General features: G+C 41.0%; 1 protein-coding gene across 1 annotated transcript; it reads right to left on the bottom strand.

Annotated features, from left to right (window-relative positions):
- Window positions 1-29020: 29020 nt before the first annotated feature.
- On the bottom strand, window positions 29021-68002 carry galr1a (galanin receptor 1a). Its single transcript, XM_039737434.1, has 3 exons — window positions 66738-68002; window positions 59389-59454; window positions 29021-32132 (listed from the first exon to the last, which is right to left on the bottom strand). The coding sequence occupies exons 1-3, from the start codon at window positions 67401-67403 to the stop codon at window positions 31815-31817; spliced, it is 1050 nt and encodes a 349-aa protein (XP_039593368.1). The 5' UTR covers window positions 67404-68002; the 3' UTR covers window positions 29021-31814.
- Window positions 68003-72089: the final 4087 nt, after the last annotated feature.

The following is a 72089-nucleotide window of genomic DNA, read 5'->3' as shown; positions in this document are numbered from 1 at the left end:
AAAGAAAGAAAGAAAGAAAGAAAGAAAGAAAGAAAGAAAGAAAGAAAGAAAGAAAGAAAGAAAGAAAGAAAGAAAACCATGTGTGCACTTTCATATTTCTAATTCTGTTATGCTATATTTGTAATGTAACCCGAAAAGGAGACTAGGGTAGGCAGATAAAAGGTTGGGGGGTCCCAGCTGGGTCACCCCTTTTATTTAAAATAAAAACACAGCAGAAAGATTTAAAAAGGAAACATGGCTACTATTAGTCTTGCAATAAGCAGTGGTGGCAATGGAGTTTGATGTCACCTTCCCTGGTGGGATTCTTTTAATGATGTTGGCGCCAGGAGGTGCAGAGTCTTCCCGTGGCATGGCGGTAGGATATTAGGTGCCATCATTGGGTGGCCATTCAATGTTATGGGGAAAGAGAAGATACTGTTAGCATCAGCCCCCCATCTTGTCCCAGACTGAAACTGCTTGCCTCACCAGAGCCAAGAAGGTTGTTCCCACGTGTCAATGCATGGCATATTATGTTATACAAGCTGTGTAAGCCCATACTGTAAAAATGGGATCATAGAAACTATTGAAGTGGTCTGAAAACAAATTTGAAATGTAGAGATGTCAGGTAATTGAAAAGAACTACTCCAGGTGTCTCTCTCCGAGGAGGTTTTGTTTTGCCAACGTGCTTGCATCGCTTGTGTATTAGTGGCTAAGCGACTTTGTCTTTCTTCAGAGGTTTCATTTTGCAGATGTACTCACCTCGCTTGTGTATCCTCGGAGGTGGAGCCCTTAGCCCAACTCCACCTCTCACTTCCGGGCAGGACAGACACACACACTTCCACTTGTAGATATTTATATATTATCCATCCATCCATTATCCAACCCGCTATACCCTAACTACAGGGTCTCGGGGGTCTGCTGGAGCCAATTCCAGTCAACACAGGGTGCAAGGCAGGAAACAAACCCCAGCCCACCACAGGGCACACACACACACAAGGGACAATTTAGGATCGCCAATCCACCTAACCTACATGTCTTTAGACTGTGGGAGGAAACCGGAGCACCAGGAGGAAACCCACGCAGACACGGGGAGAACATGTAAACTCCATGCAGAGAGGACCCAGGAAGTAAACCCAGGTCTTCTTACTGCGAGGCAGCAGCACTACCCACTGTGCCACCGTGCCGCATTATATTATATTATATTATATTATATTATATTATATTATATTATATTATATTATATTATATTATATTATATCTGCGGTGGGTTGGCACCCTGCCCAGGATTGGTTCTTGCCTTGTGCCCTGTGTTGGCTGGGATTGGCTCCAGCAGACCCCCGTGACCCTGTATTCGGATTCAGCGGGTTAGAAAATGGATGGATGGATTATATTATATTATATTATATGTCTCCCATGGCTCCGCCCATGTAGTAGTGAAGCAGGACAAACTTTAAAAATCAATAGAAAAATTTTAAAAAATGTAATTATGGCCAAGTGGTAGGTAGGTACGCTCCAACGTCAAAAGCTGGCTCTGTACCTGTGGAGAGAAGAGCATGTGGTCGTGAATTCTCTGGCAATCAGCAGGTACCCTCTAAAACACATGTAGCTCTGATCTCTCTCTTAAAAAGGTCAAACGTTACTCTTTAACAATCTCTAGATTATAATGTCTGTTGAACAAACAGGTATTATGAGCTAAGTGGAGGCAAGGTGTGCTCCAACACATGGCGAGAAGTAGAGCGACTCGAATGGAGGCTGGTACGTGAGTGAGGCGGGCCCTTGGCCCACAGCCTCTCTCTCGGATTTGTGTGAATAAATCAGTACCGCAAGTGAACTGTGATTCTTAGCATGATGAGAGAAGTCACAAAATCACCTGGGGCCTCATGTATAAACGGTGCGTACGCACAGAAATGTTGCATAAGAACTTTTCCACGTTCAAATCGCGATGTGTAAAACCTACACTTGGCGTAAAGCCACGCACTTTTCCACGGTACCTCATACCTTGTCGCATGCGCAAGTTCTCCGCCGGTTTTGCAGACGGGCGGCACCCAGCGTCAAAGCAGTGCTACTGTTCCTGTGTGGTTACACCTTATTTTCATGACGCGGCTTTATAAATACACTGAAACTAACCGCATATTGTTTATTAGTGTAACGCATCTGATTGTAATTAACTTGTAACAATATAATGGTCCAGGGAACAGCCATAGTATTCCAAATACCATAACTGCTTTAGCGTTGTTACTCTCACTGCACCTTCTTCTTTCAGCTTGACCCGTTAGGAGTTGCCACAGTGGATCATCTTTTTCCATATTACTCTCAATGCAGCACTTGGAGTATTTATATCACTGTATCTTCAAACTGTATGTTTTGAAGAATCAGCGCTCTAAGCTTACAGATGGCTTAACGTCTATTACAGAGCTGATTGTGTGGGAATCGGTTACTTGGAGAAAGAAAAGCAAGGACTGCATGGGCGGCCATGCCAATACTGCATATATTGAATATAAAACAGAAAGAGAAAATAACGACACAGCTAAAAACGCAGCGGCAAATTGCGACAAAAGTTAAACGCTTGTGTCATGAGCACGAGGCGGCTAGTGTCTGCAACGGATGTGGCCATCCACCGTGCATAAGATACCATATTGACATTGGACTTTCTCTATTGGACAGAGCCGCCCATGATTACTGCTGCAATAAATAATTTCATCGAAGGTCGCACACAATCAATAACATGCTTTAACTATCAACATGAAAATGATATCACGCATACATCTCAGTATTTTAGTTACTCAGAAAGCTGTAATATCATGAATGTGATGGATTGTGTGTCCATTTGGAGGAAGAGAGCCGGTTTAAGAAGCAAGTAGTGATTCACACACATAGACACATAGAAGATCAAATACAAAACAAAGCATTTAACAAGCTACTTTAGTTACGATGGGATTTAAGAAACTGGTTAATTAAACGATTTTAAGATTAAGTTTATGATGTTCTACTTTAATGACAAAATAAACTACGTGATTAAAGTGGAAATTTCGAGATTGAAGTTGACATTTCGTGCTTTTTCCCCACTATGTGCCTTTTTTTTTTCCCTGTACCCTAATAAGTTTTCATATGACATTCAGACTGTGGGCTACGACTCACCTTTTCACGGCGACTTTGATATGTGACTTCTTTTTTTATTTCCGGCACTGTGCGATTTTGTGAATGTGAGCTTTCAAGTTTCTTCAACACGCTATGTCACTCGATCAACTTTCTTTTGTTGATTATATCACGGTTTATTTGAACAAATAGTATGTTTTTCCTTTGCCCCCACTTGGTATTCGTTGAATTTCTTATATTTTCCCCCGTGCTTTTCCCATTGTCTTTTCACAGAAGGCTGCGCTTAAGGGCGATTTATATTGATTTGCATATTCAAAGAGGCGTAATTCTGGGAGGAGTTGGGGCGTTACATAATGCGCGTGCACGAGCGTTAGTTTTCACGCTGATCGGGATTTATGTAACGGAAGAACGTGGAAGTTGGAGTACGGACAGATTCCTGCACCTGGATTTTTCTGTGCGTAAGCACATTTCGGCTTTTGTGCTTACGTCATGTTATAGTGTGAGTTCTACGCACGGCGTTATAAATGAGGCCCCTGGAATGTTCAAGAAAATTATAGAAAAAAACCCAATCTAAATCCATTAAGTAGTTCTCTCGTTTGCTAGCTAAGAATGCCCCGAGGCTGGTATATGAATGAGGAGGGCCCCGCCACCCTCTCCTCAGCCCACTGCATGTCTCTCAGATTCACGCAAATAAGTCAGTACTGCAAGCGAACTGTGATACGTAGCACAATCAACCGCAATGTTCAAGCAAATTATAGAAAAACAACCGTTTTAAATCCGTTAAGTAGTTCTCCCGTGAAAGGCGGACAGACAGACAGACGTTGGATTTTATATACAGAGAGAAGAAGTCACATGACACACGTCATTGTTGAAAAGAACACAAAATTCTTCCGAGGACCAAATCTGCTCTTTTTTGTGAGCTTTCTGGATGAAGGTTAATTATAAAAAGAACGCTTTTTAGGTGAAAGGCCACAGAAGAATTTTGGCTTCGGATAGGGTTGCTGCTCTTTACCACTTTTGCTCCAATTCCTCCTTGATAGTTCGATAGAAAACCGGCCAATTGCTTTGAAGCTCATGTGTAGCTCAGCTTTAGCAATTTTTGCAACATGCCGAAGTTTTATCAGTGATGGCACAAATATTAATAAAGCAATCACAGAGTGATTGACGCCTTGATGGATTGGGATGTGTCTTTTATTAAATTCCTCCACAAATGCTTGTGCTCGGACGTGCATCCTTTTAATAAGCACTGTCTACATTTTATCTGGTGTGGAGAATGTGTCTTCTTTCCAGGCAGCGTTTCTGTCTTATGCTTGCCGCTAACAGAATAAGCTCCGGCTACCTGCAAGTAATGAAAATGGAGAGCAGGCCCCATAGATGTGGGCTAAAGATTTATTTCATTAAAGCAATCCATAGTGTCTTGCAAAGAGACATGCGGAAGTTGGAAGTGAAAGTGACTTGGAGCAATGCTTGGAGAAAGTCCATCTTGACTGCCCTCCATCTAATATCAAAACCTGACAAATCCAAAAGATGGTCATGGGTGCCAACAATGAGCATAAGCCAGGGACCAGTCCATGTGATACCCAATTCAATTTACACTCTTGCACAGACTTAGACTTCAGGCATCTGGAATCATAACCAAACAGATCAGTAGCTGAGGGGACTGAGACCCTGACCAAAGACAAAGTGACAAAAGAGTGATCTGTTATTTCCAAGTGCGCAGCTCAAAAATCAAAAATCCGTGTCATTCTATCAATGAAGCAACACAGTCCAGATGAGACATACAGTGATAACGGGCGGAGTGGTGGCTCTGCGGCTAAGTAGCTGTACTGGTACCTGCAAGGTTGCTGGTTCAAACCCTGTTACTGCCAGAAGGGATCCTACTCCATTGGGCCTATGAGCAATTCCCTTATTTCCCCTGAAAGATTGCACCGGAGTGCTCTACAAAGGCCAACCCTGCATTCTGACCCCCAAGGTTCATGAGAAAAGACATTTTCCCATTGGGGATTAATAAAGTATATCCAAATAAAAAAAAAATACTTTGAAATGAAGAATGTATTTACAAAAAGAAAACAAATATTTCCTTCTTCCAACAAAAGCATACGATCAAAGAGGAGCACACAAGATTATTTATCTTGACTTTCTGAAAGCATTTGATAAGGTGCCACATGTGAGGTTGGGCATCACTTTAAAAGAAGTGGGAGATCAGGGTGGGCTGTGTAGACGGGTGCAGACACAGAAAACAGAGGGTGATGGAGTAAGGAACCTCATCAGTTTTAGCTGATGTTAAGAGAGGCATCCAGCAGGGGTCACTTCTGCAGCTGTTGCTATTTTTAATAAATAGAAATGATTTGGATAGGAATATAAGTAACAAGCTAGTAAAGTTTTCAGATAATACAAAGCAAGGTTGATTGGCAGATAATCGAGAATCCATTGAATCATCACAGAGGGACTTGGAGAGCAGACAGGCTTGGGCAGATTTGTGGCAGATGAAGTTTAATGTCAGTAAATGTAAAGAATTACACATAGGAAGTACAAATGTGACATCTGACAACACAATGGCAGGTGCGAAAATTTGAAAGTCCACATTATGAGAAGGATTTAGGAGTCGCAGTGGACTCGAGATGATCATCTGGCACACAGCGTTCAGAAGCCATTAAAAAGACTAACAGGTTATATAGCGCCCTGATGTGTGGAGTACAAGTCCAAGAAGGTTCTGTTCAAGCTTTATAACACACTGGTGAGGCCTCATCTGGAGTACTGTGAACAGATTTGGTCTCCAGGCTACAAAAAGGACATAGCAGCACTGGAAAAGGTCCCGAGAAGAGCGACTAGGTTGACTCCAGGACTGCAGGGGATGAATTATGAGGCAAGATTGAAAGAGCTGAACCTTTACAGTTTAAGCAAAAGAAGATTAAGAGGAGACCTGACTGAAGTGTTTTAAATTATGAAGGGAATTAGTCCAGTGGATCGAGACAATAACATTAAAATCAGTTCATCAAGAACATGGAGGACTCAGTTGGAAACCTGTTAAGGGTAAATTTCACACAAACATTAGGAAGTTTTTCTTCACACAGAGAACCACAGACACTTGGAATAAGTAACTGAATATCGTGGTAGAGTGTAGAACTTTAGGGATGTTCAAAACTCAATGTTATATTACCCTACCTTTTATCATTGCAGAACAGTTTAAATACCTCGGGGTAAACATCACAAGTAAACATAAAGCTCTATATCAGCAAAATTTCGCCGTCTGCATGGAAAAAATTAAACAAGACTTGCATAGATGGTCAACTCTTCATCTCACACTAGCTGGAACCATTAACACTGTTAAGATGAATATTCTTCCTAAGCTCCTTTTTTATTTCAAAACATCCCAATATACATTAATAAATCATTCTTTAAGCAATTAGATTCAATCAATCAATCAATCAATCAATCAACATTTATTTATATAGCACATATTCATACAAAAAAATGTAGCTCAAAGTGCTTTACAAAATGAATAGAAAAATAGAAGACACAATAAAAAATAAACATAAGTCAACATTAATTAACATAGAATAAGAGTAAGGTCCGATGGCCAGGGTGGACAGAAAAAAAACAAAAAAAACTCCAAAGGCTGGAGAAAAAAAAAAAAATCTGTAGGGGTTCCAGACCACGAGACCGCCCAGTCTCCTCTGGACATTCTACCTAACATAAGTCAAGCAGTCCTCTTTGTATTCAGGGTTTTCATGGAAGGACCTGATGATGATGGTCACGTAGACTTCTGGCTTTCAGTCCATTAATGTTGGTGCATCATGAAGCTTTGAGTAGGTGGTGGTGGCGCAGGCCGCCACCACAAAGAAACCGGAAAAAGAAACAGAAGAGAGAGTTGGGGTCAGTAGGGATTTTGGAGCCACTGTGAATAGTTATTATGAAGAATTGAACATACAGAGTATCAGTATTAAGTTAAAGTGAAGTTATAAAAAGGCCATGTTAAAGTAATGTGTTTTCAGCAGTGTTTTAAAGTGCTCCACTGTATCAGCCTGGTGAATTCCTATTGGCAGGCTATTCCAGATTTTAGGTGCATAACAGCAGAAGGCCGCCTGCCTCACCACTTCTTTTAAGTTTAGCTTTTGGAATTATAAGGAGACACTCATTTGAAGATCTAAGGTTACGACTTTTAATATAACGTGTCAGGCATTCCGATATATAAGATGGAGCGAGATTATTTAAGGCTTTATAAACCATAAGCAGTATTATAAAGTCAATCCTGAATGACACAGGCAACCAGTGTAGTGACATCAAAACTGGAGAAATGTGTTCGGATTTTCTTTTCCCAGTTAGGATTCTAGCAGCTGCATTCTGCACTCGTTGTAAATGATTGATGTCTTTTTTGGGTAGTCCTGAGAGGAGTGCGTTACAGTAATCTAGTCGACTGAAAACAAACACGTGAACTCATTTCTCAGCATCTTTCAATGATATAAGAGGTCTAACTGTTGCTATGTTTCTTAAGTGAAAAAATGCTGTCCTAGTGGTCTGATGAATATGCGATTTAAAATTCAGATTACAGTCAACAGTTACCCCTAAATTTTTTACTTCCGTCTTAACTTTTAATCCTAGTGCATCAAGTTTATTTCTGATAACCTCACTGAATCCATTATTGCCAATTACTAAAATTTCAGTTTTCTCTTTATTTAGTTTGAGAAAATTACTATTCATCCATTCAGAAATACCAGTAAGACATTGTGTTATGAATCGAGAGAGTGGAATCAGGTGCTATAGATAAGTACAGCTGTGTGTCATCAGCATAGCTGTGGTAACTCATGTTGTAACCTGAGATAATCTGACCTAACGAAAGCATGTAGATTGAGAAGAGCAGCGGACCCAAGATAGAGCTTTGTGGAGCACCATATAGGATATCGTGTGTCTTTGAGATGTGATTACCACAACTCACAAAGATTCAACAATAACCTCATTTATTTGGAATTCAAAACATCCACGCATCAAAAGAGCGAATGGCATGGCTCTACCTAACTTCCAGTTTTATTACTGGGCGGCAAATATAACCCTGGACACAAATAGAAGAACATACACAGGCTTGGACCACAATAGAAGTAAAATCCTGCAGTACTTCTTTGTATTCCCTGCTCTGTGCTCCAATAAACACACGTTATCGGCAATACACTAATAACCCAATTGTGCTCCACTCACTTAAAATCTGGAACCAATGTAGAAAGCATTTTAAGACGGAGAAGCTTCTATCTGTGGCACCCTGCAAGAGAACCACCTTTTTCAACCTTCACAAACATATGCAGTTTTTAATATCTGGAAACAATTTGGAATTAACTTGCTTAGAGATCTTTATATAGACAACGTCTTTGCATCCTATGAACAATTACATTCCAAATTTAACATTCCAGCTACACATTTCTTTCACTATCTTCAAGTCAGGAACTTTGTTAAACAGAACCTTCCAGGTTTTCCTCATCTTGCACCCTCATCTCAAGGAATTAGACTCCATCTCTACAATATATAAAATCATTTTACAATCCCTCCCTTTCAAAGATCCAAGAGGACACTGGGAAAAAGATCTCTCAATTAATATATCAGAAAAGGAGTGGAAAGTAGCAATGCAGAGAATTCACTCGAGCTCCATATGCAAAGCATACAATTATACAACTCAAAATTATATATCGAGCACATCTGTCTCGACTAAAACTCTCCAAAATGTTTCCAGGGCATGATCCAACCTGCGAACGTTGCAATCAAGTCCCAGCCTCACTGGGTCACATGTTCTGGGCCTGCACCAAATTAACATTATTCTGGACAAAAATTTTTAATTACCTCTCAGACAGCCTTGGACTCACAATCCCTCCTAACCCATTAACAGCTGTGTTTGGGGTTCTTCCAGAGGGGCTTAAAGTGGAGAAGGACAAACAAATTGTGATGGCATTCACTACACTGTTGGCACGCAGACTTATTCTGATAAACTGGAAGAACCCAAACTCTCCTCTTTTAAGTCAGTGGGAAACTGATGTGTTATATTATTTGAAATTGGAAAAAATCAAATACTCAGTTAGAGGATCTGTACAGACTTTTTCAAAACATGGCAGGATCTAATCAGTAATATTTTAAAACAAGTTCATAAAGCACCAAGAATTTATTAATTTAGGTATGTTTACAAGCCTTAAATTTTACGCCGTTTGGCTTGCTCTCTCTCTCAGGGGTGGGGATCGATTTGTTCTTAACTCAGTTTTTCTTTTTGTAAAAACTTGATTGCTTTGTATGGATTGTAATAAAATTAATAAAAAAAAAAAAACTCAATGTTATTTTGGAAGAATTTAGTGGATAGGACTTGTGAGTTTCATTAGGTTGAGTGGCCTGCTCTCGTCCAGATTGTTCTAATTTTCTAATATATAAGGTTCACAAAATTTAGAATGCAAATAAAAATATGAAACAAAAGCAAAACATCAAGGAAAAGCAAATGGTTCATCAACAAAAATTATATACAAAAAAAATAGTTATCTCACCACAACCAGACCTTCTGTTCAATTGTAGGATTGTGAATCCCCTTACACTGCACGTCCTCCTCTCTTCAAGTAGCTCAGAAGGTTTTATCGTCTCAGGTTGGTTGACAACCCTCTAGCACACGGGTGTCCAACTCCGGTCCTGGAGGGCCTCAGTGGCTGCAAGTTTTTGTTTTTGCTGCTAATTAACTTCTTTTGCATTCATTTTAATTAACTTGACTCAGGCCCCTTGGTTGTTTCTTTTTCCTTAATTAGCAGCCAAACAATAATGAGACACAAACAAGCCGCCATATGACCAGCTCACCTGTGCCCGTCATACAATATCTGAAAAATAAAGAAAGGTGAAAGTCTTGGTAAGGGTAATCTGCTCAGGTCACCAAAACATTTTGACGAAACTCATAGAAAAAACAGAAATTCAAAAGTTTTGGAAATGTCTGCTGCGGTGGGCTGGAGCCCTGCCCGGGGTTTGTTCCTGCCTTGCGCCCTGTGTTGGCTGGGATTAGCTCCAGCAGACCCCCCGTGATCCTGTGTTAGGATATAGCGGGTTGGATAATGGATTGATGGATGGAAATGTCTGCTATGGCAGAATGAGAACAGCAGCAAGCCATGGAATTAAATAATGAGTTTAATTAAAAGCAAGAATCATCTTCTCATTAAGAAAGTGAAATTGGTTGGAATTTGAAATCCCAATTTAGCTGGTCATCCGTCGGCTCGTTTCACATCTCATTTCTGTTTGGCTGTCGCTTAATGAAGAAAAGAACCTGAGAGGACTGAATCCTTAAAAACAGGGCTATTAAAATGAAGGGAAAAAGAAGTTAGTTAGCAGTGAAAACTGGTCACTGATTAAGGAAAGGGTTAGAATGAAAACCTGTAGCTACTGCAGCCACCAGGCACGGAGTTCGACACCCCTGCATGCATCAGCTGCCCCATTTCATGTGTGCCAAATCAATCTCAGCTGATGTTTGCTCTATGACTTCCAATTGGTAAGCATGTTGCAAGGCCAGCTACACACCACATTCACTATGACAAGAACTCGATACTTAAATGTCCCCCTCATTCACACATGTGCCCATGCCCTCCACCAGATGAGGTTCAACACCCCGCTCCCTCTGTTAAGTATCCCTGTTCTCTGTTCACATATCATCTCTGGAATGTTAATAGCTTCGCTCATCTGCTTCTTCTAGTTTGCGGGTATGGACAAATGCTGTGATGGCAGGAACCCCAGATATGATCAAGATGCATTAGAACCCCATATTTCACCCCCATTACCCTTTCACCAGCAGAACCTACCTATTCATTTTACTGAACTTGTCTGCTTTAATTTTAGGGTCACAGAGTGTCAGAATCTAATTCCAGCAAGACTGGGCCTTAGGAAGAATCCAACCCTGATGTCTTCTATAGACCACACTTACAGAAACCCCCATACATCTTATACCAGGCTAATTTATCATTGTCCCTCAACCTACCTGTATGTCTTTGGGATGCTAGAAGAAAACTTGCGGTTTCCAGAGAAAAATGTATGTGAACAGTGAAGGGAATCAAACTGAGTATGTGACTGGGGCTACCCCTGATCCATATCTTACAATGGATTAATTGAATCCGTCCACCAGCTGATGACTTAAGCCATTTTGCGACATCCCAACTCATATGACAAGTACATTGAAAAGGATGAGTTTAATTGCCTTTTGAAGTTCAGGATTCGTGTAATTCCTAGGATTCTGTCTTCTCTGAATTGTATCTCCTCTGATTATTAGCATAACCTCCAGTGATGTGACACAGTCCTATTAAAGTCATGCCAGCCAGAATATAATGTAATATTTGGTAACAATCAGATATGCTGGTGTCCTGGAATGAAGACTCACTCTTATCATTGAAACTCAGATACAGGAGGACAAATGTGGATTCTGTCTATGCTGGGGCCAAATGGAGGCCGATCACATATATACTGGGATAATCAGGGGGTGCACAGCTCCCCAAACACCCGACACAACTAGACAGAGGCACAAGTCCCAGTACAACACAGGCTTTATTTTTGTCGGGAAGCACTTTTCCTTCGCTCCCCACAAGAGCACAGTACAAATAAGCCCAGGTAAACCCCAAACACACAGTCCCTTTCTCTCCTGGTCTCTTCTGCCTCCACTCCTCCCTCAAGCTTCATCTTCCACCTCCCGACTCTGGCTCTCAGAGTTGTGGCAGCTGGCCCCATTTATAGTGCACTTGGAAGTGCTCTTTTTGGCTGAACTTCTGGGTATGGTGACGGCACTGCAGAGGAGGGCTTAGCTGTTTTCCATGTGCCCCCTGGTGGCAGCCACCGGGCCCCATCAAGATTGAGCTTCCATGCTCCAAACCTGTGGGAGGCTGCCCTCTGTCGACCCGGGGGAGGTATTGCCCCATGCAGGCTCCTTCACCCAGGCCTTCCGTTACGGAGACATCCCAGCCAGGTATGTACCCCAGCTGTCCATTACAATACTCACTGGACAAATTATTAGGAACACTTGCTTATCCATGCAATTATCTAAGCAACCAATCATGTGGCAGCAGTGAAAGGTATGAAATCCAGCAGACACCGGTCAGGAGCTTCAATTCATATTCACATCAAACACCAGAATGGAGAAAAAACTATGATGTCAGTAAATTGCACCATGGATTGATGGTGCCACACAGGTTGGTTTGAGTATTTCTGGGACTGCTGATTCCCTCGGATTTTCACAAACAATGCTCTCTAGAATGGTGCAGGACACTAAAAATATCTAGTAAGGGGCTGTTCTGTGGACGGAAACGCCTTGTTGATGGAGAAGTCGGAGGAGAATAGCCAGGCTGGTTTGAGCTTTAAGAAAGGCTACGGTTAACTCCATACAACTGTGGTGAGCAGAAAAGCTTCCCAGAATGCATAACGTGTTGAACCTTGAGGTGAATGGGCTACAACAGCTGAATACCACGTCAGGTTCCACTCCTGTCAGCCAAGAACCAAAGTCTGTAGCTGCACTGGACACAGGCTAACCAAACCTGGACAGTTAAAGACTGGAAAACTGAAACCTGGTCTGATGAATCTCGATTTCTGCTGATGCAAACAGATGGTTGGGTCGGAATTTGGAGCCAACAAACGTGGCTTCAAACACCCAACCTTCCTTGTAGGAGCAGTCCAGGCTGATATTTGTGGTGTGGGGAATGTTTTCTTGGCACAATGTGAGACATATAATACCAATCAATCATCACTTGAATGCCACAGCCTATTGGGCATTGCTGTTAACCATGTGCACTCCTTCATGACCACAATTTACCCATCTTCTAATGGCTACGTCTAGGATGATAATGCACCATGACACAAAGTAAATGCTGCCTCAAACTGATGTCATGAACATGACAAAGAGTTCAGTGTTGTTCAGTGGCCTTCCCAGTCATCAGATCTCAACCCAGTAGAACACATTTGGGATGTGTTAGAATGGGAGTTTTGTAGCATGAATATACAGCTCACAAATCTGTGGCAACTGCGTGATGCCATCATGTCAACATGGACCAGAATCTCAAATGAATGTTTCCAACATCCATGCCAGGAAGAACTGAGACTGTTTTAGAAAAAAAGGAGGCCCTACCCAGTATCAGCATTGAGTTCCTAATAAATGTCTTTCTTTCTACTTTGTGGCTGTTAACAAATCCAGAAGGACCTAAATGAGCTTAAGCACATTGCCTGCTGTCACACACGTGTGATTGGGAGAGAGCTAAAGGGCCTAAATGATTATAATTCCATGTCAGACCAGGGGGCGGTGGGGTGCACTGACTGTCTCTCTTAATCTCTTGCACACCATCGACGGGAAACCCTGTAGAGTTCCGGCTCCACTGATGACATCACTTCCGGTTCTGGTGCCACTAATGCAGTCACGTTCGGTTCTGGTCACCATTGATGACGTCACTTCCTTTACTCAGCATATAAAGCCGCCATCTTAACTCAGCCATTCAGTTCTGTTTTGGACTCGTGTCAGTGAAGATCTCTGTTCAGAGCTAACCATTTTGCAGTCAATGAACGATATATGGGTGGCTGTCTCAAACCTTTATGAAGACTTTGTGTCTTTCTTGTGACACTGCTCACAATTCATTGGCATACTCCATGTCAAAGGCTAGCACAATTGACACTTGTGATGTGTGCTCCCTAAATTAAAATCAAATCCATGCTTCATGCCATAGCCACTGCTCAGATTCTGAAAGGTATTTGTGAACCTGACATTAATCCATCCATCCATCCATTATCCAACCCGCTGAATCCAAACACAGGGTCACGGGGGTCTGCTGGTGCCAATCCCAGCCAACAAAGCAGGAACCAATCCTGGGCAGGGTGCCAACCCACCGCAGGACACACACAAACACACCAAGCACACACTAGGGCCAATTTAGAAACGCCAATCCACCTAACCTGCATGTCTTTGGAAACCGGAGCGCCCAGAGGAAACCCACACAGACACGGGGAGAACATGCAAACTCCACGCAGGGAGGACCCGGGAAGCGAACCCAGGTCTCCTAACTGCGAGGCAGCAGCGCTACCACTGCGCCACCGTGCCACCCCTGACATTAATCGCCTTTCCAAATATGCTTAAAGCCCTGTCCACACGGGCGTTCAAATCTTGTTTAAATGAATGCGCTCTGAGCGACCCAGGCATTTAAGTTGCGTTTTGCAGTGCCACCTAATTGACTTTAATATGACATTACATTCATGTTGGTTTACCACTGGTAGATGCCAACGTGCTGCCCAGATTGTAGTTTTGTGTGTTTACCTGTGGGGGAGCAGTTATCAGGCAGTTTTAACCTGTGGTGTTTGAGGTTCACCCGTCATTGGATTCGCAAAATATGGAAAAGTTGGCTTTATTAAACCTGAACATTGGCCTCCTTGTGATATGGTGACACTGGCAGAGAAAACATCGGGTTCACTCTTTGGTTGCGCAGTGTGTGTGTAATCTGTGAAGAAGTGCGACAATTTCCGCATATGTCCTTCAAATCCTGTCGGATGTCAGTTTTGAGTTTTGATTGCCTGCTGTGGCTGGTACAACACCATATTACACTCCTGTCAGCCAATGTGTGAATCGGTGTCAGCCCTGAAGACATGCTACTTGTCACCTTGAAGTAAGCAATATACAAACAGTACTCACGTATGCACTCACCCACTGGTATTAATAATTTTTTTTTTTTTTTTATTAATTTTATTGCACTCCATACAAAGCAATCAAGTTTTTACAAAAAGAAAAATAGAGTTAAGAACAGATCGATCCCCACCCTTGAGAGAGAGAGCAAGCCAAACGGCATAAAAATTTTACAGCTTTTAAACATACCTAAATTAATAAATTCTCTATGCTTCATAAACTTATTTTAAAATATTACTGATTAGATCCTGCCATGTTTTGAAAAATGTCTGCACAGATCCTCTAACTGAGTATTTGATTTTTTCCAATTTCAGATAGTATAACACATCAGTTTCCCACTGACTTAAAAGAGGAGAGTTTGGGTTCTTCCAGTTTATCAGAATAAGTCTGCGTGCCAACAGTGTAGTGAATGCCATCACAGTTTGTTTGTCCTTCTCCACTTTAAACACATCTGGAAGAACCCCAAACACAGCTGTTAATGGGTTAGGAGGGATTGTGAGTCCAAGGCTGTCTGAAAGTTAATTAAAAATTTTTGTCCAGAATAATGTTAATTTGGTGCAGGCCCAGAACATGTGACCTAGTGAGGATGGAACTAGTTTGCAGCGTTCGCAGGTTGGATCTCGCCCTGGAAACATTTTGGAGAGTTTTAGTCGAGACAGATGTGCTCGATATATAATTTTGAGTTGTATAATTGTATGCTTTGCGCATATGGAGCTCGAGTGAATTCTCTGCATTGCTACTTTCCACTCCTCTTCTGATATATTAATTGAGAGGTCATTTTCCCAGTGTCCTCTTGGATCTTTGAAAGGGAGGGATTGTAAAATGATTTTATATATTGTAGAGATGGAGTCTAAGTCCTTGAGATTGAGAAATATTTTTTCCAGCATGGATGAGGGTGCAAGATGAGGAAAATCTGGAAGGTTCTGTTTAACAAAGTTCCTGATTTGAAGACAGTGAAAGAAATATGTAGCTGGAATGTTAAATTTGGAATGTAATTGTTCATAGGATGCAAAGACGTTGTCTATATAAAGATCTCTAAGCAAGTTAATTCCAAATTTTTTCCAGATATTAAAAACTGCATATGTTTGTGAAGGTTGAAAGAGGTGGTTCTCTTGCAGGGGTGCCACAGATAGAAGCTTCTCCGTCTTAAAATGCTTTCTACATTGGTTCCAGATTTTAAGTGAGTGGAGCACAATTGGGTTATTAGTGTATTGCCGATAACGTGTGTTTATTGGAGCACAGAGCAGGGAATACAAAGAAGTACTGCAGGATTTTACTTCTATTGTGGTCCAAGCCTGTGTATGTTCTTCTATTTGTGTCCAGGTTCTTATCGCCTGTATATTTGTTGCCCAGTAATAAAACTGGAAGTTAGGTAGAGCCATGCCACCTTGGTATTAATAATTCATAGTGGGTAAAGTTACATCATTAGCACAAACCCACAAACGGTTACGGATTCTCCATTATTATCATTATTATTTTGTTGATAATGTGCGTAAATGTGTGTGTGTGTGTATATAACACATGCAATTATGGGACATATCCGGTCCTCCAGAACGTTTAAATGAATGTAATGCAAACGTTTTCTTCCCACTCATCGGGAAACTGGCAGAAATTGACACCAAGAGAAAGCTGCATGCGATGTTTTTTTTGAATGCCCAGAGGGGACTGAGCGGTCTCATGGTCTGGAATCCCTACAGATTTTATTTTTTTCTCCAGCCGTCTGGAGTTTTTTTTTGTTTTTTCTGTCCCCCCTGGCCATTGGACCTTACTCTAATTCGACGTTAATTAATGTTGACTTATTTTGTTTTCTTATTGAGTCTTTTATTTTTCTATTATTTATTATGTAAAGCACTTTGAGCTACTGTTTGTATGAAAGTGTGCTATATAAATAAATGTTGTTGTTGTTTTTTTTTAATGCCATTCAAACGCACATCCGACCAAACGCAAGTTTTGAAAGCCCATGTGCATGGTCCGATTCGATGCAATGTGCAGAAAAACGCTCGCCGTTCAGTTTGCGATTACCTGACACTACAGACGACACAAAAACAGGGCCTTACATACCATCTGTGAGTGTGGCACTATCGTGATGGAAACACGGACGATTTTCACACCGTTCATTTTCTCCTTCACTTGACTGCTGTGGATTGTAGCCTTCTTTAGAAGTGTTCACATTGTTCTGCACAGCTGAATACATCACTTTCCCAATTCTAATACTGCCAATAAATATTTCCACAAACTACACGTGATCGTAGGCTACCAGGAATGCGTGAATGATCCACCATCACACAAATATCTTTGCGAATGTCAATCCAACTGTTATGATTTTGTTTCTGGTTTTATTTTTTATAAATTATTTCCCATGGATTCCGAGATCATACATTTGTTTTAGGGTGTTTTCAAAACTCCCAAAGATGAATTTGATGCTTACTCCAATAAATTCCAATCATCTGAATGGTTATCAAATTTTCTGGACCCTTTTGTCTGCCATTTTGTATTTTTCATGATCGCCACCCTATTTAGTTACCGTTGTTAGACCTGCTTCACGTGTTTCTGGGGGGTTGTGTCCTTGGAGGTTGCAACCTTTGGGTTTCGACACGATGGGATACCAGTTCATCCAGCAATTTGCGTTCTTTATCCAAGTTGTGGATTCAAAACCCCTTTTTCAAATTGCTCCTTCTAAAAATTTTCCTTTGAATTTTTGACCACAATTCCTGTTTCTCATTTTGGCGTTGATGCCTGTGTTTTAGCTTTTTCTTTATCTATTCTGTTCTCCCAGTCATTTCTCAGATCTCGTCAGTTCACTGACATCACATCCAAAGGAGTGTATTTGCTCCTTGATCAGATTCACATCTCATCACTTCTTGGTGAAACTGACAGGCATAGCTATGATTTAAGTCATTTCAGCACGATCAGGACAATCAGTAAACCAAACAATGCATCCGCAGTAAGTGCGGTGGTCTTGGTCTTTGAGAAATGGCAATAGGCCAATTTTTAACCAAATAAGCCTGACGGACTGAATGGTCTCCACTTGTGTCAAGGTGCAAGGTTCGGGATTCAAGCTTAACTTTATTTGTCCCTCAAAACCACACACAGCAATGCACAGCAGAATGAAAGTGTGTCTCCCGGCATGAACAGACAATGACGAGTAACTTCCTGTACTCATATGTTCTTGTGTTTTTGTCCATCTATCGATCTATGACAACGGTTTTCAAACTTTTGTATTTTGCACCCACCAATTTCTACCTGGAATAATTCTGTGCCCCCTGCATAATATAAGATAGATGAGAATAACCCATGATACAACCAACAAAGGTATGATACTCGTGCAGTGTCGCGGTATCCTATTATTTTTACTTTCGTCAGATTTGCATGTGTTTGGCTAACTTCGATGAAATATTTGCAATTTATATTTTTAAAGTGCTTTAGTAACTGTTAAAATGCCTTGTGTGGTTTTTGGTAGTATTTCTAATCCCAAAAACAAAGAATAAATGATTTATTCTTATTTAATTATTTTTTTAAGTAAAGAAACGATTAAATATGTTTTAATTTTTAAAAATCTCGTAAACGAGGACACCGATGAAGTCAATCTGCGCGAGACAAACGTATTTTCCTCCGACAAATATTATACCGCTGTTAGTTGTATCATGAAAATAACCCAATACACAATAAATTATTTAACTCAATTTGGCAATATTGGCTACGCTGCCAACGTGGTGCAGTCGCGCCGCATTATCACCTGATCTAATGTTACCCGAATGTTCGAGACAAATACCGATACGTCTTGAACTTTCTGGATTGAAAATACGAGACTATAAAAGCAGCAGCAGTGGCGCCGCTCGTCAGTTAGTCATTAGAGCTATGCCTTAGAAATGTTTTATTTTAATTTTAGTTATAATGCATTTGTTGTGATTATATGCTTGCAAATTTAAATTTGAAATAAAAATGTAAAACACTAATGTTGATGTCTTGTTCATTTATTCGACTCCCCTGGGGCGTGCCCCACAGTTTGAGAACCGCTGATCTATGACTTACAATGAACAGCATATCTTGATTTTTTCGGTTATATTTTTAAGTAGAATAGAAACAGCCTTCAAGTGAAATCATTTATTAGCTGTCATATTATAACTTTTAGTTATGTAACAATTAACTACATGGCCAATGCCTTTAAGGCAACTATAACAGTTATGCCTGATGCTTCATATCAAAATATTACACGGTGCTGCAATGTGACTCTGACTGTAGAAAATTCTGCTGCACTCAAATACAGAAAAATAATGAGCAAAAAAAGCATTCATTGCGGGAAGAAAAAATATTATAGTGTGGAGGATCTAGTATAATTAACAGTCGAAATTAAAGCTAAGACCTTTTTAATGAGTGTTTTCCACCAGCTTAAAAAAAAATTAGGCGGCTAAGAAAGCAAGTAATTAGTGCCATCAAACTACCGTTTACACACCAGCTACCCAGCTAAGACCACCAGAAGAGCAAACGTTTGATTCCGTTTTATTTGAGCCTCCCCTGACTAAACTGGGACACATTACTGCCTTGTTTCCAGTACACAGTTATTATTTTTTCTTTCTTTCTATTTTTCAATTTTCTTCCTCACATTTTTGAGACACAAATTTCACAGACTGGTATATGCCAAGGCTGAGGCAGATTTTATCTTCACAGAGCAACAAAATCACATTTATATTTTTTCATGGCCTTCAAATACTGTACATATAAAGGTAATTTTACACAAGAAAAATTGAACCAAAACAAATATAATTTACATTGTGTAGAACATTTGCACAATAACACTCATGCAGTATTTCATTTTTTTTTTTTCTGGATTCATTAGGCAGATATTGGCCGAGTATGTAGTCTTCAAACACTCAATGATGAATGAACGTCCCCAGATCGAGCTTTGTTAAACGCCCTTACCAGGTCACCATAGGCACATGAGTACAAATGTATGAGGGACGTTCAACACGTTTCCGTACTTTCGTACTTTGGAAAGAGTGAAGGCGGGAGAAGTAGTAATTGGGCGTTAAAACATTGGTACAACACTGGGAAAATTGCATCGAAAACGAAGGTGACTACGTAGAAAAGTGACGTAATTTGTTTTTGAAATTCTTAATGAATAGTTAAACAAAAAGTTCAGAAACTTTTTGAACATCCCTCATATATGCAAAGCAAAAAAAAAAACATATCTTAGAGTACAGTTCATATTAACATATGGAATCAAGAATTTCTGCAATCTGACATAGAATTTGTATAAAAATATAAATTGCAAATGCAAAACACGTTTTCCCATCAGCAAACATTCAACATCTGAGCTGTCAGACTAAGACACTTTAAAATAAGGCATAGCCTTAAGGGACAAAGATTACAACTGAATTGAAGCCTCTTCTTTTAAAAATAAATCGTTAAAAGTTTGTGATTATCATACATTATGTTATGAACAAGGAAAGGATAACAATGAGCTTAAACAGGAAATGATGCTAAAATTAATCATCTGTATGTAGGACTATGAAAAAATCTGATGAAAACTGACCATTCCTTGAAATCCAAGGACAAAAATGAAGACATTAAGAGGTTCATTCAGTTCTTCCAACAAAAAATACACTTTTAATTTGTCTAAACAACTTTACACTCAAGTCTTTGCAAAAAAGCATCAAAAAAGGAAACAACATTTTACAGTGTACATTGCCACATCAAATTTTTACAAAATTCCTTCTAAATAAAGTACCAACCAGATTCTGGTCAGAAGAGTTTCAGTTTAAAATTGTTATTAAATGTGATTATGTAGGAAAGAATGGAATGTCAAGGCTCAGACAATGTATGCAGTAACCCGCTGAGGCCATAGAGGGCGCTGCTGCTATTCCTGTCTTCTCCTTCTTTCACCACAGCACAGCGAAGCTGCCCAGAAACTACCATTAACTCCGCCCCTTTTGGTCCAGCTGCCGTAAAGTGTACCAGAAGGAGGAGTCATTTACTGGTCTGAACAACTGCTGGACGGAATTCCACTAGCGACGACTGCATTTGAATTCTCTTGTGTGTTATTTTCTGCATAAGAGACACATGCCAAAGAGCGTTATTTCTTTTTCATTCATTTTTCGTGTTTCTGTGGACAATAAAAGGGACGATCCCATTAGTGCCCCAAACTTTCTTTTGCTGTTTGGAAGATCTGTTATTCTCTCACCTGGCCACACAATATATATATTGTATATACAGGGCAAGTCAAAATTATGTTAACACTAATGGTACTGCTATTTATATACTTATATACAATTTTTGTGGACAATTTATGTGCCACATATAGTACATGTGCTGAACATGATGGCGAACAGGTTGAGACATTCCTGTATATCATCTTGCACATATGAAGTACATATGCACATATGTTTCTACCATTCTCATCTTGCACATATGAAGTACATATGCACATATGTTTCTACCATTCAAATGTTAACATAATCTTGACATATATATATATATATATATATATATATATATATATATATATATATATATATATATATATATATATATATACGTACATATATATAATACAATGTGAGTGTGCTATGTGGGTGTCACAAACCTATTGGGCTGCCCTGCCCTTTACAGATCCATTTATATAACAATTTTCTTTATTTATTTAATATGGTATAGTTTTAAAGTACGAGTACAAAATCCAAATGAGCAACCCAGTTACAGTTTTATAAGGAGTTCTTTATTCCAATACCCATTTTCAGGTCCCTCTTCCCCATAAATGGATGATAATAAGAATAGGTGAGTACAGAGGTACCTCTGGTCACGACCGTAATTCGTTCCAAAACTCTGGACGTGACCCCAACGTAATTTCCTCATAAGATTGTATGTAAGTACAATTAATCCGTTCCAGACCGTATGAACTGTATGTACAGTATACAGTATATATACACATATATAATACAATGTGAGTGTGCTATGTGGGTGTGACAAACCTATTGGGCTGCCCTTTACAGATCCATTTATATAACAATTTTCTTTATTTATTTAATATGGTATAGTTTTAAAGCACGAGTACAAAACCCAAAGGAGCAACCCAGTTACAGTTTCATAAGGAGTTCTTTATTCCAATACCCATTTTCAGGTCCCTCTTCCCCATAAATGGATGATAATAAGAATAGGTGAGTGCAGTGGTACCTCTGGTCACGACTGTAATTCGTTCCAAAACTCTGGACGCGACCCCAACGTAATTTCCCCATAAGATTGTATGTAAGTACAATTAATCCGTTCCTGTATGTAAATATATATATTTTTAAGCACAAAAATAGTTAATTATACCATAGAATGCATAGTGTAATAGTAAACTAAATGTAAAAACATTGAGTAACACTGAGAGAACTTTGAACAACAAAGAAAACTAACATTGTAAGAGTTTGCGTTAGAGCCTTACGAACCGCTCGCTGTAAACACTTTAACACACTTTAAGTTTTAAGCACAGTAAAAAAAAATGAAATGCCACTTCTCTTGCGAAACTTTTCAAACCATCCTCTACTGGCTTTAAATTCCTCTCCTTCGCCACTCGATGAAGGATTTTTTTTCAGCAAATCGCCATGAATCTTCCTGGCTTTCTCGCAATGATCGCATCGCTTACGCTATCCCCTGCAAGGTGCTTCTCGTTCCACCACACTAGCAACAGTTTTTCTACCTCTTCCAGCACCTGAGGCCTCTGCTTGGTGAACATTGTAACTCCTTTTGCAACATCAGCTGCTTTGTTAGGCCCCTGTATACGTAAACAAAAGAAAATGGAAAACGGAGGATGGGAAATCATTGGCGCGTACAAACTCGCGCAGGGAAACTGGCCGCCAGTGTTTTTGTTCACCACCAGAGCGTGTGGTCGTGAACAGAAGCCAAATTTTGGCAAACTTTTTGGTTGTAACCCGATTTGTACGTGTTTGGAAACGTTCATGACCAGAGGTTCTACTGTATAGAAAGGGTTAGGACCCCTTCACATTCTGTACACCTTATTGTGTTGTAGATTTAATTTTAAATGGACTCATTCATAGAAGTCATTCAGACTTTTAATTCAGTACTTTGCAGAAGCCCCATAGGTAGCATTTGGAGCTTCAAGTCTTCTTGAGTAGTAAGTCTCTATAGAAGTATTCAGCTGTGGCACTCCATTTTGTGGCTAGGTGCCTCCCATTTGCTTTAATTCTCCCTGAGAACTTGATTGGAGTCCACTTGTTGCAAATTGAATTGACTGGACATCATTTAAAAAGACACACAACTGTATATAGAAGGTCCATAATTCACACTGCATGTCAGGACAAAAAAATGAGCCATGAAGTCCAAGGAACTTTCTGTAGACCTTTGTGATAAAACTGTGTTTGAGGCATCCATCAAGGTAAGGAAATCGAATGATTTTTAAAGCTTTGAGTGTTCTTAGGAGCACATTGCCGTCAATTATTGTGAAATGGAAGTCGGCTGCCTGGCCAAACTGAGTAACACATGCAAGAAGGGCCTGACCTAGAACTAATGGTCACTTTAACAGAGCTTCAGAAGTCCTCTGCTGAGATGGGGGAATCTATTGGAAGGATGACCATCTTATGATTACTCCATCAATCAGGAGCCTATGAGAGCCCCCTTGGAGCGTGCCCAATAGCATTTCAAGGACTATGAGAGTATGAGGAAAATGATCATTTTTGTCCGATCAGACAAAAATTGAACTCTTCAGGCAGAACACCAAGCACTAACGTCTGGTGAAGGGCAGGCGCTGCTCATTACATACATAATATCATCCTTACGGTGAAGTATGGTGGTGGTGGTATCATGCTACGGGGCTGATTCTCAGCACCAGGGACAAGGAGATTGGTCACATTTCAAGAAAAGACAAATGCAGCCAAATACAGAGAAGTCCTTGAAGAGAACATGCTCTAGAATGCATGCACCCTTAGACTGGTGCGATGGTTCACCTTTCGGCACAACAATGACCTGAAGCATTCCACCTAGACAATGCCGGAGTGGTTTTGGGACAAGTCTTTAAGTGTCCTTAAGTGGTCCAGACAAAGCCAAGATAGAACATCTGTGGGGAGACCTGGAGATGGCTATTTATGGACACTTCCCATCCTAACAAAGCTCAAGAGTATCTGCCAAGTACAATGATATAAACTCCTCAAATCCAGGTGTACAAAGCATTTAAAGAATTACTCAAGAAGACTCAAAGCTGGAATTGCTACCTAAGGGGCTTCCACAATATACTGAATTAAGGGTCCAAATACACCTATGAATGAGAGATTTCACTTGTTTATTTTTAATAAATTTGTAAACCTTTCTGAAAACATGTTTTCACTTTGTCATTATGGGTCGAGTGTATATTAATGGGCAAAAATTGCAAATGTATCTTCATGTCAAATTCCGTAAGAATGACGTGCTTAGGAGTGAAAAAACAATTCGTTATGACAGGAAGATGGGGTGGTCTTTCAACATGCAACAGTTGACAAAGCTGACTGTAGAATGATGAACATGATGGCAACGTTTTTGTTTTTTCTGTCGGTGATAAGTTCCAAGTTTTTCTGTACAGTAAGTTACTGCCATTAGTGCTGCTCAAAACCAATATGGAGTTCACTGAGTTACAGAAACAGCGCCCCTTGGTGTCCATAGCATGCAGTCAGTTTTATTACTTTGATGTCCAGGGAGTGGGGTGGGTGGTCCCCTTCAGATTCTGAAACACGTGCTTCTTTAGTTACCAAAAGGCAAGCCCTCAATGTCCATAATAAAGACTTTCCAGAGTGAGTGCCACTTGAGCTACTCGAACAGGTGACCAGAACGTGTGCACTTTCATAAGAAAAAAAAAAATTAAAGATAATAATAAAACGTTTGAGAAAGTGAAGGTTACATTTGAAAATAAGAATGGCTGGATGCATAAATTTGTGAGCAGAAAATTCAAAGATGCATTCAATTGCTACAAAATGTTTATGGTGTGCAAGTGTTCACAGGGAAAAAATCTCGGCAAATTTAGCAAACATGTTGAGTTTAAATATTTGGGATCAACAGTACAGAGTAATGGGTATTGTGGAAGAGAGGTGAAGAAGAGAGTGCAGGCAGGGTGGAATGGGTGTAGACGAGTGTCAGGAGTGATTTGTGACAGACAGATATCAGCAAGAGTGAAAGGAGAGGTCCACAGGACGGTATTGAGACCAGCTGTGTTATATGGGTTGGAGACGGTAGCACTGACAAGAAAGCAGGAGACCGAGCTGGAGGTGGCAGAGTTAAAGATGTTAAGATTGGCATTGGGTGTGACGAGGATGGATAGGATTAGAAATGAGGACATTAGAGGGTCAGCTCAGGTTGGACAGTTGGGAGACAAACTCAGAGAGGTGTGATTGAGTTGGTTTGGACATGTGCAGAGGAGAGATGCTGGGTATTTTGGGAGAAGGATGTCAAGGATGGAACTGCCAGGCAAAAGGAGAAGAGGAAGACCTAAGAGGGGGTTTATGAATGTGATGAGAGAGGACATGCAGGTGATGGGTGTGACAGAACAAGATGAAGAGGACAGAAAGATATGGAAGAAGATGATCCGCTGTTGCAAACCTTAACGGGAGCAGCTGGAAGAAAAAGAAGAAGATTGGAAGTACCCCCAGGTCCAAGGTAAAAAGAGACTGCTTGACCACAAACAGGCGGGTGTGGAGGAAGTTGAAAAGTAGTTGAACAGCATAAACACAAGGGAAGCTCAGCAGTCAGCAATTTTCCAAAAGGGCGAGCCAAATATTAAACTTCACCACTCTTGTCTAGTTGCGACGGTCCTCCAGATCTCCGTGAGTAGAACTGAAGTTGAATTTGATTGGCAGTTACCCCACCCTGAGATCTTCCCACAATGTCTCCTATCTGTAGTAACCCTTCTCAAGCTCTGCTTTGTGCCCTGTGATGAATATCGAGTAAACCAAGTGACATAAAATAAACGTGTGATCTAATTGGATGTTCCCAAAACACGATTTGTGGGCCAAGGCCAGAAGAAATATGTGAGTTTTTCTGCTTTCTTCATGTAAAATGACTTTGTCGTAATGAGTTTTGTAGATGAGTTTTTTTTAACATTAGTTCTATAGGAAATTGACCAGGACCAAAAAAAATGTTTAAACAAGGTTTTCATTAAAATTGAGTGTGGTCCAATGGAATTTGACATGTATTTAAAATGAAATCTGCAACACAATAAAGTGGGTGGAAAGTGAAGGGGTCTGAATACTTTTTCAATCCACAGGTGCATGTGCACGTTCAGCATGAGTACAACATCAGATGTGTTACGGATTACTTCATACTCAACAGTTTTTCATTTGTAAAAATGGCCATGTAGCACGGGATAAAATGGTAGAGTGTTCATTAAATGGGGTCTTCCATCATAGCTAGAAGATGTGACCAAGAAAGGCAAGTGTTTTCAAGGAGGGTCTAATCTGCAGTTTATTTTGTTACTGCTATTCTGAGCCAATATCAATTTTTAGAACCCATTAATTCCAGCTTAAAAAGGAGGCAGAGCCCATCTTTGAAGTCTGTAATGTTTAAGGTAGGAGCAAACCTTGGCTGAGGGTATTAGTCCTCCTCAGAACCCCTGACAATGAGTCCAAAAGGGACAATTCAAATTTGCCATGTAACATAAAAAACACTTTTTTGAGATGTGGGATGAAAGTAGAGCACCAGGAGAAACTTAATTCACATTTGAAAAACATTATTTAGGAAAAATAATAGCTGTATTCAATGCTTCATTAACAGAAATCTAAATAGGATTTTTCATTTGGATCATAGTAATTTGAATGAAAAACACAAATTTATGAAACAAAAAAAGTAAAAGAAATGAAAATAGTTTGGCAGTACTGACACAAGTAGTGGTAAATTTAATTATTTATCAGATATAATATAAAAAGGTGTGTTTTCCTTTAATATTCTGAAATATTCTTTATTTTTTGGAGGAGGGCTGTTGTGTATTAACATCCGTTAATGTAATTTATTGTCAATTTTATGATATTAAAGTGGCATATTTTTACATATTTTCTATGATGTGTACTGTCTTTTTAAATGTAGCCCTGTGGTTTGTCTTTATGAGTGGAACCTCAGGAGGCGGGCCACCCTGACATTACTTCTCCTGAGCCCTCACTCTGGCTACTTAAGTCAGCTGAGAAAGCTCAGGAACGAAAGGTCATTTCGTTTATTGTGGAATTCTGTGAGGACCAGGATTTTTTTTTATTGGATTTACTGCTTTTTTGTGGTTTAGGATTCTGATTTTTTAAGTATTTTTTTAACTTGTTTGCTGAGGGGTTGCCTTTTAGGCAACTTTTTCGGTCTCTTTTTCCTCTTCTGTGTTGATCATTGTCTTATATTTTTCTACTTTTCACAAAAAAAACTTTGCTTGGTTGCCCTTTTTGTTCACAAGCCAGGATTGGACAGTTATTCTCCATCTTGTGGGGCTTTATGATACCTTTGTGGACATTTGTTTTGCTGCTCTGGCTGGAACCAGCAGGTAGTTTTAAAATTCAAACTAAGATAAAGTGAGACCCCTCTGGGCATGCTAGTCAAGTTCCTTGAGTGCTTCTTAGCTTACATTTGGAAGTCTCAAAACCATTTTTGCCTTTTTGAAGACTCCATTTCATGACAAGTCCTGGATATGTCCTACAAGCATCATCTGCAAGGCAGGAACCAACCTTGGAAAGGCATCAGTCAATCGAACATCTCCCCCACACACATCTACAAAAGGCAAATTTAGAATCACAAATTAACCTAAACATACATGTCTTTGATATGGAAGAGGAAAAAATACATTCCCCAGAGGAAATCAATTTAAAATCTATTTTAATTTTTGTGTTTTGTTTTGAGATCTTTTTGTTTTTGGTCAACCATTTCTACAATGCAATGTCATTCAAATGAATACCCAATGTGGCGTGTGACGTCATGGAAGCCATCTTTATAAGAGTAGTCGGCACTGTAGCAGATTGCCAGAACATTTCTGAAAATAAATAGAAAGTTGTTGTGAAAACGGCAGTTTCTTAAGCTTGTATTGTTGATGTCTTATGCTTTTGGATTTGCTCCTTTGATCGCACTGCTGAGGCTTTGCTTACTTGGTGTATCAAAAACATTTCCAGTGACTTCTCTATTCATTTTTCTTCCTTAAAAACACTTTTAATGAAGATCCATATTGAGAATTTCTCCTATAAAGATGGTTCCTGTGACATCAAATGCTGACCAATCTGCACCTGTAAACAGTATCATTGTGGAGCAACGGTTGACTCAAAAAGAATGTCAATCCATGGTCGACATCCCGTCAGAAAACGTAAACGTAACAGTACAAAATAAACTTAATTCCTTCATAGTAATTAAAAATCATGGAATAAAACACAATTATTCAAACTACGCGGAGACCTAATCGAAGTCTTCAAAATTCTCAAAGGCATTGATGAATCAATATCTGGACAGGTCTGACCATCCACCTAGAGCCCTATTATGGATTGCAGCACTTCTCCAGTATCCGATCCAGAGGTTCTTATGTGTGTTTAGGAGGTTGTTGTTATTTCTTATATTACTTATATATTAGTTATACGTTTTGGGTGGCACAGTGGCGCAGTGGGTAGCATTGCTGCCTCGTAGTTAGGAGACCTGGGTTCGCTTCCCGGGTCCTACCTCCGTGGAGTTTGCATGTTCTCCCCGTATCTGCGTGGGTTTCCTCCCACAGTCCAAAGACATGCAGGTTAGGTGCATTGATGATTCTAAATTGTACCTAGTGTGTGTGTGTGTGCCCTGTAGTGGGCTGGTACCCTGCTTGGGGTTTGTTTCCTGCCTTGCATCCTGTGTTGGCTGGGATTGGCTCCAGCAGACCCCCGTGACCCTGTAGTTAGGATATAGCGGGTTGGATAATGGATGGATGGATGGATAGTTATACATTTCTCGTTCTCTTTCTCCAGCTTCTGTAATCTTCTAATTTCTCTTTAGGGTGGTGAGGAGGGTGCGGCAACGCACTGTGTCAATGCATACTGCCAACTTCTTTATCTATCTATCTATCTATCTATCTATCTATCTATCTATCTATCTATCTATCTATCTATCTATCTATCTATCTATCTATCTATCTATCTATCTATCTATCTATCTGTTATCCTACCAAGTACACCAAAATGAATATCTATCTATGTATCTGTTATCTTGCCATCCATCTATCCATCCATCCAGTATCCAACCCGCTATAATCTAACTACAGGGTCACGGGGGTCTGCTGGAGCCAATTCTAGCCAACACAGGGTGCAAGGCTATCCTGCCAACTACACCAAAATTAATATCTATCTATCTATCTATCTATCTATCTATCTATCTATCTATCTATCTATCTATCTATCTATCTACGAAGTAGATCTAGAAGAATTCTTTTAACTTAACAGTGAATCACGTACTCAAGGACGCTGGTGGTAATTAAGGAACTTTAGGACTCAAGTCAGGAAGCACCTCTTTTTTTTAGGAGTTGCGTCAATCTGGTATTATCTATCGAGACATAGAGTTTACGCAGAAACCTTGACAACTTTTAAGAAGAATGAGAAGCTGACCTCATATTAGTCCTTTAGTAGAAGGTGAATTAAGAGATGGCTGATGTGAACTGTTTGGTATTTAAATGCACATCATTAAAGAGATGAATCTTGCACGTGAAAGTTTGATTTCCTAGGCACTCGTTTTAAACGAGCAAGACCAAAGGGAGATATAGAGTATTATGAATTAATTCTAAACGCTGATTTGCAGATTGCTTTTGTATGAAAATCACAGCCTGTTTAGTATCATTCATTTTGTTCACATTGCTTGTTCATGACGAACATTGACAGATACATGTTAGCCTATAACATATACAGTATGTATATAAATAATTAATTATGATCACATTTATTCATCATGGAAAATGAGATTTGATGAATCATATACAACTTACATGGAATTTGTCCAGGCTGTGGAACAGATGACCAGCTCTTCTCCATTGACGTAATTGCTGGAGGATGTATGGCAGTATGATAACCCAGTCTACATAGTTTTTGTAGATTTGGAAAAAGTATATGATCATGTCCCTTGGCATGTGTTGTCGGAAGGTGCTTCAGCAATTTAGGGTAAGACTCAGCAGGGCCGTCTTAACATATGGGCACAATTGGCACTGACTGGGGGCCCCAGAAGCAAAGAAGCCCAGAATGTTTCTGTATGTTCACTGGGGTCCCAGCACACTACTTTCCTCCAGGAGCCTATGATGCTGTTAAGATGATCCTGGGTAACAGAGTCACTCTTAAATGATATTAGTTTCTGTACATGAGAGCTGTGTCTGAATACGTGGCGTTATGTTGAACTCATTCACTATGGCCATCAGACTCTATCAGGGTTGTGTCTAACTCTTGTTTGTGGGTTTCATGGACAGAATATCAAGGTGCAGTTGACGACGTGAGGGTGTGTGCCCTGCTGGGGAGGCTAAGGATAGCGACATTGCTACTTGCAGTATGGTGATGTTGCTCTTTTTATGCCTCATCTGACCGTGACCTTCATCTACATTTGATCAGCATCAGCACCACAGTCTGAAGTCAAGGCTCTCCCTCTCAGAAAAGAGCGGATTGCTCTCTCCAACTGTCCTTAGTGGAGGAGTTCAGGTATTTTGGGATTTTGCGTCATCTGACTGTGACCATCATCACATACTCGAGCAAATGTCTGCCCAGTGTGATGTGGATGGAATAAGGATCAGCACCAACTTCACAATCCCAAACTCATGGTTCTCTCTCAGGAAAGAGTGGACTGCTCTCTCCAAGTGAACGATTAACAACTGACCTTAGTGGAGGAGTTTTCAAGTGTCTTGAGATCTTTCATCATGAGTGATAGAAGAAGGGAACATGAGATTGATAAGCAGATTGGGGCAGCAGTACTTTGACTACAGGCACTGTAGTGATGCAGCAGTTGAGTCTATTGAAATACCTCTCAGTTTAAAGATCGATCTACATTCCTGTCCTCGTCTACAGTCATGAGCTGTAGGTAATGACCTAAAGAATGAGATCATCCATACAAGTGACAGAAAGGAAGTTTTTTTTTTTTTTTGCATGGTTGCTGGGCTTACGTTCTATCAGGAACAGAATTGTGGATCTCCATATTGAGAAGTTGGTTGGGCTTGTTGTAAGGATTCTACCCATGGAACCCTATCAGGCTCAATTTCCTCAGGAGGGGACTCTGCAGCACCCCCAGGACAAGCTGTAGGGATTAAATCTCTCAGGTTGACTCAGGAATGCCTGGGAATTCCCTAGGAAGAGCTAAAATCTGTAGCTGGAGACAGAAAAGTGTGGGCTGACCTGCTTGGCCTGCTGCCACTGCGGCCCTCACCACAAGACGTTTCAGATGATGAGATGATAGATATTGTATATTATATGTGTGTGTGTGTGTGTGAAAATTAAAGAGGCCACTGATTACACTTGAAGCTCAGCTATCAAAAAGGCATACATGCGGAATTTGACGAAGCCGACTCTAATCTTAACTCTAAATGAACACCACAGTTTTATAATACAAAACAATAAAACCTGATTATTGAAATCATTCTTTGAGGAAGATTGTATTAAAATAATTTAATATCCTTTCCCCGTTAAATAAAGTCAAGATAGTAGGAGATCATGCAAAATAAATAATTAGCTTCTTCGACTTGTCTTTTTTTGCAAAATATAAGATAAGTAAATTTCTGCCTCTTTGGCAGAGACAATAATGAGGCTTGTAGTAGGCAGACCAAAAATATTAACACGTTGTTCATCAGTCTGTGAATTTTTGCAGTGTAAACAATGTTCAGTTACCGTACGGTGGTGGCTTTTTGTACAGATTGCACTTGCGTTGTTCAGAATGTAGCAGGGTTACATTAGCCGCTGCCCTGCTAGTCTCCAACTGTGTCTGGACAACGACCTGAAGCTTGGCCTCATGTACTTCCATCTCCTTCTTCATTCTCTAAACTACTTAAATGCTTTTAGCAGCAGCACCGTTGCTCTCTTCTGAAAGCTCTCCATTCCTTTCTGTAAACTCTGTAAAAGGTATCCTAGAAGCCTCCACCATCGGTAAAGTGGCCCAAGTCAGCCTATTTTGGGAGCAGACGGACACTTCCTTGACACCGTCACACATTGGTGCAGTTGGTGGAAGGAGGGGTATCCACTTTGCTTCGTATTTCTTTCACGTCGTTCAGAGGATATTCGCTGCTTATCTGGCACTTGAACACTTGCTTGTAAGCCTTTCTGAAGTTTTCCGACAAGAACGCATAAATAATTGGATTGACGGAGGAATTGCTGTATGCAAGGCAGTGGGCAGCTATTCTGAATGCAAAGGAGGCTTGATTGAGAGGAAACGATCCAAATTCTACCCAGAGATAGACTATGTGATGTGGCAGCCAGGAGATGCAGAAAACCACGACTACGACTAGGACAGTCTGTGCAGTCTGTGGGGGAAAAAAAAAACCACAATAATCAAATGATCAGATTGTTAGAGTTTATCATTTGTAATCAGAAACCTGTAGCACTCTACTGTATAATGTGATAATAATAAGCAAGAATTCATTCATCAGTACAGTACATTGAAATAGCAAGTAGCTCGGCAATGAACAATTGAATTACTATCACTAAAATATCCTCTTTAATCAATAATAATTACAGTTATTATTAATAATAATCAGTCATGATCCTCATTAAGTGAAGTGGCACGATGAATACATTGGATCATAAAGTGAATACCAATTCAACTTTAGTTTTATACAAGCTAGCAAAAGTACAAATGGCGTAACATTCAGGTGTGTTTGAGGACTGTGCAGGCACTGTAGCCCTTAGTGCACTGTGCTCAGCAGGTGGGTTCTGGAATCTTCTCAGTCCATTTCCGCATTGTGGGGTCCAGAGCAGGGCCATCTTAAAGCAATGGGCATGCTGTGTAGTTGCCCAGGGGCCCCATGCCAATCTATGTATGTTGCGACTTGCTGAGTTGTAGGGGCCTCAGTGCACTACTTTGCCCTTCTATAATGCTGTTAAGATGGCCCTGGTCCAGACGCTACCCACCGGGACCGGGCTAAAGCCTGAAAACAGGACTGGGCAGGACTCTAGTCAATCACAGGGACTGCTGTTACTCAACCTCACATGCACACACCCCATATTCATACAAAGTGACAATTCACAAGTGCCAAGTAACAGAACATACATAAATCTTTTTATTATTTACCTTCTTCCCCTTGGTAGTATCTTTCTTAAATATAACATTAATTTTCACTGTTATGCTTATGACACCCAGCTCCACCTTGCTAGTAAACCTACCTTTACTTTTCCACCATCTTTGTTTATTGACTGCATTTCTGAACTTAAATCCTGGTTTTCTTCTAATTTTGTTAAATTAAACAGTGACAAAACTGAGATTCTCCTCATTGGTACAAAAATCATCATTATCCAAAGCCGGTAATCTTTCACTTGTTATTGGTAACTACTCTGTTTCCCCTTTACCTCATGTCAAGAGTCTGGGTGTCATTCTTGACAGGACTCAATCAATCAATCAACATTTATTTATATAGCACATTTTCATACAAAAAAAATGTAGCTCAAAGTGCTTTACAAAATGAAGAATAGAAAAATAGAAGACACAGTAAGAAAATAAAATAAGTCAACATTAATTAACATAGAATAAGTAAGGTCCGATGGCCAGGGTGGACAGAAAAAAAAAAAAAACCTCTGGACTCTCTCTTTTCAATCTCACATTAATAACATCACCCGGTCTGCTTACTTCCACCTACGTAATATTAATCACATCCGCCATACCACTGCCATCCTTGTTCACAGTCTTGTTACGTCTCCTCTGGACTATTGCAGTTCACTCCTCTTTGGTCTCTCTAATAAATCTCTCCATAAGCTTCAGCTAGTCCAGAATTCTGCTGCCCGCATCATTACTCGAATCCCGTCTATTCACCATATTACTCCGGTCTTGCAGCAGCTTCATCGGCTCCCAATTAAGTTTTGAATTGATTTTAAAATTCTGCCGTTAATATTGAAGGCCATTCATAACCATCCATACCTGTCCAACCTTCTTCATGTTGCCATTTCCTCTCGTAACCTTAGATCCTCTTCCTCCATCTATCTGACCGTCCCTCTCGCCTGTCTAACCACCATTGGGCGCAGAGCATTCAGCCACTCTGGAACTCACTACCTACTGAGCTTCGAAATACTGAATCATTCTCAACTTTCAAATGTAATCTTAAAACCCATCTATTTAAAATGGCTTTTTCTTTATGATTACAGTGGCTTTGTTTGGTTTTAGTTTAGTTCTGTATTTTCTGATGATTTAAGTTTTACTTATAATGTGTTTTTTATTTATTGTTTGTTTGGTGTCCTTGAGTGCTTAGAAAGGTGCCTTGTATAAATAAAATGTATTATTATTATTATTATTATTATTATTATTATTATTATTATAAATGAATAAATAACCTTTTGTAATTAATTCCCTCTTGACTAGTGCATGTCTGGATGTCTTCATTTCCATGAACCTGAACTTACAAAGCTATTCAGAATAACAGGAAATAACAGAAGTGGCATTTATATGGATGTCAGGTGCATGTAGCAAATTATAGGATGACCAGATTTTCAAAGTCCCAGACTCGGACACTTGTGAAGCATGGACAACTGTGCATAAAGTCCATCCTCACTGGTTTAATGCCTGTTTTATCACCTTCATCGTCATAGAGGGACCAAGGCACAGGAAAAAAAGCAAGACATCTTCACAAATGAGGTCACGGGACTGCAGTGCTTGAAGTTTAGACAAATAAATGTCTGCGCTCTGCTTTTGTCCTTTTCTTCATCCTCTTTGCCATGCTCTTTATGTATTAAGTGGGGTCTCCACTGGGAGTTTCACACACACTATCATAAATATATTGTGACAATGTTTGCTTCGGCGAAGTAAGGCTTTTCGGAACTAATGAGAGAGGGTCCCCCGTTGGGCTGTGAGACTCTCCAAGAGTGGGTTGCTTCTTGGTTTACTACATTACATTGGAGCTCCATGGATGGTCAATCAATTCACACACAGCTTTTTGTGAACATGCTTCTTTATATCCTACACAAGTTATTAATCAAGCGGGGTCTCCACCTGGACTTTCATAAACACTATCGTAAATATATTGTGACAATGTTTGCTTTGGCGAAGCAAGGCTTTTCGGCACCGATTCAAGAGAGTCTCCTGTTGGGCTTTGAGACTCTCCAAGAGTGGGTTGCTTCTCAGTTTACTAGCATTGGAGCTCCACGGATCGTCAAACAATTCACACACAGCTTTTTGTGGACATGCTTCTTTATATCCTACACAAGTTATTAATCAAGTGGGTCTCCACTTGGAATTTTGTGTACATTATCGTAAATAAATTATGATGATGTTTGCTTCGATGAAGCGATGTTTGCAGCACTGAAGAGCGAGAGTCCCTTGTGGGTAGCTTGAAGAGCGGGTTGCTTCCAGGTTTACTAGCAGGGGAGTTCTACGGACCTGCAAACAATTCATAGCCAGCTTTTTGCAGACCAGCGGTAGGCAATATAGTTAATATGCATGCCATTTCTGCCTTTTTTGCAGACTGGCACAAAATGTTTACGAACCAGTACAGGTCCATGGGAAAAACACTGGCATTGAGAAGAGTGGGATATTGGTGCACAGCTTTGCTTCCATTTGTGGTCAAGCTGCTGGGAAGACATCATAAAGCAGCAACGACGTGATGATGGAAAGGTTTCCATGTGTGTTTAGAGATGGACTTGCCTGCCTGCGCAAAAAGCCAGTAACGGCGAGTAACTTTCTACCCGTGCACAGAGTCTTCTGGTGTTTCATTACCTTGTATTGGGGATCTGTTTGCCGCCATTATAGCGGCTATTGGAGGTGGAAAAAGAAGAAAATGTGCAAAATGTGTAAAATATGCAAAATATTCAAGTTTGTTTATCCGCTGTCAAGGTAAAAACGAAACAGTAAACTAATTTGTAGTTTAAGTGGCAGAGAAGATTTCTCTGTTTCAAGATAAATGAGTTTACAGATTTGCTAATGCTTCTCAATGAGAGATTTTGAAATTTTACAGCCTTGAACAGGTCAATCTGTTCAAGACATTTGTGGCCTGTAGGGGGCATTATAGCACACCAAACTCCAAAACACAACTTCGCTACACAAGTCCCGGGTTCAAGTCAACAGTTTATTATGAAATACCTTAGCAAAAGGCTTCCTAATAGTAGTGAACATAACGCAATTTACTTTTCCTTTTTTCTTTCTTTCTTCTCCTCAACAACTCTGAAGCAGTCTCCTCCACCTCCTCCTGACTCTGACCCAGGTGAAGCGAAGCAGCTTCTTTTATAGCGGAGTACTTCCGATGCCATCATGTTGTATGCTAGAAGCCCTTCCGGGTCACGCAGAGCCAACCTGTGAAAGGAGAGTCTGCCTCCAGTAGCTCCCCCTAGTGGCACCCAAGAACCCCAACAGGACTGTCCACCAAAACTACAACTCTCATTGAGCCCTGCGGGTGTTTAAACTGGATGCACGGCAGAAGGATGTCAGCACCCAGTGTACTGCCCTGAGAAACAGTCTCCCCCTGTCCGTCCATTATAACAGTCTCCTCACCAGGAAAGGCACAACTACCCAAAGTGGGCAAGATGAACATCCTCCCATATCCTTCCATTAAAAGGACCTCTTGGCTAGAATGGATGGCTCCTTACATGGCCGGAATGCCACCTAACCTACGTTGCCCATCACACATCTAAATGAAAGTTGAACTGTCTCGAGAAAATTTCGTGAAGAATAAGGATGCCACATTTCTGCAGACTGTCCACTGAGGGTTTGAGTTGTTACATGCAAACAGACGGAGAGAAACGTGTTATTGCAAAAGGTGTTTCACGCATTATATGCAAATCTCACCTCATAAAAAATGTATCTGGTAACATGTAAGACACTCACATATTTCACTCATCATTAATTTAACAATAGTTTTAAAAATCATACATGCTGTAAGTTCTTCTTGCAGTAAGAGAATCAATGCTGGGGATGTTCCACCATCCCATAATGGCCAGTGTGCTATTGTAAGATGTGGTCTTTTGGGGGAATAACACCAGACGTCTGAATAAACTGATGAGTAATGCCAGCTGTGTCGCAGGACTGACCCCAGACTCACTGGAGACCATGGCAAGAAGGAGGACGATGAGGCCATCGTGACTAATGTTGCCCATCCTCTCCATGACACAATGTTCTGCAGCAACATTACCTTCTGGCTCATTCCAAGCCTATGTGCGAAGAGGCGTTACTGCGGCTTTGCTTTGCACACAGTCATCATAAATTCTTCTCACATTGTGCCCATCTTTATTCTAGACAGTTATATGGTTTTAGGGTCATTATTGTCACGTCTTTATTCTAGACAGTGTGGAGTATGGCAGGCTGTTCATCCCAGCCAATACCCCCAAGCCACCAGGTGGAGCCCTCCCTGCAGTATAGAGGTCCCCCTAAGACCAGCTGGGCATCATGGACATTGGAGTTTTTATACACAGCCCTGCTGGATACCATGGGGACCACTAGGAGACGCTGCAGGGAGGAATGATGGTTATTTGCCATACGCCCCGGAAGTATGTCCGAGTCACATGGACAAGAGGAATGACGTGCTTCCAGGGTGAAGAAAAGGATATTTTATCTGACCCGGAAGTGATAAGGAATCTCATGGACTGGGGGTTGGGAACACTTCCGGGTCAGGGAATATAAAAGGACTGTGGAAGCTCCCAGATGGCGAGTGGAGCTGAGTGGTAGGAGGGCAACGCGTCTGGGAGTGGTGGATTGTATTATTGAGTATTATTGTGCATTTGAATGAGTATAGTGGAGGAGAGGGTGCTTTGTGCACTGTGGATTATAAATAGTTAATATTTGGACTTTTATCTGTTGTCTGGAGCAGTGGCGTAGCGTGGGTGTCAGCCGCCCCCTTATTTAGGTATTTCAATTTAAAAGACTAAAATATACAGCACAGGCCCTTAAAAGTGCCGCCCGGGGCGGGCCACCCCTGCCGTCCCCACTACGCTACACCACTGGTCTGGAGTTCAAGGGAGCGATAGCACCCCCTATCTGTCAAAACAGTTATAGGGTTTATTGTCACGTCTTTATTCTAGACAGTTATGGGGTCATTATTGTCACATGTACATAGGGCAGTAAACTTTCTTGCTAGCTTGTTCAAATGAACATTCAACAGGCCATCAGATTCAGAAAATGTCTTTACAAGTAGCCTGCTTTAACAGGATATAAATCAAAGAAATTCCAAACATTTGAAGACTAACTCCAGCGTTGAAGATTAGGAAAACTCAGAAAAGTAAACAAATAGATACATATATAAATACAAATAAATAAACACATAAATTTAAGCGTAAGTCAATAATCTGCGCTTTTGTGATAAGACGTGTGGAAACGTTAATGTGTCACGTTTCAGTCAGTTTCTTTTCCTGTTTTCAAGAAGTAGATATGGCCGTCTCTGCACCAAAGAAGAGCGGAAAGCAGTAATCCGCTTTGTATGAGCTGAAGTTGTAAGCTGGACAGAAGAGTGTAGCACATAAACTATTTGTCGACCCAAAAAAGGTATTTTTGCCTCTTCTTGATATAAAACTCCACCTGAAAAAAATATATATAGCGAAAATGGAGAACAAGGAAGGTGAAGGATTTTAATATTTGAGGCAGATGTTTTTACAAATAACTGATGCCAATGTAAATGACCGTGAAATCATTCCGCACGTAGGGAACGTAACAACGTAAAATACCGGAAGTGTGAAGAAACATTGAGGACTAACGCTATCTCTGAAACGGTGACCTTTTAGATTTGTTGCACCCCTTGGTAAGCGGAGCGAGGTACGCAATTAATTGTATGTTCTTTCATTTGTTCTGTTACTTTGTATAATGTTAAAAGATGTATGTTTATATCTGTTTATAGTTTTCACGGTGCTCGTGACGATATAACGACTACAATAAAGAGCCACAGTTTGAGACATAAATAAAGATAAACGCACCAGTCTGAGACTCTCTGTGTGTCGATTCTTTGAAAACCAAGGGCTGCTACAGCCAAGATTAAGGAAAGCATTTTTGTTGGTCCACAAATCAGACCATGACAAATGGTTCAAAGATCCGGGGCTGGAGGAAATCACATGGACATCATTCAAGGATGTTCTTGATGAATTACTTTGGCAAACTACAGAGCACCCTAGAACTTCTAGCTGGTTGACATCAAGCTTCAAGCATACAAAACCATGAAGTGCAACACAGAGATTGATTTTTCTGAATTGACACTCGGACTTCTACCCTGCTAATCTTAGTGCAGTCACTGACAAACTTGATGAAATGTTTCACCAGAACATTGCAATGATGGAAAAGCTGTGCTAGTGCGAGAGAGATCTATCAGTTCTGGTCAACTATTGTTGGACACCCTGATACAAGACAAATCAGATGCGGAGTACCAACGAAAAATCAACATGAAAAACATTTTTAGTTCAGTTGAGGTAATGCAATATCTGGGCATCATTAAGTGATTAAACACACTAAATTCAGTTAAAGATCATTTCATCTGTCTCCCAATTTGCACGTCACACAGCCAATCTGAAACTATATTTGTGTATCATAATCACTAACAAATCTTCAGGAAGCAAAACTTTTGAAACAAATTGTTGCCCAGTGTGTTAGTAATAATCAGGTCAGCTCTTCTGTCCCATGGAATCACCTACTTGGTGACATACATCCGCATGCACGTTCTCCCTATTCCTGCATGATTTTTTCCTGGGTAGTGTACACTATTTAGTGAATCCTGTTCTGCCCTCACTGGGTGTGCAGGTTTGTCATTGTGCCTTGTGATGGACTGGATTCCTTGTCCTGCTTTGTTATCTGATGTTGCAGGGATTCTCTGCACTTCTGGACCGAACTGGTTTGATAACGTTAATAATAATAATAATAACAACAATAATGATAACCATCCATCCATCCATTTTCTAACCCGCTGAATCCGAATACAGGGTCACGGGGGTCTGCTGAAGCCAATCCCAGCCAACACAGGGCACAAGGCAGGAACCAATCCCAGGCAGGGTGCCAACCCACCGCAGGTAATGATAACCATTGAGTGCTATAAGCATCTATAACAGGGGTCCCCAACTCCGGGTCCTGGAGGGCTGCAGTGGCTGCAGGTTTTCATTCTGACCCTTTTCTTAATCAGTGACCTGTTTTTTGCTGCTAATTAACTTCTTTTGAATTCATTTTAATTGACTTGTTCTTGAAGACTCGGACCCCTAAATTGTTTCTTTTTTTCCTTAATTAGCAGCCAAACAATAGAGAGCTACAAAATGAACCAAAACGTGAACAGAAAACTGTGTCCATCATACAGTATCTGAAAATAAAGAAAGATGAAGATCTTAGAAATGCTGATCTGCTCAGGTCCTCAAAACGCTTTAACGGTGTTCTCAGAGATGAGAAAATCAACAATTTTGGAAATGTCTGCTATTGGACAATGAGAGTAAATTTGGTTGGAGTTTGAGGCCCTGACTTAGTTGGTCTTCTGTCGGCTCACTCACTTCACGTTTCATTTCTCTTTGGGTGCCATTTAAGGAAAGAAATGAAGCAATTCGGAGGAACGGTGAAGAAATTCAGGGGAACAAATCTTAACAAAGAAGTCAATTAAAATCAAAGGAAAAGAAGTTAATTAGCAGCAAGAACTGGTCACCAATTAAGAAAAGGGTTAGAATGAAAACCTGCAGGCACTGCGGCCCTCTAGGACTGGAGTTGGAGACCATTGCATTAATGGTTACCAGTGGGGTTAGGTACAACTTAGGTAAAACTGGTTACCAATTAAGAAAAGGGTTGGACAAAAGAATCCTGGGCCTGGTTAAAGAATCGAGTTGGAGATGTGAGGCAGCGGGCCACACAGTGGAAGAGAGAAAGAGGAAGAACTGGTGATTTATTACTCATTTCTTGTATATTTGTTGGCTTATTACTGAAAGGTTTGTGAAAAAGTGCCTTGTAAGAAAATAAAATCCTTTATTTTATTCATATACTAGCCATCCCCCACGGCTTCGTCCGCGTATTAGTGAAACAGGACAGTGAGGAGGGTCCTGCCCAGCTCTCTACTCCTGACGTCACGCTTCCCCTCTCCTCGGCCCACAGCCTCTGCCTCAGATTAACATGAATATATCACTCCTGCAAGTGAACTATGATTCTTATCGCGATGAGAGAACTCGCAAAATCAATGTTCAAGCAAATTATAGGAAAAAAAAGATCTAAATCTGTTAAGTAGTTCTCTCGTTCGCTAACTAAGCGGAGTTAAGGTTACGCCTGAGGCAGACGCGTAAGTGAGGAGGGCCCCGCCCCCCTCCCCTCCCCGCAGCCCAATGAGTCTCTCTCTTGGATTTGCGCTAATAAATTGGTAGCGCAAGCGAACTATGATACTTAGCTCGATGAGAAAGTCGCAAAATCAATGGAATGTTCAAGCAAATTATAGAAAAAAAAACAGATCTAAATCCGTTAAGCAGTTCTCTCGTTCACCAACTCAACGGAGTTAAGGTTATGCCTGAGGCAGATGCATGAGTGTGGAGAGTCCCACCCCTCCCCTTGGTCCGCTGCATCTCTCTAGGATTCGCACTCTTAAATCAGAACCGCACGCGAACTATGATACTTAAGGCGATGAGAAAGTCGCAAAATCAATGCAATGTTCATGCAAATTATATAAAAAACCCGATCTAAATCCATTAACCAGTTCTCTCGTTCGTTAACTAAGCGGAGTTAAGGTTAAGCCCTGAGGCAGACGCGTGAGTGCTGAGGGCCCCCCCCCTTCATTGGTCTGCTGCGTCTCTCTCGGATTCACAGTCTTAAATCAGAACCGCAAGCGAACTATGATACTTAGCTTGATGAGAAAGTCGCAAAATCAACAGAATGTTCGAGCAAATTATAGAAAAAAAACAGATCTAAATCCGTTAAGCAGTTCTCTCGTTCACCAACTCAGCGGAGTTAAGGATAGCCCTGAGGCAGACGCGTGAGTGCGGAGAGCCCCACCCCTCCCCTTGGTCTGCTGCATCTCTCTCGGATTCGCACTCTTAAATCAGAACCGCAAGTGAACTATGATACTTAATGCGATGAGAAAGTCGCAAAATCAATGCAATGTTCATGCAAATTATATAAAAAAACCTGATCTAAATCTGTTAACCAGTTCTCTCATTCGTTAACTACGCGGAGATAAGGTTACGCCCTGAGGCAGACGCATGAGTACGGAGGGCCCGCCCCCCTTGGTCTGTTGCATCTCTCTCAGATTCGCAGTCTTAAATCAGAACCGCAAGCGAACTATGATACTTAGCTTCATGAGAAAGTCGCAAAATCAATGGAATATTCAAGCAAATTATAGAAACAAAAACAGATCTAAATTCGTTAAGCAGTTCTCTCGTTCACCAACTCAGTGGAGTTAAGGTTATGCCTGAGGCAGATGCATGAGTGCGGAGAGTCCCACCCCTCCCCTTGGTCTGCTGCATCTCTCTAGGATTTGCACTCTTAAATCAGAACCGCAAGTGAACTATGATACTTAGCGCGATGAGAAAGTCGCAAAATCAAAGCAATGTTCATGCAAATTATAGAAATAACCCGATCTAAATCCGTTAAGCAGTTCTCTTGTTCACCAACTCAGTGGAGTTAAGGTTATGCCTGAGGCAGATGCATGAGTGCGGAGATCCCCGCCCCCTCCCCTTGGTCCGCTGCATCTCTCTCGGATTCACAGTCTTAAATCAGAACCGCAAGCGAACTATGATACTTAGCGCAATGAGAAAGTCGCAAAATCAACGGAATGTTCAAGCAAATTATAGAAAAAAAAACAGATCTAAAATCGTTAAGTAGTTCTCTCGTGAAAAGCGGACAGCCATACAAACGGGTCTAAAAAAACTATAAGAAATTCTGCGCTTGTACCACGAAATTTTTAAAACCGTTTCTTAGTGAGCACCTATGGGCCAAGAGTAACCTACATTCCAAATTTCAAGTCCCAAGTCCTCATGGTTCGGCAGATTTCGTGATGAGTGAGTCAGTGGTATTTGGCTTTTATATATATATATAAATATATACACAATAGATAGTGGGCTGTATTGCCCGGTCTGTGGTTTGGGGCTCTCTGGTGCCCCCTTGTGGGTACAACAAATAAAGAGCAGTACCCTGACTGGTGGCAGTCTTATACCTACCTTTGCCACTACCACCCCACAGCTCTGAAATTCAATTCGGTGTGGTCATTGAATGAACTGATGTTTAATTGAAAGCTTAATTTAGAATGATATTAAAAATACCTCTGTAGCATTTAAAAGAAATAAGTATAAAATGGCAGTATAACATACAGAATTAAAGAAATCTCCAGGAAGAGATATACTCACAGTCAGTCAGTCATTTTCTAACCCACTTAGTCCACCCATCCCAGCTATCATAGGGCGCAAGGCAGGAACAAACCCTGGACAGCATGACAGTCCATTGCAGGGCAAACACACACACATCAACCCCTACTACACACATGGGACAATTTAGGAACCTAGCCTGCATGTCTTTGGACTGTGGAAGGAAATTCACACAGACAGAGGGAGAACATGCAGGGAGGACCTGAGATGTGAACCCTGGTCTCCTTATGGCAAGGCAGCAGCTCTACCACTGCACTGGTAATGCCATGAGAAAAGAGAGTTTGTGTGAAAAAATACAGAGAGGCCATAAACAGAACAAGTAGGTTGCATTGTAGGTTAAATCCCAGGCTGAAAGGACCATGACATGCAGACTGCTATTACATGTATTTTAGCAAGGCTGTCCATTTCCTGGAAAGAAATACTTTGTGCTTTCCCAGTATAAGCTGTTACAAGACAGTAGGCACATTTCCTCTCTAAAACCTAGAGTTCTTCAAAACACACAAAATTACACCATATCTTATAAAGAAATAGGTCTGCTGTTTCTCAAATGTAATGTTGACACATTAAAATTAATATCATCTACCCTCGGGAACCTTGGAAAAACAACTGGCACTGCTGTTCTCACATCAAAATGTCCTAAATTATAATCCAGAGTCCTTGCTTTAACTTCAGTTGACAGGTCAGGCCATCACTTATCTTGTTTTCTTGCTGAGGCGCATTAGCACTGCTGGCTAATGATAATAATAATAATTATTATTATTCGTATTATTATAATTTCCAGGCACTTGCAATTGATTTGCTTCAGCTGTTTTTTTTTTACTTTCAGAAAGATGATTATGTAAGTTACTGTAATTTACTTCATAATTAATGGGTAATGTAGGCTAATTTATTTTACTGTATCAGTTGAGATAATTGTATTGAATTATCATAATGGTTTGTTACAATAAAACTTATTCCAAGTTAGGTTTCTCTCCTAATGCTCTTCCTAAACATCTTTTAAATATTCCTTGGGGTATACTAGACACAAATTCTGTGTACCATGTTTAGTTGAGCCAATATGCTTAAACAAGTGTACTAATATGGAAAATCTACTATTTTCATTCCAAAATTATATTCCTGGATTTAAAAATGCAGTTAGTTATGATGACGATCCCAGGCTACAATATGTACAGTACATCCTAAGAGCTATTCTTTGTTGCTTCTAATTAGGAGAAATGTGTTTTAATAAAGAGACTATGCACCGTCAATTGTACCTGTTCACATTTTGCTATTATGTATGATAATTATTAACAGAGACTAATTTCAATGATGTGGTATGCTGGCACCTATTGTCACCTCTGTTCCTTGTCCAATTTTACTCTGGCACCACCTAGCCAGCCTGACACATGTTCAATACATATACTGTATATATACTGTCATGCATGCATATGCGTGGGTCACTCTCGAGGGATCATCTGAGGTAGCTAATACCAGCCTGGGTCGAGAGGGGGCACTAATGCCAACCTTTTCCTTTTTTGTTCCCTCCACAGTACCCAGAAGAGAGCCAGTAAGAGCAACTGACTCCACCACTTCCAGTCCCCTACCTATAAAGCCCACAACTGCATTTACTCTGAAACAGACTGCAGTACAGGACGGAGCCCCTGCTAGCCTGACAGAACGCACCCATTCATTATACTGGTGCACACAGCCGCACTTTTTGTTGTTGTTTTTTTTGTAACTAAATTAAAGAGGGATGATCAGGTTGGTACCCAACATTTATCTATGGGCATTGAAATATAAAAATATATATTGTGGAAAGATCAGCCTCGATCCAGACGGACACCAACTCACAATGTCCTTATAGCACACACCTTTCTTTTCCTGCACACAACATCAAACAGTGCCCAAACCAACAACAATATTCACAGTCCTTTCTTTGCCTCTCTTTTCTTTCTCTTCTGTTACCTCCACTCCTCCCGTCGCAAGCTCCATCCTCTGCTTCCCAACTCTGGCTCCCTGAGTGGAGTGAGACGGCCTCCTTTATGCTGCACCTGGAAATAATAAATGTTATCGCGGATTCTCTGCACTGTTTTCTCAAGGTAAGGATATGCTTCTTCCTTGCTTATTCTGCTTGCGGCGGCTATCGTGGATGGGATTTTGACAGCTGCCTCCCACAACCCTGCCATAGGTAGGTAGGTAAGGAAGATGGATGGATGCTTATAACGTCTGTTCAGTTCTTGTCACTTGATTGCTTGCTACACCCCTGTTTAATTTTTCCTCTCACTGGAGCACATGCATGATTGATCAGTCCTGTGGCACCAGGCAATATCTTTGCAAAATAACAAAATGTGATTTGATATACTATTATTAATCCCTGAGGGGAAGTATCCACGCCACCTTTGGAGGTCAGAGTGCCGAGTCAGCCATTGTTCAGCTGTCCTGGAGTGCTTTTCAGGTTAAGGACCTCAACTCACAATGATCAGTAATGGGATTTGAGCCAACAAAATTCCCAATACCAGTGCAGATCCTTAGCCTCAGAGTTACCAGTCCTCCTTCAAAATAAGCTTCTGTACAGTGAAAGACTATAAACAGAGGTGTTAATTGTTGGAGGGAATGACGCTGATCACAACAATATTCTGTCATCGTTTAACTCAGTTGGAATCACCATTAATTTTACTGAATCAGCCCGCAATCTCAGAATTATATTTGACTCTAGCATGTCATTTAAAGCGCATATTACAAAGTTGTCCAAATCATGTTTCTTCCATCTTAAAAATGTTAGGAAATTAAGGCTCTTTCTAAATAAACAGCATTCTGAGAAATTAATTCATGCATTTATTTCTAGTAGGATTGACTACTGCAATGCGGTGTTCACTGGCTGTTCAAACTGTTCTTTATACAGCCTCCAGTTAATCCAAAATGCCACAGCATCAATTATCACAAGAACAAGAAAATACGAACACATAACTCCAGTTCTTAAATCCTGACACTGGCTACTGGTTAAGTTTAGGGCAGATTTCAAAATCCTCCTTTTAACATATAAAGCATTAAATGGCCGAGGTCCGGCTTAGTTGTCTGAACTTATTATGACTTACAAACCTGAGTGCACATTAAGATCTCAAGATGCCGGTCTGCTTATGATTCCAAGGATTAATGAAACAACAGTGGGAGGTCGAGCTTTTAGTTTCAGGGCCCCTAAACTGTGGGGTGGTCTGCTTGCTACTATAAGAGATGCCCCTTCGGTCTCAGCTTTTAAATCCCAGCTGAAGACTCACAACTTTAGTTTAGCACACCCTGACTAGAGCTGCTGATTAGCTGTACGGACTGCATCTCTGTAGTCAGTCATTAGCACTAAAACATAAGTAACATGATAGTTAGAATTTGATACTAACCCTCACCTATTCTGTTTTTCCTCTCGGTACTCAAATGTGGCACTCGGTGAGCACTGCCCACCTGCCAAGTTGTTTTGCCTGCCTAAAGTAAAGTCATCCCTGATGGAGGATTGCAGGAATCGTGGGAAAGAGAGGTCCTTTCATTGGATTAGAGCTATTTCAGGTGTGGAATGGCCAAATTGGGGAAGCAGCTTGATGGGTGAGGTCTCCAGGACTCTATTGTTAAATTCTACTCCGTACTTCTAAAAGTTTTATTTTTATACTGTATTGAGGATTTGTTCTGTTCTGTGTATTGCATTGTATTGACCCCCTTTTTTTTGACATCACGCCCAACCTACCTGGAAAGGGGTCTCTCTTTGAACTGCCTTTACCAAGGTTTCTTCCATTTTTTCCCTTCTAGGGTTTTTTTGGGAGTTTTTCCTTGTCTTCTTAGAGAGTCAAGGCTGGGGGGCTGTCAAGAGGCAGGGCCTGTTAAAGCCCATTGCCGCACTTCTTGTGTGATTTTGGACTATACAAAAAATAAATTGTATTGTATAAGCGATCATTTTTTGCAGTTTTTGTTGTTTTGTTGTCTACAGAACAGAGAGAGCAATTTACATCTGAATATCACCGTTCAGTAATGTTTATAACAGCATTTGTGAATGGCTTTCCAGGGTGAGTCCACACCTTTGGCCCTGAAGCCACAGAAGAAAACTAAGTGGAGTTAAATGCGTGGCCAACTCTCTTTTTAAAATGGCTGAAGCTGACAACTATCGTTTGCTTTTTGCGGATTTTCCTTATGTGTTTTATAGATATTGTGTACTCATTTTCGGTTTATAAATAAAGAAGAATCTGAATTGATCATTAGTTTCTATTTTCCGTTTGTATTTAATATCGATAAAAATATTTTGGTGATTTTTATTTTTTTATGGGCGTTGCCACCTTGGTAATGTTTTACTGAACTGTTGTCTATGAAATGAACCGGATGATCACTCCACATGATGTCACCTTTGCAACTTTGCAACACCACGTAATGCCCTGTCTTTATCTGAGATTGCGGGAGTTCTATGAAAAAATGTAGACGGCAAACCTTTCACTATTCTGGTTTCAAACTTAATAGTTACGTCTCTTTGACTTTGATTTCCATTCAACATATTGAGCTTCGGCACCGTATTTGTCTACTTTCCAGTCCTGACCTTCATTTTGTTTATCGATATTGTATTTTCTCCTCATCCCTTTAACTTGTTAAATATTATTTTTCATTGCAGTAGTCATAATGGACGGCACACATGGACTGAAATCCTGACTGAGATTGAATTTGATTTTCCTCTGGGTGCTCTGGTTTCCTTCCACAGTCTAAAGACATGTAGGTTAGTTGAACTGGTGATATTAAATAGACCCTAATGGGTGTCTGGGGTGCTAGGACAGAATAGACAGGATAGTCGCTGTTCAGGACAAATCTGGTTAGACAATGACTGACTGGTTTAAATAACCAGAACATGAACAGGTCAGGTCAGGGTGGGAAACATGTACTTGTACTTGTTGTCATACCCACCACACAACAAAACAGCTCGGGACAGCCCCGCCAGATACTCGGTCCAAGGTGTTATGTGGGCATACCCTTGGCCTGGTCCGGCCACTTGGGTTCTCAACAATGAGGATCCTGCAAGCAGGATCACCCTCGTGGTTAGGATCCTCACAAAGATGCCTGCAGGGAATGCTAGGACCTGTAGTCATGTGGTCCTGTGAGGCAGCCTTGTTGTGTTCCGTATGGGGCCACCAGGGGGAGCTGAAGGGATTCACAAATACTGCTTTTTAGGACTTTGGTTTGACTCAGAAGTACTTCCATCGAGTTATGCCCTTGCATCGGAAGTACTCCCAGGTACAGACATTGTGATCTGTAATGAGAGTAGGGTGCAGGTTGAGGAGACTCTGAAGAGGTGGAGATATGATCCGGAGAGGAGAGGAATGAAGGTCAGTAGGAACAAGACAGAATACATGTATGTAAATGAGAGGGAGGTCAGAGGAATGGTGAGGATGCAAGGAGTAGAGTTGGCGAAGGTGGGTGAGTTTAAATACTTGGGATCAACAGTACAGAGTAATGGGGATTGTGGAAGAGAGGTGAAGAAGAGAGTGCAGGCAGGGTGGAATGGGTGGAGAAGAGCGTCAAGAGTGATTTGGGTATCAGCAAGAGTGAAAGGGAAGGTCTACAGGAGGGTAGTGAGACCAGCTATGTTATATGGGTTGGAGACAGAGCTGGAGGTGGCAGAGTTAAAGATGCTAAGTTTTGCATTGAGTGTGACGAGGATGGACAGAATTAGAAATGAGGACATTAGAGGGTCAGCTCAGGTTGGACAGTTGGGTGACAAAGTCAGAGAGGCGAGATTGTATTGGTTTGGACATGTGCAGAGGAGAGACACTGGGTATATTGGGAAAAGGAGGTTAAGGATAGAGCTGCCAGGTAAGAGGAAAAGAGGAAGACTTAAGAGAAGATTTATGGATGTGGTGAGAGAGGACATGCAGGTGATGGGTGTCACAGAACAAGATGCAGAGGACAGAAGACATGGAAGAAGATGATCCACTATGGCGAACCCTAACAGGAGCAGCTGAAAGAAGAAGAAGAAGATCAGAAGTATTCCTATGTCCAAGGTAAAAGAGACTGCTTGGCCTCAACCAAATGGGTGTGGAGGACGAACAAAGTTCGCCTTGGAGGAGTGAAGGAGAAGAAGATGAGAGAAGAATTGTGTTGTGCAACATTTATGCCACATTTGGAACCTTTGTGTAAAGAGGAGAGAGGGCTTGGGAGCATATGGATCCACCACAGAGCGAACCACCCGGATTGAGATCTAAGAGCAGCTGTGCAATGGTGACACCTCAGCACCACACTGAACAGTGTGAGGTTTTTAACCCCTGGGTTTTCTCTGCAAGTTGGAGGACCTGCTAGCAGGGCTGGATGTGGGTTAACGTCATACCCAGAATGGAGCAATTGCAGGTTTAGGGCTTTGCTTAGGGCGCTTATGGGATTAGTTTCAGTGGACTCCCACGGCCATGTTCGGGACAAAGCCGGTTAGGCCATGACTGACTTGAACATGAACAGGTCAGGTTGGGGAACATGCACTCACTATATGATGAAATAGATCAGGATCCCGGTTGGCAAACCCCTAGGTAGACACGCGGTCCAGTCCCACCTTCAGGAAATGACCCTCTTTCTGCCATAGGGCGTTTATGGGATTCAAACCAGGAATTTCCGATTGCGGCACAGATCCCTACCCACAGAGCCACCCCCCGTCCCTCTGTGTAAAATGTTAGAGAAAATAAACCTTTAATTACACTGGGACTTGTATCTATGAGATTGTGTCTGAGGTTTGGGGTGCTGCAACGCCCCCAGGTGGTCACACAGTTCACATTGCAATAATGAAGTTTGTGTAAGTGATTTAGAATTTGCTAAAGTATCTTATGTGTAGTCGGGACAGATTTAGAAAAATCTCAGTGTAATTACTAAACATTTGCAGGACGTGATGATATCAAGTTGTTTTCCATTTATTTCTGTAGATAGAACTAATATCTTTTTCTTTCTAAAGGCTGTATCTTATCTATTTTGTTTTCCTCCCACTTAGTTAAAAAAAAGTCATCAGAGCACCATTTAATGTAATTTGATGTCCTACTGTTAAATCATGCCACGAATGAATCAGTGGATTAAAAAAAAAAGAAAACAAGTGCAGAAAATGTATAAATTGTGTGAGTCAGATGTAAAATTTCTCATAATACGGGAGGGAGAGCACCCAACAAAAAAAAAAAAGTTTATAACCACTGAGTAAGATTTCAATAAACTCTTATCATTCTCAAGCAAACTAGACAAATCTGCAAAGACAGAACTGTACACTCCGTGTCCCATTAGCCCCAGTACTTGAGTATGCAAGAAGGGGCTGAAGGATCACAGCACAGTGCAGGGCTCTGTACAATATGGCTGCTGTCATATTAACTCTTTTATGGCGGATGTCGACCCAAGGGGTTGAGGGCGGGGCAGAGGGCGATAAAAGCTGTAAACGTCGATAAAAGTCACCATTACGTGATAGGTAGACCCTCTTGGCTACGAGGACTGTCAGACTCGTTGACTCGACGTCGAATCTCCGCGTGTGCGTGAGTAGCATGGAGTAAACAGCGTCTAGAATGGCATCGACATCGGGCGAGAGAGCGAGGCGAATGTGCAACGCAAAAATACTCTGTGTGTATAAGTTATTTATTTTTGAGTTATCGCTGAATTGGACTGTGACTTATCGAACTGCAATTCTGATGCAAGTTGGTCTGGAGATCGAAAACTCATTGGCCCCCAGCTGGTTGTGTAGCCGGCACACCTCGGACAACTACAGAGACATCGATCTGTGGGAGACAAGCTGGCTACTGGACTTCACCAAACAACGCGGCATGCTAGTGGACACTACGGATTAGCGGCCACTCGACTACTTCAAGCTGTTTTTAACAGTAAACGCCTTTCAGCTTGTGAGTGATGAGACAAAACGGGGATGTCATAAGTGAGGGGATTTACATACTGTAGGGGCGCATGGATCAGAACACAGAGTGACATTTGTCATGAATAAGTATATATATACATATAAGTATGTTTGTTCAATAGCAAATTTTTTACTTTAGTACTGATACCAGCTTTGACACCTTAGTTCTGATACCAAAATGATCCATCCATCCATCCACCCAGCCATTATCCAACCTGCTATATTCTAACTACAGGGTCACGGGGGTCTACTGGAGCCAATACCAGCCAACAGAGGGCGCAAGGCAGGTAACAAACACGGAGAAGTATCAATCTGCTCATTTAATACAAAGTCCAAGCAGTGGTACCCAAGGATTATCCGGAGAGGCACAGTACCAAAGGAGTCCAGTCTTCATCTTAGGTCACTGGATAGCGTCCATGTCTTGCAAACACCAGGACTCTAAAGACTTGGACCTTCGTCCTTTTGTAGAGATATCAGAAGCGCCACACACCCCTTTCCAGCGACTCCCATGCTCTCCCAATCCGTCTACTGAGTTCATAGGAAGAGTCACCAGAGACATGAATGTCGCTGCAGAGGTAAACCTCTCGACAAGGTCGACACTCTCTCCGCAGACAGACACACTGCTGATGGCCGTGCCCAAGAGGTCATTGAAGGCCTGGATCTTTGTTTTTTATCCAGGACACTCGCCAGCCCAGACACTCAGACTCCTCACTCAGTCTCTCGGGAGCCCTAATCAGAACCTCCATTGACTCCGCGAAGATCACAGCATCGTCACCAAAGTCAAGATCAGTGAATCTTTCTTCACCAACAGATACTCCACAGCAGCTGGACCCCATGACCCTGCTCAAAACCCAATCCATGCAAGCATTGAACACAATATTATCAAAAACATACCCCTAATGAACCCCAGATTCAATCTGAAAAAATGCAGACTGCACAGCAGTCCCAGTACCATCCAGCCCAGCAACAATATACAAAAACCTAGAAAATGACGGCTCCCATGAAAATCAAAATGGTGTAGGAAAAGAGAAAATCCAAACTCAGCATTGCCAAATATTTTTCTCACATGACGTTAAAATGTAGTAATTAACTCTGCAGTATTGAATGGAAAAAAAAAGGCAATGGAAAGGCATTAAAAAATTAAACATGAAACCAAAATACATATTCTTGAACTTGTGCGAGGATGTTTGTGTGTATATGTGTAGGCGAGTAAACAGCATTCTGGTAGTTCAGGAATTTAAGTGCTCCCTGAACCTAACATTTGGCAAATGGGAGTGGAGGAGTTTTCTGTATCACCACCATTGCCTTTCCTGCCTTTACTTGGTGACGCATCTGTGGTTTGGAGCGACTCAATTAAATCTATTCAGATGTACTTGTTGGCCTGCATGATGCGAGTGCCCCATTGCTGGATTTCAAAACAGCCTCTATGTTTTTCACACTTATGGTACTTCAGACTCTTATGTTGATGTTTCAGCACTCATGAGGCACTTCAGTTGCTCAGAGCTATTTGTGAAACGGGTCTTACTTCATCAGCGGGGCCAGCTGACGGATGGGTTTGATCAACATAAATGCAGCTGGTCCAACAAAGCATTGCATTTCTGGTGTGTCTCGGCGAAAAAAAAAAAAGATTGAAATCAGATCACCGATAAAGCTTCACTAATGCATGGTGTCGTATAGATTTTACAGTTCAGAGAGAACTCTCCACAGACAATAGTATGGAAAATGGAAAAATACAGGTATTTGGTATTAGAATATTAGACCAATTTTGATGTGAATAGTCCATTCAATCTGAAAAAGCTCATCAGTCCTAACGATAAGAAGAAGAAGAAGGAGGCTTCATCGGGCTGTGACCTCCAGCACACGTAGGAATGGCTTATAACTTTGTGTGAAGCAGTAGAGATGAGGACCAGCTAAATCTGCGGCAATGGTCCTCAGTAAGAAAAAGGTGGACTATCCTCTCCTAGTGTGAAGTGAGCTTCTTCCTTAAATGAAGGAGTTTACTGTAAGTACCTCGGGGTCTTGTTCATGAGTGAGGGGCAAAGGGGTGGTGAGATCAAAAAGATGGATTGGGATGGTGAGCGCAGTCATACGGCCGCTATACCGAGCCCTAGTGTTGAAGAGGGTGCTGAGCCAGAAGGTGAACCTCTCCATTTACCAGCCGATCTACATTCCTAACCTTACCTATGATCATGAGATTTGGGTAATGACCGAAGGAATGAAATCGCGGGTGCAAGCAGCTGAAATGATGTTTTTGAGCTCTGAATCAGAGATCGGATGAAAGGTATAGACATCCAGGAGAAGCTGACCCTCTGCATCGAGAGGAGCCAACTGTAGTGGTTCAGGAATCTGATACGGATGCATGCCTGTGGAGGATTTTTTGGGCACAACCAGCTTGGTGGAGACACCAGGGACGGTTACATCTCCCCAATGGCCTGTGAATGCCAGGGGATCCCACAGTATGGGTTGGTCAGTTTGGCTGGAGAAAGGGACATATGGACCTCACTGCTAAAACCGTTGCTCTCATAACCTAGTGTTGGATAAACGAAGGAAAATGAATGAATGAATTTGGAAGAGTAACAACTCTGTCATGAACGATGCCAGTTTTGTATTCTTTAAGTGACTTGAGAACAGACCCCCTTCCGCTAATTAAAAGCTCTCTCTGCGCCACTTTGTAGAGAATGATTTGCAAAGTGATTTCCTACATTATTGCTACTTTGCATAAAAAAAACGTTGCCTAATGTCTAATGTCTGCTGCGGTAACGGTGCCCCCTGGCAGGCTTGGCACATTAGCACAACTACACTCAAAGTGTTTGAGTGAATGATTCCCAGGCAATACCGGCTACTCACTGGGGTGGGCATTCGGAGAACACAAACGCAAATCAAACCCTTCATTTCAGCCTCCCTAAAATACGAACTCATAATTCTCTTCTGTCACTATCATTTTTTTATGTTTTTTGCTTTCCCTGTCAACACCAAATTCCACTGCTTTTCAGTCCCACAAGGTCAAGAAAATAAACAGGACTTATTTAGCTCAATTTATTTTTAGTATAACTTCATTCAATCTGTAATTGCTTCAGACAGCTTAAAAGTACAGTATATATATATGTCTAAACTGCTCAAAAAAATTAAAGGAACACTTTGAAAACACATGAGATCTCAATGGGAAAAAGAAATCCTCCTGGATATCTATGCTGATATAGACTGGGTAATGTGTTAGGAACGAAAGGATGCCACATCGTTTGATGGAAATGAAAATGATCAACCTACAGAGCCCTGAATTCAAAGACGCCCCAAAAATCAGAGTGAAAAATTTATGTGGCAGGCGAGTCCATTTTGCCAAAATTGAATTGCAGCAACTCAAATTGTACGCAGCACTTTGTATGGCCCCTGTGTTCTTGTATACATGCCTGACAACATCGGTGCATGCTTCTAATGAGATGACAGATGGTGTTGTGGGGGATCTCCTCCCAGATCTGGACCAGGGCATCACTGAGCTCCTGGACAGTCTGAGGTGCAACCTGGTGGCATTGGATGGACCAAAACATAATGTCCCAGAGGTGTTCTATTGGATTTAGGTCAGGAAAGTGTGGTGGCCAGTCAATGGTATCAATTCCTTCATCCTCCAGGAACTGCCTGCATACTCTCACCACATGAGGCCAGGAATTGTCGTGCACCAGGAGCCACTGTACCAGCATAGGGTCTGACAATGGGTCCAAGGATTTCATCCTGATACCTAATGGCAGCCAAGGTGCCTTTGTCAAGCCTGTAGCGGTCTGTGTGACCCTCCATGGATATGCCTCCCCAGACAATCATTAACCCACCACCAAACTGCTCATGCTGAATGATGTTACAGGCAGCATAATGTTCTCCATGGCTTCTCCAGACCCTTTCACTTCTGTCACGTGCTCAGGGTGAACCTGCTCTCATCTGTAAAAGCACAGGGCACTAGTGGTGCATCTGCCAATTATGGTATTCTATGGTGAATGCCAATCGAGCTGCATGCTGCTGGGCAGTGAGCTCAGGGCCTATTAGAGGACATGGGGCCCTTGGGTCACCCTCATGAAGTCTTTCTGGTTGTTTGGTCAGAGACATTCACACCAGTGGCCTGCTGGAGGTCATTTTGTAGGGCTCTGGCAGTGCTCATCCTGTTCCTCCTTGCCCAAAGGAGCAGATACTGGTCCTGCTGATGGGTTATGGACCTTCTATGGCCCTCTCCAGCTCTCCTAGAGTAACTGCTTGTCTCCTAGAATCTCCTTCATGCCCTTGAGACTGTGCAGGGAGACACAGCAAACCTTCTGGCAATGACACGTATTGATGTGCCATCCTGGAGAAGTTGGACTACCTGTGCAACCTCTGTAGGGTCCAGGTATCGCCTCATGCTACCAGTAGTGACACTGACTGTAGCCAAATGCAAAACTAGTGAAGAAACAGTCAGAAAAGATGAGGAGGGAAAAATGTCAGTGGCCTCCACCTGTTAAACCATTCCTGTTTTGGGGGTCATCTCATTGTTGCCCCTCTAGTGCATCTGTTGTTAATTTCATTAACACCACAGCAGCTGAAACTGATTAACAACCCCCTCTGCTACTTAACTGACCAGATTAATATCCCATAAGTTTCATTGACTTTATGCTATACTCTGATTAAAAAGTGTTCCTTTAATTCTTTTGAGAAGTATATATATAAAAAGAAAAATGCGATGGAGGAAAACAGAGAAATGAAAACTATGTATTTAGCGCAATGCAGAAATAAAGAAGAGAAGAACATCTAACAGGGGGCAGACAAAAGAAAAAGAGGAAAGCCTGTCAGGAGAAAAAGAAAAATTATAAAATCAAATTTGAACGCTGATCTGGCTGCCTCTCCAGTCGGGATACAAACTGCAAAGCACCCTATTTAAAGATGGGCACAGTGAGAATATTTCCACAGACGTTCATTTAATGTCGTGTTACCCCCTGCCCTTCTGCCTCTGTTGACTTATCTTTATACCCTTGACGTTCACAGAAAGCCCTAAATCACTGTCAGCCATTGTTGATGTTTTCCCTTCTACGAAAGCAGCTTCAGTCAACCACACACCTGGGACGGCAGCCTTGACAATGACACATGTAACATCAGCCTTCTGCATCCAAATATGTCCAAGTGGACTTTGGTGGGGCCAACTCAACATGAATTATGAGCTAATTACCAATGGTGAGCCCCCTCCCCAGGTCAGGTCAGGTCAGGTTGGGGAGCACGCACTGGTACAGTGTGTTGGCACACTCACCACACAACAAAATACCTTGGGATCCCAGCTGACATAAGCAGACACACGGTCCAGTCCCACCCTCTGGAAATGACTCTCCATCTACCGCAGACATGGTTTTATGTGGGTGTCCTCTTGGCCTTGTCCAGCCACTCAGGTCCTCAACAGTGATCACCCTCAAGGAATCGTGCCACATGGCCGTAACTGACGTTCCCTCACAATGCAGGTAATGTGTCTCATTGAGGACTCCATGAGCAACCACTCATTCAACACAAAGTCAAACCAGTGGTACCCAAGGATTCTCCAAAGAGACACAGCAACAAAGGAGTCCAGTCTTCATCTCAGGTCACTGGGTAGCGTCCATGTCTCACAACCATATAGCAAGACAGGAAGCACCAGGACTCTAAAGACTTGGACCTTCGTCCTTTTACAGATATCAGGAGCACCACACACCCCTTTCCAATGACCTCATGAACCCCCCCATGCTCTCCCAATCCGTCTACTGACTTCACAGGAAGATTCACCAGAGACATGAATGTCACTGCCAAGGTAACTAAACCTCTCAACAAGGTCAACACTCTCTCCACAAACTGATACTCTGCCGATGGTCGTGCCCAAGAGGTCATTAAAGGCCTGGCTCTTTGGTTTTTATCAGAACACTCGCAAGCTCAGACACTCAGACTCCCCCAGAATCATCAAGTAAGATTTCAATTCTGCCCCCTTGTGGCCCACTTGAATTCTCCTATGCAGATGTTATTTCAAAGAAAATCTACACATACTGTCCCCAACGTTAAGGTTGCCCTCAATGTTAATTTCAAAGAACGTTCTTAAAGACTGCAGTTGAATTATATTTCAGTTTATCATTTTAGAATTTTCAAAAATGCACAGACACAACAGTCTTTTGAATGTTAATTATACTGTATTGGATAATTTGGGGTGCTGTTACAACCCCAACTGGTAATTACATATATATATCCATCCATCCATCATCCAACCCACCATATTCTAACTACAGGGTCATGGGGGGTCTGCTGGAGCCAATCCCAGCCAACACAGGGTGCAAGGCAGGAAACAAACCCCAGGCAGGGTGCCAGCCCACCGCAGGGCACACACACACACACCAGGGACAATTTAGGATCGCCAATGCACCTAACCTGCATGTCTTTGGACCCAAAGGAAACCGGAGCACCCGAAAGAAACCCACGTAGACACGGGGAGAACATGCAAACTCCACACAGGGAGGACCAGGGAAGCGAACCTGGGTCTCCTAACTGCAAGGCAGCAGCGCTACCCACTGCACCACCGTGCCGCCCATATATATATATATATATATATATATACATTTTGACGGGATGTCTGGAAGGACCGGGAGAGGGACTATGCCTTCTTCCGGACCACGAGAGGGCAGCCGCCCTTGGTATGGGGGCCACGGGCCGCCAGGGTGTGCCCAAATGCCAAAGAAGCCCTGGATATCAGCACTTATCAGGGACACCCGGTGCTTGTGCTTCTGGGTGCTTGTGCGGCACTTCTGCCACACCAGGAAGTGCCACCGGAAGCTCGTCAGGAGGCACCTGGAGCACGGCCGAGTGCACTTAAAAGGGTCCGCCTCCCTCCATTCAGTAGCTGGAATCGGGTGGAAGAGGACAGAGCTCGGAGAAGAGGAGTGGAGGCGGTGAAGGAAGGCTGGACAGTAGAGAGGACCGGACTGAGGGTGCAGGGGTAGTGGTGTTGTGCGTGGAACTTGTAAATAGTGTACATAATGAATAAAGCATGTGTGGTGTTTGAACCATCAGTGTCTGCCTGTCTGTGTCGAGGCTGGTTCCCACAACATATATATATATATATATATATACACACACATACAGGGTGAGTCAAAATTATGTTAACGCTATTGGATTATTATTATCTTGACCACACCTTTCCAGGTTGACGGATAGGTCATGGTGAACTATTGCCATGGCCTCAACACTCCCCTCGTTTCACACCCTGTGATTTCTGGTTATGGGGTATGGTAAAGGAGTGCGGGTATAGCAGGAACGTTTGTGATATCAATGACCTGAAGGCAACAATACGGACTGTGATATCATCTGTTCCCTGCGAAATGTATGTGTCCAGGCTTTAAATGGTACTGTTGTTTGGTTTTTGTGTGTTAAACATGACGGCGAACAGGTTAAGACATTCCTGTAAATCATCTTGCACATCTGAAGTATGTTTTGTGAATACATTTTTTCTGTCACTCAAATGTTAACATAATTTCGACTCACCCTGCATATTCTAGTAGACAGCCGGTTGCTCAACCCAAAGAAGAGAAGGACGGGGGAAGGCAGCTACTGTGAGACACTGCCTCACCCAAGACACCAGATGGCGAGTTCCCTGCAGCATAGCGGTGCCCCGCATTCTCGCAGGGCATCATGGAATCTGTAGTTCGGCATCACAGCCCTGCTGGGTACCATGGGTGCCACCAGGAGACGCTGCAGGAAGATCTGGGAATTTATATTTCTCATATAGCCCGGAAGTACTCCCAAGTCATGGGGTCAGAAGCCCCAAAATATTTCCGGGCTGAAGAAAAACCTCAAGTCCTCCATCTCACCCGGAAGTGCTGGCAAGTGACAGGGATGGAAAAACGGAAGCACTTCTGGGTCAAGGACTATATAAAGGACTACTGAAGACCCAGCCAGCGAGTTGGGAGGTAGAAGGACAGAGTTTGCTGGGAGGAGTGGAGGACAGAATTGTGCTGATTACTGTTGTTTTGCCTTTGTATGGTGGCGGAGGTGCTGTTGGGCACTATTTCAAGAAGAAAGAGAATTAAACAACTTCTTGGTGATTTTACCCTGTGTTCAGTGTGTCTATCTGTTGGGTTGAAAGGGGCAACAGCGATTCCTAGCGTCTTACAATATATATATATATATATATATATATATATATATATATATATATATATATATATATATATATATATACTGTATGTGTATGTACAAAATGTGTTACCACAGTATATGATATTTGTGCCTAATTTCAGTTTGTTTTAAGACCTGCAGTAATTATAAACTAAATACAGTAAATTAAAAACCAACAAAAGCTGAAACAAATTTTAATGATGCCTGTCAAAATGAAATAAACAGGCATGGCTTATCTGAATGGCCCGTGGCAGAATAAACTTGAATGAAAACAGAAATTAACATTTAGAAAACTTTCTTACCTTCTTCTTTGATGCTTCAGACTTCTTGGACATGTTCCTTAACTTTTTGTGCAAATGATTTAACACCTGTAACCACAACAGAATTCAAATTTTTATGCTTTAATATCACCGTTATTAATATACATAGTAAACACAATGCAATCAAAAAAAAAAAACAGACTTTTTCATGACTTTTATTTGTGGTCAATAAGAAATTAAACTTCATTATTAAATACATTATTTCAAATATAATTTCAGCAAGGAGTTACTAAATGAATTTTCTGATTTTAAGAAAAATTTAATTCCTAATAGTTTTATTATTTCTGAAAGAATTCTCAGAAAATATAGGCAGGAGCTGACAGGTTCTGTTCTGTATTGGTTCTCTTGATGAAAACTAATTAATGAGAGATGTGGTTTAATTTATACCCGTGTGGTATTCTTTATGAGTGTCTAAATATTTGGAATGAACATCTGTTTAGCATTCATTTTTTGTGCTGTTTAAATTTCACTTTGATGATATGTTCTGTGAAGGCATAAATAACAATACAAAGTCCTTATACTTGTATCTCCATATGTCTCCCACATCCCAAGAGGGACATTCAGTATGTTATGTTGATTGTAGTTTCACCTCATTGCACTCATTTAATAGCAATGATAGGTTATAAAAAATGAGGGTTAGGATGGTTCTCATTTAAGAAAGACAGACATTTTGAGAAAACGTCCTATGGAAATGTGTTAAATGTTGAGTAGCACATGCAAGTAAGAATTTCACTGAACTCTGTGCATGCGACAATAATGACCCTCTAAACCTGTATGTGTGTATCCATCCAGCCACCCCTTATCCTAACTCTCGTTTACAGGGCAGGATTGAGAGGAAGCAGGATCCTATCTCAGCAGGCATACAGAAGGCAAAAATAATGCCCTGACAGAGCGCCAGTCTGCCGCAGGGCAAATACACGTCTGGGCCAATCTGACAAGGCCAATGCACCTAAACTGCATGTCTGTGGTCGGAAACCCACATAAACACAGGGATATGTGCACATAAATCTAGATAGATAGATAGATAGATAGATAGATAGATAGATAGATAGATAGATAGATAGATAGATAGATAGATAGATATGAAAGGCACTATATTAGATAGATAGATAGATAGATACTATTCAATAGATAGATAGATAGATAGATAGATAGATAGATAGATAGATATGAAATATACTATTCAATAGATAGATAGATAGATAGATAGATAGATAGATAGATAGATAGATAGATAGATAGATAGATATGAAAGGCACTATATTAGATAGATAGATAGATAGATAGATAGATAGATAGATAGATAGATAGATAGATAGATAGATAGATATGAAATATACTATTCAATAGATAGATAGATAGATAGATAGATAGATAGATAGATAGATAGATAGATAGATAGATAGATATGAAAGGCACTATATAATAGATAGATAGATAGATAGATAGATAGATAGATAGATAGATAGATAGATAGATAGATAGATAGATAGATAGATAGATAGATAGATACTATTCAATAGATAGATAGATAGATAGATAGATAGATAGATAGATAGATAGATAGATAAAGTAAATGAAATAATGGATTGACATATACAGACCCCTTGTATGTATTTTATTTTCTTTTAGGTACACTGTATTAATCCCCGAGGAGAAACTGCCTTTTCACATGACCTGTGGAGGTTAAAGCGCAGGGTCAGCCATTGTACAGCACCCCTGGTGTGATTTTCAGGTTAAGGGTCTTCTTCAAGGGCCCAACAGAGTAGGATCCCTTCTGGCAGTAACAGGATTTGAACCAGCAGCCTTCCATATATCAGCACATCAGAGCCACCACTCCGCCTTCATACATATGAAACGTTTTATAAAATACATACAAGGTGGTCTGTGCAACACCCTTCAGATTAACATGCACATCAGAGCATTACTGCTGAAAAGCAGTTATTGAATTGTCTACAGAGCTACCAAGAAGCTAAAATACATATGTAATAACATTGTTAGTGCTTCCAAAGGAGATTTATGAAAACATTACGATTTACAGATGAGGTATGTATGAAATCCTAATCTTCAATGTAATCAATGACAGAGAAGTTTAGTCTTAAACTCTTCAAAAAAAAAAGCAACCGTTAAGATGAAGACATACATAGTGATAATGATTGTATTCCGTGCATATAACAGATTATGATAATAACCCTATATTAGCATGACAAACATTTTTAGATTACACTCTTTTCCTCCTTCACATTCTCATCCTTTCTCACAGGCTGATTTATAAGTATATTTCTGCAAACAGAAAACAGCTTTCTTTCTTTCTTTCTTTTCCTAACCACTTGAACACGGCCATTTTCCTACAGGTCACACTCAAGATATCGTCCTTTCACACACTCACACTTTCACACACTGCGTATTCTAAACATGCACATTCCCACTGATGCTCCACATAACGTCGACAGTGCACGGCAAAACAACAAAACATTTTCCTTGCTCAGATACTCCTAGTGGTTTTGTTTCTCTCAATAATTACACAAGTAGTATCAAAATTTAACCTTTTCTGCTGCCAGTCTTTGGTCGTCCTTCTGTGCCTCTCTTTCTGGGTTTGTCCACATGGGGTGCCTGCCTTATGCCTGAGGCTGCTGGGATGGACTACCGTCCCCCCATACCCTTCAAAATAACGCTGCTGTAACGTCACTTTACTGTCAGAACTACCAACTGACAAAGAACCATTTCATTCTTTATTTCTGAAACTGGTTCTTGGGGCTTTTAAAAGGCTCCTGACATGTAGGTATAGAAAGATGCCTGTCAGGATGCTAACATATCAAGAAAACCTGAACTTGGCCTTCAGTTATTGAATGCAGCGGGAGTCTGTTTTAAAATCAGGAGCTCACTGCTATTTCACAGATCTGTTTGTTTCATCTCTTCATGGCTATTTATGGAACTTGCTATGGATCTAAATTAAAAACAAAAAAAATCTTTCAGGAACATTCTTGTGGAGCGTTCTTTTTGGAACCAAAAATGGTTCCCGTATTGCATCACTCTGAAGAACTGCTTTATTTTAAAGAGTGCCCGCCCTCCACTGGAGTAAACTGGTCTGATACTGGGGTCACTGATGGACACTTCAATCTGCTCCATGATTCTCTCCACGCATGTCTGTTACTGTTGTCGTTATCTGCTTCAGTTGGCTCTTTCTGATCTTTTTTCTCTGCATCTATCTATTTTGGATACTCTACATTTTTATTATACAATCGCTCTGTTTCTAGCAGTACTTCTGTTTGTGATTTTTTTTTTTTTTGCACTTTTTAATTCTGTTTTCTTCAAGCTACTGGGGTCTCTGTCTTGATTAGTTCACCCTTAACCAAATAAAGGAGATGCCATGCTGCCCTTCACTGTCTGTTTGAGTCAGACTCATTCAGATACAACGGGAGGTGACTGCAAGGCTCTCAGGTTCAGCTTTACACGTTCAGGAGTAGACATCTGATCTGTGGGATCTTCTCCTTATACCTTTATTTATAATTATTTATATGAAAAGAAAAAGCAAAAGTAATCCCCTAATTTTTTGTGGTCCAGTGCCACAAAACTCCTAGACCTTTGATCTGTGTGACATAGGATTTGATTAAATTACATTAGATTAGATTAGAATACATTAAATTAAATTAAACTAGATTAGATCCGATTGGATTAAATTAGATTAATTTAGATTATATTAGATTAGACTAGACTAGATTAAATTAGATTGGATTAGATTAGATTAGTCTGGATATGATTATAATAAACTAGATTAGATTAGATTGGATTAAATTTGATTAGATTGGATTAGACTATAGGGTGGTCCAGATCTAATGATGCAATTTTCATTACGCTATAACTTATTAAATTTATTACATAGAAAATCACCCGAAAAATCCCAGACCATTGAGAAGTGTGCAAACTGACGACATGAAGAATTGTCTTCATGCTGAACTGGAATCGTTCCCGCATAAATCAAAGTCATTCAGACAATCTGGATCTGCAAAATTAGATCTGGACCACCCTGTAGACAAGACTAGACTAGATTATATTAGACTTGATTAGATTGCTTTAGATTGGATTAGACTAGATTGGATTATATTAGATTGCATTAGATTAGATTAGACTAGACAAGACTAGATTAGATTAGATTAGACTTGATTAGATTGCATTATATTAGACTAGATTAGATTAGACTAGACAACACTAGATTAGATTGCATTAGATTAGAAAGCATTATATTATATTATATTAGACTAGATTAGAATAAATTTAATAAGACTAGATTAGATTACACTAGACAAGAATAGATTATATTGCATTAGATTCCATTATATTATATTATATTATATTATATTAGATTAGATTAGATTAGATTAGATTAGATTAGACTATAGTATTAATCCCATGGGAATATTTAGAACCATGTTACCCATAAGAAACATATTAAACAATAGCAAACAACTCTTGGCACAAAGTGTCATCTCGCAGTACATGAAATTATCTCTCTGAAAAAGTCTTGTCTTGTCCCAAGATTTTTTTATATAATAGAGAGGTAATGCTGAATATAATCCACTACCATATTAAATACTGTCTGCAAGATAGATAGATAGATAGATAGATAGATAGATAGATAGATAGATAGATAGATAGATAGATAGATAGATAGATAGATACTCTGAAAGGAACTATATGATAGATAGATAGATAGATAGATAGATAGATAGATAGATAGATAGATAGATAGATAGATAGATAGATAGATACTTTATTAATCCCAAAGGGAAATTCACATAATCCAGCAGCAGCATACTGATACAAAAAACAATGTTAAATTAAAGAGTAATAAAAATGCAGGTATAACAGATAATAACTCTGAATACACTATGAACTCACACAGTTCAACTTGTGGGAGTTATATTGTGTAGGTGGAACAACAAATGATTCAAAATGTTGTGAACACAAATATTAAATATTAAAACAAAATATGGAGAGAAATGAATGCAGGACATTCTAAAGCCATTAAAAAAACAGGAAAATTAAAAACAACTGTAATTTTGAATATGAAAAAAATAAAAAGTCTTCAAATTCATATTGATCACCAGTTAGCAGTGAAGAAGTAGCGGTAGAGGGCAACTTAATGCATCAGAATTTAAAGTAAAGCAGTGGTTAACAAGAGTACAGCATGGGTGGAGAAGGTTGTCTGCTTCAACTTACTTCGATTACAGATTTCAGCGACCTGAACTCAAGAACATTTATAACACCAGAGTTATTACGGTGTGCTGTATTTTGTTCTTGTGTGTTACTCTTATGTGTTACATGTTATATGTGCTGTATTGCATATATATTGTTTTTATGATGAGCTTTTATTACTGCTTGTGTTCCCTATTTTTTAATGACATGGTATTAATACTGAATGAGAGATAATAAATAAACTTAAAACTGAAAAAAAAAAAAATAGCAAACAACAAAGACAAACACTGAGCTGCTGTTGCTGGTGGCCACTTATCTCAGTGCCATAAGATAATCACAGAAACTCAGAAAGAAAGAAAGAAAGAAAGAAAGAAAGAAAGAAAGAAAGAAAGAAAGAAAGAAAGAAAAGAAAGAAAGAAAGAAAGGTGTCTGGGCAGTTCTTTTGAATAATGCCATAGGCTAAGCATTTTTCCCTAAAGAACCATCCACATTAAGGCTCCTGAAAGATCTTTTTTTGTAGATCTATAACAGGCTTCATAAATAACCATGAAAATATGTTTATTTATTTATAAAATATGACAACCAGAGTTCACATCGCAGGTGCTGCCTGCGCAGAGTTTGCTTGTTCTCCCTGTGTCCATGTGAGTGTCGCCTGGATGCTCTAGCTTCTTTCTATCCTCCAAAGTCCAAGGACATGCAGGTGAGGTGATCTGGCATTGCTACATTGTTCCTAGTGAGAGAGAGAGTGTGTGTGTGTGTGTGTGTGTGTGTGTGTGTGTGTGTGTGTGTGTGTGTGTGTGTGTGTGTGTGTTAACCATGTCCTGATGTTACTCCCGCTGGTTGCTGGGATAGGCTGCACCTCCCCAGTCCTTGATAAGTGGGTTATGTAAGTGGTTGTAAATAGCTTCCCGACTTTAAATGGCCCCCTGCTGCATAGATTGGCTCTTTAATGGCACCTGATGCTCCTTTACCGGGTTGTGTGATTCCTTGTTGAACCTCAGCTTCGCAAAGCACCACTGCATTGTGGGAAATGTTCTTTGCATATGCAGTTGGTTCTTTCTAATATGTAGAAAAAAACAGAAATCTTTCATTTTTGGTATAGGCTATACAAAGCATGGCACAATCTTCAAAACGAAGGTGCTGCAGAGCGATGCCACAGGTGAAACATTTTTGGTTACAAGAAGAACCGTCCACACTGAGATTCCAGAAATAACCTTTATTTATTTAAACTCCAATAACCGGTGAATAGATGGTAACAGATTTATAAAATAATAATTTTAAAAGGACTCTGGCTGCATGCAGTCACACAGGCTATAGGTTCAGGTTTTCTTAATATGTTTGTGTCCTGCTAGGTATCCTACCATACATTCAAGATTTCAGATTTTGTTTTCTAAGTTTTTCAAAGCAAAAAAAAAAGCCAACTGTATATACAAAGAACCCTTCCCAGAATGAAAAGGGGCTTTGTTAAATAATGGAGCTACAAGGATCCACACAACCCAGTAAAGAACCACAAAATGCCATTGAAGAGCCATTTCTGTTAAGAGTGGCACCGACAGATTAAGAATACCCATGTTATTGTATGCAGCCAGACTCTTTTTAAAATCAGGACCCCCTTGGTGTTTTCACAAATCTGTTAGCATCAATTCAAGGTTATTTACTGTGTATGGAGTGTGTTACGTGCATCTAAATAAATAAAAGGTTCTTTCTGGATCCTTCATGTGGATGGGTCTTTCGGGAACCCAAAATGGTTCCCCTATATGGCAGAACCACTCTTTATTTATTTATTTTTTTGTAAGTGTGTACAGTCACACAAAGTTCAGCTTTTCTTGATTTGATGCTATTCTGCTATGGTAGCCTGCCAGACATAACGGATTGGTGTTTTCTCCAAATTTTAGGAATCTTTGTTCAAAGCCCTGGAGTCATATGCAAAGAATCAAATGGTTCGGTGTCAAGCAGTGTTTCAATAATGACAATCCAGTTAAGGGCAGCACTGTTATGAGTGTGTCATAAAATAATACAAATGGGGAAAGGAAGACGAGGTGGTTTTGAAGGTGCATGTGTATGCGAGTGCCTGCTGTTGACTCTGAAGCTTTTATGGCTGCGATAAAAAATGCGTAGAGCGGTAAAGAACTGACCTTTGCATAGCAGAAGGAGATTAAAATGAGTGGCAGCACGTAGCCAAACACAAACGTGCACACCACGTAGATTTTCTTGCTCTTCTGCTCCGGCCAGACTTCCCAGCAGTAGGTGTTATTGTCGCTCCGCAGCACGATGTTCTGGTGATATGCGACTGGCGCAGCCATGGCTAAGGACACAATCCAGATCACGATCACCCCGATGAGTGCGTGCCGTGCCACCCGGATGACGGAGGACTTTCTGGAGTGGACAATGGCGATATAGCGATCCACGGACATCGCGGACAGCGTGAAAATACTGACGAGCATAGAGACGGTGAAAAAGTAGTGTATGAACTTGCAGATGACAGCTCCCAGGACCCACGTTGGCAGCATGTATACGGTGGACTGGAAAGGGATGCAGAACAGGAGGTACGACAGATCGGCGATGCTCAGGTTAAGGATGAAGATGTTGGTGGTACTGCGAGGTTTGCCCGGTTTGCTCCGTGCCAGAACGGTGATCACCAAGGAGTTCCCAAGAACCCCGAGCGTAAAAATAAGCCCGAAAATGAGCAGCGTTATGAAGTTGTCAGTGCCGATTCCAAACAGAAGTTTCATGGAGTCGTCCTCTGTTACGTTTGAAAAGTTCAGTTCTTCGCTTCTGTTATTTAAATAATAAAGCTCCATTGCGTCCGAAAATGAAGAGGCTTCCTACCTCCTTGCTGAAGTAACGGGCAGCTTAGTCGCCGAGCCTTTGAAATGAACGAGTAAGCGCTACATTAAAACAAAATGCCATACATGCATAAATATATATTTTTTAAAATCGTTGATGTTTAAATGCATTCCATTTTTATTAGGGAAAAGGCAACAAACGTGGAAAGAAAACTTCTTGCATTTTTCTCCAAGGGCTGCGCATACAATTTTAGGCGCTTCATCGAGAGTTTTAAAGCTTGCACATTTTAAACAGAACTGTCACCAGTCTTCGTTTTCCTCCGTAATTAAAAAAACAAAAAATTAAAAAAATCAAGCATTCATTTGTTGCGGTGCACTAATATCGTTTGCATTTTTTTTTCCGAGCTCTCATATCTCTTTGCATGTTTTTGTTCCTCCGGTAAATTTGCCGATTGTGCCCCCTTTTGCTTTGCGCTTGGTGCCTCGGAGCGCACGCACACTTTCTCTCGCTTCTCCGCTAGCAAGCAGTCTCACTGACGCATCTGTCACCGCTGGTCGCTCTCTCCTTCGAGTCCCTCTCGTCCCCCATACTAAACGCCCCCCTCGCTCTCCCTCTCCCCTCCTCTCTCTCTCTCTCTCTCTCTCTCTCTCTCGCTCACTTCAGTCTTTAATAAGAGTAAAAGGCTGTGCCTCTGACGTCATCACTCGGTCCTTACCACCCGCACCTTTTTTTTTTTGCGATCTGTTTTCTCTGCAGCTGTGATGCTGCCTACCAGTTTTGTCCATCCTGTTGTCAAAAATCCAGCAGAATGCTTGTTGATATTTAACACATGTACTTATCACTACAGTGATGGGACATTGAACAGCTGCTTTCGACAATATGTAACTAGCAAGACGATAACGGCATGAAGGATGAACTGTGGCTTTTTAAAAGTCTTTGGACGGGTAGATTTTTAAATCTCGTTGCCAATTCTCTTTATTTATGTTGATCTGTGGAGGACTGCACCACATTCAGATTATTTTTGGTTTTATATTCAATTATTTGGCAGGCCAAGAAAGATGCCGCATTTTTTTTCTGCATTCTTTGCAAATGTTTCAAGTCTTTGCAGGTAGCAGCCCCGGCTCCAGACGAAAATGGTAAGGTGGGAATGGTGTGATAAATTTGCAAAAAGTTCAACAACTAACAATATGCTCGGCAACGTTTGTTGGTGGCTCAACATGATATGTGGAGGTCTGGGGAGATCTAAGCCCGGCTAAATGTCATCCCCATGCCTTCCTGACAGCATTATAAGCGACAAGATGGAACACAGTCCCGGACTTCCCAGGGCACACTCACTCATCCACATAAACACCACTCGCTCACAAAGAGATTCATTGAACATGCCTGTCTTCGAGATGTGAGAGGAACCCAGGAGTATGTGGTAGAAACCTTCATGAATAAATTTACATTTACATTTATTCACTTAGCAGGCGCTTTAATTCAAAGTGACGTGCAGAAGAGGTCAAACATAATCAAGTAACATCAGCCTGGGGACCGCCTTGGAGCAGGTGTTACAAAACAAGAATTGTCACCCGGACAAGGACTGGCACCCTGGCCGGGAATTGTTCCTGCCTTGCATTCCGAGTTTACTGGGAAAGACTCCAGCTGCCTTCAGGATGAAGTGGGTTTGGAATTTGCATGGATGGATCGATGTTTGCAAAATCAGTCATCACCAGTAAAGGCCTCCAGCTACGAAAGTTTACTGCTGCCACTCAAAAAAGAAAGAATCGCATTATTTCTCACTAATGATTGTGTTAGTGCAGACACGTATTGTGTCCTTTTGCAAAAATTATTGCGTTATTTCACAAAAATGTGTTATTTCTCTGTAATTATTGTGATTTTTGTTAAAGTATTGCATTGCATTATTTTGCAGAAATATTGCATTGTTTCACAAAAGTATTATGTTGCTTTGCAATAATTATTGCAACATTTCACAAAAACATTGTTATTCTGTCTGTGGTGTGTTGGCACCCTGCCCAGGATTGGTTCCTGCCTTGTGCCTTGTGTTGGCTGGGATTGGCTCCAGCAGACCCCCGTGACCCTGTATTCGGATTCAGCGGGTTAGAAAATGGATGGATGGATTGTTATTCTGTAAATGCGTTGCATTCATTCACAAAAATATTTTCATTTGGAATTGATGATTGCATCATTTCAAAAAGTATTATTTTATAAAAGTATGGTGTTATTTCAGAGTGATTATTGCATTTTTTTGCAAAAATAATTCCTTCATTTTGCCAGTTATTTCATTATTTCATAAATGTATTGCAATATTTAGGAATTATTATCACATTATTTCATTAAAGTGTATTTTGCAATAATTATTACATTATGTTGCAAAAGTATGGCACTATTTCTCTATAATTATCGTTTTTCTTTCATAAAAGAATTGTGTTATTTTGCAAAAACATTACAATGCATGGAGTCTGCATGTTCTCCCCGTGTCTGCGTGGGTTTCCTCCCACAGTCCAAAGACATGCTGGTTAGGTGCATTGGCGACCCTAAATTGTGTTTGTGTGTGTCCTGCGGTGGGTTGGCACCCTGCCCAGGATTGGTTCCTGCCTTGTGCCCTGTGTTGGCTGGGATTGGCTCCGGCAGAGACCCCCATGACCCTGTGTTCGGATTCAGACATGCCGGTTAGGTGCATTGGCGACCCTAAATTGTGCTTGGTGTGTGTGCCCTGCAGTGGGATGGCACCCTGCCCGGTGTTTGTTTCCTAACGGGTTGGAAAATGAATGGATGGATGGATGATTTCAAAATTGTGGGAGTGGTTGGGTGGGTTCTTTCTTAATGTATTATTTTATAAAACTATGGTGTTATTTCAGAGTAATTATTGCATTATTTTGCAAAAATAATTCCTTCATTTTGCCAATTATTTTATAAATGTATTGCAATATTTAGGAATAATTATCGCATTATTTCATGAAAGTGTATTTTGCAATAATTATTACATTATGTTGCAAAAGTATGGCACTATTTCTCTATAATTGTCATTTTTCTTTCATAAAAGAATTGTGTTATTTTGAAGAGAAGAAAAACTCCCAAAAAATGAAAGAAACATTACAATGCATGGAGTCTGCATGTTCTCCCAAAGTGTCTGTGTGGGTTTCCTCCCACAGTCCAAAGACATGCAGGTTAGATGCATTGGCGATCCTAAATTGTCCATAGTGCGTGCTTGGTGTGTGTGTGTGTGTGTGTGCCCTGCAGTGCCCCGGGGTTTGTTTCCTGCCTTGCGCCCTGTGCTGGCTGGGATTAGCTCCAATAGACCCCCGTAACCCTGTAGTTGGGGTATAGCGGGTTGGATAATGGATGGATGATATCACATAATATGATTTGGATTTATTTAGAGTCATTCATCAAGCTGCCTCCCCCATTTGGCAACTCCACAGTTGAGTCAGCGCTGGGCCAGCCAATCAGATGAAAGGACCCCTCTTTCCCACGATTCCTGCGATCCTCCATCAGGGATGACTTTACCTTAAGCAGGCAAAACAACTTGGGAGGTGGGCAGTGGCATCAAGTGCCACATTTGAGTACCGAGAAGAGAAACAGAATAGGTGAGAGTTAATATCCAATTCTAACTATCATGTTACTTATGTTTTAGTGTTAATGACTAACAGCAGAGATGCAGTCTGCACAGTTAATCAGCAGCTCTAGTCAGGGTGTGCTAAACTGAAGTCATGAGTCATCAGCCGGGATTTAAAAACTGAGATCGAACGAGCACCTCTTATAGTAGTATTCTAAGATGCTGTTAAGATGGCTCTGTGTGACTTGTCTACAGAAGGTCTCATGGTTGGTGGTTGGGCCAACACCAAGTCGTGAGGTCAAAGGAGTTGTTCACAGAGGTCAGAGACAGGATTGTGTTGAATCACGGATCTGGGGAAGAGAGAGAGACAGGTTGGGAGCATTCACTGCTAGCACATTGCTTCCCCTCCTATCATAGGACAAACCACCTGGGTTGGGACCCGAGTGCAGCATGTGACACCTCAGGACCACAATGGAACAGTGTGAGGTTTTTTACAGTGGCTGGAGTTACAATCTTCCCAACAACCCCCCCAAGGAATCTCCCTGTAAGTTTGGAGGACCCACTAATGTCACACCCGGGTCAGAGCAATTGCAGGTTAAGGGCCCTGCTCAAGGCTTCAAATCAGTTCTACAAGCCTTGAAGGTTTCTCAGAGCACAGCAGACTCCATGATTCTTAAATAAAAGAAGTTTGCAGCGACAGTGAATCTTCCTAGAGCTGAGTGCCCGGCCAAACTGAGCAATCGGGGGAGAAGGGTCTTGATTTACCAGAGTGGTCCACACTTTTGTATGGGCGACAGAAGGAGACATTTCCACCGCTTTCAACATCCCACATCGGGTAGACTGAGAAGAATCTTTCACACTATCTGCTCATGAACCATCTCAAATGAAGAGCTGCTCACCAAATGTAAGCACGAGAGCAAACGAAGATGGAGATCGATTGGTCCACATCACCTTCATCACAAGAAGAGCTCTGCACTGGACTCCCTGAAGGCAAGTATAAGAGAGGCAGGCCAAAGAACAGCTGGGGTCCAACTGTAAACCAAGAGCTGAAGACCCTAAACCGCAGCCAGGGCATCATTTAGAAACTTGCTCCAGGCAGACAGAAGAGGAGGACCTTTGTTTCTATCCTACATGCCAGCCG

The sequence above is a fragment of the Polypterus senegalus genome, chromosome 15 (assembly GCF_016835505.1).
Source record: "Polypterus senegalus isolate Bchr_013 chromosome 15, ASM1683550v1, whole genome shotgun sequence".
Lineage (NCBI taxonomy): Eukaryota > Metazoa > Chordata > Cladistia > Polypteriformes > Polypteridae > Polypterus > Polypterus senegalus.
Note: the sequence above shows the minus strand (reverse complement) of the source record. Positions and strands in the feature narration are given on the sequence as shown.

Coding starts and splice junctions, on each gene's coding strand:
- galr1a (XM_039737434.1), bottom strand. CDS start 67,403: ATGGAGCTTTATTATTTAAATAACAGAAGCGAAGAACTGAACTTTTCA. Junction 59,455..66,737: donor TCTCCTTCTGCTATGCAAAG/GTCAGTTCTTTA, acceptor TTGTGGTTACAG/GTGTTAAATCATTTGCACAA. Junction 32,133..59,388: donor CTGAAGCATCAAAGAAGAAG/GTAAGAAAGTTT, acceptor TTTCCCCCACAG/ACTGCACAGACTGTCCTAGT.